Genomic DNA, 72,089 nt, shown 5'->3' on the forward strand with positions numbered 1-72,089 from the left:
AAACAAGGTTTTGAAGAAAAAAAGGGTTAAAGCATTTATTTACAAAGTTTGGCTGGACTTGAGATAAGAATCTCAAGCTGCACTACGTACCTCGTGGAAGAGGATCAAGCCAACGTAGTTCGAAACGAACACTCAAACTACACTTCTAAAAGAAACACTCACACTTCAGATTTTTTAAGGTTTTTTATATTTTCAAATGTTTTTGATATTTTTAAAGTTTTCAAATGTTTTTGAGTTTTAAATTTCTAATGTTTTTGGATTTTAAAGCTTTTCCAATGCTCTGAACCTTTAAATGTTTTCAATCTTAAAGGGAACACGCAAGTAATACCACAAACTAGGGCAAAGCCCTAAATCTAAAGGGGAAACCCCGAACAAGCAACTAGCGTCTCAAAGAGACGAACCACAACAAGAAAGATAGCGCCCCAAGAACAGAGAAAACGATCCAAGATCCCAAGCAAGCAAAGCTCTAACAAGACTGAGTTAGTCTCTAATCAAAGTGAAGAAAAAGGTTATCAAGTAAACTCAGATTTCCATTCAATTATTATAAAAATAAATCAAGTGTTAAGCAAAGAAGAATTTTCAATTAAAAAATACACAACCTATAGCAATCATAAAATGATAAACAACATAAATTAGTCCAGACCAGCCGCTGGATAGCCTAATAAAGCAAAAATAATATCAAACACTTCTATGCCCAACCACAAACACCACCCCAATATGGGGATGAAATCAGATGATGCTAAAGTAATCATCTGATATCATAATACACATGATAATATTTCTAATCCCGCCTTGAAATCAGACAGTACTCATGTCGATAATATCGAATAGAGTAGTCATCTGATCTCCTTCTTTCCTAAAACAATTTATTTAAATAAAATTAAAAAAATATGATAAGCTTCAAGATAATCTCACCTGAACAGTCCATTCATTATTGTCTTCAGAACCTAACTCAATGCTTAAGATAAGAAGAGTATTAGAAATATCAAAAGATTATGATAATTCCAATTAGTAAAAATTTCAGTGCATACAGGGGACATCAACTTGTGCAGATCCAAGTGCGAAGCGGTGAGCCACAAAACATAAAGACGGGCTCCAAGTAACCTTATCATTGCCCAGAGAAGGGTTCTTTTAAAAAAAATGGTTAAAAGAAATCCAAAAGGTTGGGTAGGCCTACTAAACAAAAGAGGGGAGCGCTACTTGGATTGAGCGAGTCCCCTAAGGATGGGCTTGGGCTATCGCCTTCATCGCCCCCAAGGCAATGAAGGGGCTACTATGTCTAATGGCATATAAAAGGCTGGACTGACCCGCTAAATAAAAGAGGGGATTGCTACTTGGACTGAGCAAGTCCCCTAAGAACGGGCTTGGGCTATCGCCTTCATCGCCCCCTTCCATCCAATATAACAATCAACATTATCGCAGATTTCAAAGAGAAACTTCCAAACAATCATTCTAACAGAGGGGACAAGCTAAGCTCAATTAGCATGGTCGCTGACATGCCTCAGATTCTTGTAGACGAATGTAGCTGGACATGCTTTGAATTCCATAAACAAATGTAACCAAGCATATTTAGAATTTTTATGTACATGTGCGTTAGAACATTACTGATCTAACAAGAAAAATATCCTCAATCAATGATAACATTACACCAATTATATAGCCATGACTATAGTGATTCTTCTTATCTTCCACTCATCAGCACAATCAACTTAGGAATCAACTTGTGTTATCCAAACCATTGACCGCACTGCTCATTTAATCATACAGGTATCAAAACCGCAAGGAATCTGAAAATGAAGGTTTTGAAATCCACAAAGCTTAAGAGAAGGATATTTCAAAAATGCAAATGAGCACCTCCCATTGTTTAAACAAACGTATCACAGACAGACTAATATAGTGCCAAGAATTTGTGAGTGAAGAAACTGTAGAAAACCAAAATTAGTTTCATGTTTCAAAACCACATACTTATAATCTGCAAAAATGAAAAATTATGATAATACATCATCCAACAGATACTCTCAAGGAAGAAATCACACAAATCTTATAGAACTTTCATCCATTCACAAACAAGATTAAGATCCCCATATTGTCAAATGAGCATTATTAAAGAAGTAAAACAGGTAATATACCTCAGTAAAAAAAATCTTGAAATGCAAGGTTTGAAAATGAGGTAACGAATTGATTTTTAAAGCCAGACCACGTACACAGATATTAAGAAGAGTGAGAATCAACACGGTAAGGAGAGAAAAATACCTTGAATGTGAAAAGATGAGAATAATGGTTAGAATAAAAGATTTGAGATGAAGCCAGACCTCAACCCTCCTCCCTTTTCCCATGCTGCGATCGATCGATCAGATGATGTGGATATGACGATTGTAGCCGCGGATTTGCCGGAATTTGCAAGGAATTTGGGATTACTAGAGAGTACAGGGGTCGTTGAAAACAAATGGGTTTCTAATTGGATCTAGGGGATGATGGCTAAAAATGGAGAAGAGAGGGTTTGGGTTGATGGAGGTGGCTGCTGTGATTGAGGATGTCGGCTGAGATGAAGATGAGATTTGAAATGGGTTTTGGTTTTGGGGAGGTGGAGATGATGATGGGAAGGTTGTGAATGGTAGAGGTGGGTTTATTGGGTTGATCTGGACATGGGTAGTGGCTCGGTTAGGGTAGATTAATGGAAAAAAAAAGGGTAAATGAATAAGCAGATAGTGGTGGGATGGTAGCTGAGATGGAGGTGGCCGGATTCAAGGCTCTCAGTGGATGGGGATGGGATATTGGTCGAATGGGTTTGGAATTTGGAGAAGACGATGGTGGTGGGGGTGGAAATCGGGGTTGGAACCGATTGGAGGTGGAGGAGATGAAGGTTAGGGGCGGTGATTGGTGGAAATGGAGTCGGTGGTGAAGAGAAAGATGAAAATGGGTTTTGAAGAAGATGGGGTTTGTGAAAAAGGGAAAACAGAAATGGGTTTGGGTTTGTGAAAGAGATGAAAATAGAGGTGTTGGTGGTGGAGGTGGTGGTTGTGACGAAGATGGGTGGTCGAGATGGGCTAAGGAGGATGGAGGAGGAGCATGGAGATGATGAAGTTAACAGCCGGAGGAGAGGGCGGGGATAGAGCCGGATTCCGGTGAAGAATCCACCGGAGAAGATGATGAACAAAATTAGAAATGGAGGAAAAGTGGCTCGCCGGAGGAATGGCCGGAGATGGGGGTTGGAGGTGGCACGGCCGGAGTCGGCGGCTCCCTTTTTCTTCTCCCTTCCTCGCTACTCCCTCCTCGCTGCCAAAATGAGGCGCCTCTCCCTTTTAACCCTCTGCTAGGGTTTGCTCCAAAACAAAAATTCGCCCTCCTCCAAATCCAACCCTCGATCCCTATTTCTAGCTATTTTAGATAAATTTTACCCCCTTCTTTTCCCATGGACAGCCCTTGTTAATGATAATTAGTTGATTTTCTAAGCAAAAAAAGGGCTAATAAGAGAGTGGATTTGGCTCTTATCATTAGGGCATATGGAGTTGGTACCAACACACCCATTTCAGATATTTCACTCCCCTCGCTTTTAGTGAGATAGAAACTTGGTAATGGCAGCTCCCTCATGTAGTCTTTTCCTTCTTTAGTTGTGTACACTATCTTGGCTCGTTCGCTAGGCAAACGCTCCGGATTCGGACGAAACTTTAGAGGAACCTAACTAGGATCCGAACCTACCTTAAAGACGAATTTAGGACTCTAAGACCATGGTTCACTAGGGTTTCCTTCCAAATCAAATTATTGGGGTTCGGTCAAAATGGGGTGTCTACAACACCCCACAGTAATTTAATCTCTTTTATTGCTCCCTCCAAGTTTCCAACAAGTTCATCAACAATGGGAGATAGTAATAGTTCCATCTTACTCATACGTTCTTTCTGTATAAAAGTGAAGAACCGGCAACAGTTGCAGAGACTTCTTTTTTTCTTAAGACTCGATTTTGGCTCTACATCAAGAAAAGAAAGTTTGATTGTAGAAAATACTGCTTATTCAGATGCTGTTTGATCTCTGTTACAATTTTCAAAATCAATTCTCTACAGTTTATGGCGGGCCAAGGAGCATCAAGACAAAAAAATATATAAAGAATCAACAATTCTTCTTTGGATATTCATTGATCTCTCTTTCAATTTTCCAAATCAATTCTATACAATTTATGGCTGGCGAAGGATAAGACACAAATGTATAAAGAATCAATAATTCTTCTTCAAACGTACTTTAATCTCCCTTCCAATTTTTCAAATCAATTCTATTATGGCCGGCCAAGGAGCATAAGGCAAAATAAAATAACCGAAAAGAAAAGAAAAGGAGACAAAGAATCAATAATTCTTCGTTGAATGTTCTTTAAACTCTCTCTTCCAATTTTCCAAATCAATTCTATAGAGTTTATGGGTGGGCCAAGGAGCATAGGAGGAAAAAAAAGGACAAAGAAGCAATAGTTCTTTTTTCTTCTCTCTCTCTCTCTCTCTCTCTCTCTCTCTCTCTCTCTCTCTCTCTCTTTTAAATTAATTAAAATAAATCTTGTCAAGGGGTTATTACAGTTCCCAACAAGATCTTACAAAGCAATTAAAAAGAAACAGACATGCTGCGTTTGTGCAATTATCAAAGAATGGTTGTGCTGATATCATTTCCTAATTAAAATATGGTTTTTTATAGTTTCGAAAAAAAAGCATTAATACAACCGAGATAATAAAAAAGCATTAAACAATATCATAAAGGTTGTAATTTTTTAGACACCAATTTTCATTTTTTAATTATAAAAATAAGACATTATTGGTTGCAATTTTTTATTTGTAGTGAAAGCCATCTTTTAATATTGTTTATTAGATGATTAGCAAAATCTCCTGCAATATATCAACAACAAATCTCCTGAATTTTGGATAATCACCCTTTCTCAATCTCACCTAACATTAAATATGTAAGGGCCCCACATCTGATGGAAAAGTTTTATATTAATTGGTCCGTCGATCTGGTGGTTGATTATGAGCCATTGATCAATACCTTGATCAGATAATCCAATCTATATGGCAATGGGACCAGATCAAGGGATATGATCGAACATGAATCCAACTCAATGGCTGTGTGGTCTGAATGTTTCACTGTGTCAATCCAGTGAGACCCAATGTCGATGGTCACATAAATGTGCAATCCCAACCGTTGATCTTGTAGAACATTTTGATGATAAAATGCAAAAAGATGGCAGATGGACCTGATCACTTAGATAGGACCCACGCGAGGCCGCATATTGACTACTAGGAATGAGCCTAACAACCACATTTTTTATCATTTTATTCCCTGAAAACTGCTTTGTAGAAACCCTAAAATCTCTATCAAGAGGTTAGGATAATCCCTGATAAAGGTGGGGCCAACGGAAATGACTGGATCAACTGCCCCGATCATGTCCACATGACATGCATAGGGCCCACACTAGGAAAGTGGGCCCTACTGTAGTGGACCACGGCCTTAAGTCTCCCTAACAAATGATGCTAATGGTTAAATTGATGGCTTGCAAACAAATAAATGCCAAAGGGTCCACATTAGATATGCAAAGGGATGTCGAAGACAAGCCATCTCGCACACAAAACAAGCCAATGTACAACACTTACATGCAAGATAATCTTCAGACTTTTGGCTTCTGCATAGTCTCATTCCAGCAACATAGAAAGAAACTTCACGGCAAAGTGTTGCACCAGTCCGACAAAAGAAACCTCTGGAGCCATCTTGGGGAACAATACCTCTAAATTGAATGGATGATTCATGTAAGTGTTTATGATTGCACAGTTCTTCTAGGGACGAAAAATAGCAGGCATATATGAATGGGTAACTTAAAACAGAGTTCAACCCATCGATTGCACAAAGAATAGAAAGCAAACTATGCACTTATGAGCTCTTGGGTCTATTTATGCTCATATGTATCAGAATTAAGGTTATTTTGGTCACTTTCCATCAGGGTATACTTTCCCTTCAATACAATATAAACTCGATGTATCATCTTTCTCAGATATGAGAAGATGTGTTCGCTCTTATTAAATCAAATCTTTCAATATCATTGAAAAAAATATGTTCCTACAGAATGATCTTATTCTGTCTTAATATCATCTGGACTATAGAAGATTCCCATTGCTATCATCTCAGAGCCAAGTACAAATTACCAAGCTAAAATCCCAATTGAATAAAGAGGACATCAATACCAATTGAGTGGTTGGATGATACGGACTAATTTTCCCATGATCTAAACACTCCAATTGAGTGGCTTTTGCTTTTAAATGAAGGTCATAGACTAATTTTGTGACATGTATCATCTATTCATCTATGGTACATCCCGTTAGATGGACATTCCAGATCATCCTATTGATCATAAGGCAAATGTGGAATGGGCTGTTCATTTGATGATCTAAACGGTTCATTTGATGTGCCACCACTCAAATTTGATGTAACCCATTAATTCTTCCTCATAGGATGATCCTAACCCTGATGTAATTTCAACGTAATGACAGATCCATTGCAATATTAATGATCTTTTTACATTTTCTAAATTACACACCTTAGTTCCACAATCATATGAAATAATGAAGAAAAAATTAAATATCTTCTTCAAAGTTTCAAAAAATAAATTAAAATATATAAAGAAATTGGAAACCAAAAATAAACTTCAGAACATTACTGAGATCACAATGCGAAAACTGTATAGTAGAAGAAAGTTAAAAAATTAAAATTATCCTGATCTGATCCAAGCCATGAACAATGTGACCATAGATGAAGAGCGTTTAAAGAAGAAGCCATCACAAATCCTCTGCAAATTCTTGAACAGCAGCCTGAAAGCGTAAACCCTAAACCCCATCGTTGATCTCACTCCCTTTACACTTTCACCCGTATGGATATGCCTGTAAATCATTTCAGAAAATCGATGCATTGTTATTTAAATATTTGGTTACATTACAAAGCATAATACACGGAGAAATATACGGAATAAAATAGAATAAAAATAAAACCATATACAATTATGGCATAAAAATGCCATAAAAAATGTTGCCTCATAATTCGCTTGTATGCACAACTAAGAAACACAAAACAGAAGAAAATAAATAAAGAAAAAGGCTCCATGATAGCCTTAATTGTGTTAACCAAGATGAATAAAATCCCTGCAATGAGGAAGAACAACAGTTCAAGAAATTGTCATGAAAATGAGGGCAAACCTTCTCTCTTTGTTTTCAAATGGATAGATTAGTATTTGGATAACTAAAATATTTCTCAAAAAAATTGTCCCACTATACTTCTTAAAAAATTGCAAAAGCAATATAATATTTACTTGCAAAAAAATATTTGGATAACTAAAATCAGATATATTTGAATAACTACTGTGTTGGTATCCGCACTTACTCGGGCATAGTGTTTAGAAGCACTGGGTCCACAATTGAATAAATTTTAGGCGCATGATTTAGAGAGAGAACCAGTCCCGAAATTTCCATGGTATTTTAGACACGGTTGTTTGATTTAGCTTTTGAGGATAGAATTCGAGCCCAAAAGTGATTATTTGACTCGAATTACAATTAGGCCCCTTTGTTTTGATTTGAGAACCGATTGAGAGACCAAAACTGATTAATGGGGTCAAAATTGAACGTAATTTGGAATCCAATAATCAGTGTTGGAAATACAATCAGTTCCGAAAAACCAAAACAAACAGGGCCGAAGTGATTGGGACAGAAAATGTATTAGAAGACAGCTTGATGGGATGAAAAAATCAGAGAACTCTGAAGTGGAAGACAGCTTGATGGGATGAAAAATCAGATAGCTCTGTAAGTAATCCCACCCCTAAAATTCTTGGGGCACAACCTATTTACATTGTGGCCCATCAAATGGACGGTTTGGATCATCCTATGGCCCCAAATAGGTTGTGCCAAAAAAACTATTTCCACATGATGATCCTAACCTTCCGATCTATAGACGTTTCCAATTTTCCATAACATGCAGTTCCTCGATATATCATAAGGCTAGGATCGTCTTGTGGAAATGATTTTGGGGCACAACCTTTTTAAATTGTAGCCCATGAAATGGAAGGTTTGGATCATCCTATGGTGTGATGTAGAGTACTTCTTGGAAAATACAATGGAAGCTTACACACCGTATAAAAACTCTAAAAATGGGGTGTGGGAATATCAAAATCTGACCCGTAAAATTATTTAAATAAAGGGTAAAATAATCGCATATGCTACAGAAAGTTGCTAAAATTTCTCAAGAGAGAGGTTAATTAATAAGAAGAGTGAAACATGGAAACATTCAATGTAGAGAGAGATTTAATAGCAATAAATATAGGTAAAGGAGATTTGTTTCTATTATAAACTTTTTTTGGGGAGAAAAACTATTTGCAACGCTGGATCGAGAGAGAAAGAGAAATAAAATATCGAGAGAAAATCTTGAAAATATCGGGCAGAGGTTATCTCTCTCTAGGTAAGATGGAAATATAGAGAGAGAAAGAGAGATAGAAAATATCGAGAGAAAATCTATAAAATACCGGGCGGAGGTTTTTTCTCTCAGGGTGAGAAGAAATAGGGGGTTGCGACGTAAGCAAAGTTTTTTAACTACGTAGAATATATAAGGTAGAATATATAAGGTAAGACGAAAGGGGAGGCTGACACGTAAGCTTCAATGAACACTAAATAAGGGGTTCCTCCTCATTAAATATATATAGGATAGGATAATGGAAAGAACCATTTTGTAATAGACAAGATGCCCCTAATTGCGCGTTAATTGCCATTTTAGAAACCTTTGTAATATACGGGACAGAGAAGGGATGACACGTGGTACCACCACGGCTTAGAGGATTCCGCAGAGAAGGGATGACACGTGGTACCACCACGGCTTAGAGGATTCCGCTTTACTTATATAATATATAAGACTAGTGGGACCAATGGTGCCATGCACGATGAATGGGATGAATAAAATGGAGAAAGAAAGGTACGGAATAAATGCTAGGAAATCGATTTAGCAAAACAATAGTTCCCTGTGGGTTATAGAAAAATTAACAATGAAGAAGTTGCATTGAAACTATACTAAAAATTAAAAAACCTTGAAATAAGAATGTCATTAAATAACAAATCACAAACTTTGGTATAAAATGAAAAAATTGGAAAAAAAAATACAATAAACCACTATTCCATTGTTAAAAAAGAAAAGAAAGAAAATAAACTCATCTAAGAAAACGAGAAGTTACCGTCAAATGAAACAAAAGGAGCAAAATTACTTGCATTCTTCACTAAACTGCTTGTATAGTAAGATCCATATAATAATGCATCTTGAGAGATACATCAACAATAACTCTGCATTTTACTTGGTTCAATGCGATAAAACTCGATGGGATTGATCCATATAATATTGTAAAGTGCCAAGCTAGGATAAACAATGGCATAACAATCCTAGATTTTAATCCCACTTCAATTCCACAATCCTAGATCTTAGCTAAGATCGTGCTTTTTAAGGATTTGATAAAGTATGTACATCTAAGAAAATAGTAACTTCATCAAAAGTAAAGTCAAATCTAAGCAGAGTACAATATCTCCTTAAATGGCATGATTTTAGGACACTTTCATGGCCTATGATATTTGATTTTCCTTTACACAATCTCATCATTCTGAACACAACAACTAAATCAAATTTATAAGAAACACATAACCATACCCAAATACAAAACATAGAGTAGAAGAAAATAATAATTTAAGAAAATGGCCAAAAAAAGTTCAAAATATAGGAGACAAAAATAATATATAAATCTATTCAACATGATAGAAACTAAAATACTTACCCCATGGCAAAATGAATAACTAAAAAAGACTATTTGCTTTGAAATCCCTCCCCATTGGCCGAAATCATCTTCATAATCTAGCTGATATCCACAATCGGAAGGAAATAACTTGTAAAAGAAATTATGTGCTCATCTGCCATAGAATTATAATTTTTTCTTAAAAAAAAGAATTATAGCATTTCATTTTATCCAATAAATAAATGGCAATGTGGTATCATTCCAAAATAGAAGACCCAATTTCACCATAATGGCCATTTTCCATTTGTTCATCACTCGTGGTAGGCACTACAGTGCTAGGCAAATACACATACTACAAAATGACAGGTAAGTACTAATCCCAAAACAAAGCCATTGATGGTTAGCCCGCATTCATCTTGGGTTTGGTGTCGATACCTAAGAAGGCATGAATAACTCTATCAAGGCTATGTTTGAATGGAGGCAATTTCTGCAAAAGTTTGGAGAGGAAAATATTAGTAAAATTTGGTACGTTTTTTCATATAAAAGGACACAAATTCAAACAATCCTATTCATAAGGGACCTTCAATTTATAATACCATCACTTTAAGTTAATCCTCTAAATTATGGAAAGGAAAAGAATCATAAAAAAATTCCATAAAAAATGTTCACCTTGCAATCCAAAGAGGACCTTCAATTTATAATTACTTAAAGGACGACAAAACCCCAAAATCCATAAAAAGTTGGTGTTGGATTTTTTGCAGAAACTTAAATTAAAAATTAAAATTTCTCACAAAATTGGAAGTTGGGTTGTTCACTCCATCAAAGAAACTAACAAAGCTCAGCGATTAAAAAAAATAAAATGGAGGTAACTTTTTGGCTGAAAGTTTGAATAAATAATAAAAATCTTACCTTTTTCCTTTTATCTAACTCATGACGTGCAGCAACAAATCCTGCAAAAGAAACAAAGAAAGGGTATCTTTAAGAAAGAGATTTGGGGAATAAAACTATAGTGGTGTTTGGAAAGGGGGAAAATGAAACACTAAATAGTAAAGAAAAATCAAAACCCAAGAGGATTATCAGAAGAAAAATCTAAAGAAAGATATTAAATCAAAGGCTATGGATTTCAGAGATTGCATAGCATATATATCTTGCAAGAATGTATGCACTCACCATCATCGTTGGTTTCCACTTTTGGAATTTCGACTTTTCAACATACCAAAGTGATTCTTGCAATTTCTATCGTTTTTTAAAATATTATTTATAGCAAATTCACGTAGAGGAGGGATATTAGGATTTTTATTTGGATCGGAAACCTAATCGTTTAAGGAAGAGGTGAGAGAGAGATGATTGGGTTGGATAAAAATAAAAAAACGAATATAGAGGAGGGGTATTAGGCTTTTTTATAGGATGGGAAACCTAACTGTTTAGGAGTCTGTCATTTTCAATGCGCATATATTTTAGCAATTAATCGGAATATGGCGACGTGTAGATAACGGAAGAACTTTCAAATAACAGGAAAGAGTTTAATGCATATTGGAATTTGTTTGTTTTTAGAATATTTAATTCTCTATGACGCGTAGGAAATAAATCTCCACGAAGGCGTGAGGGAGGAAGGGGAGGGCTGCCACCTCAGCGGTGAACAGTAAACCTCCCTTCCTCTTTATTATATACTAGTGGGACACCCTGTGCGATGCACACAGCGACAAAGAAAATATGCTTTAAAATGTACCATCTTAACTCTGAAGAAGGTAATGTATCGGGCACCACCTTGAAACCCTATCAAAGGTGGCATCCAACATAGGTACTGAACAATAGCTATTGCACATTATCAGGTTGCATACAAAACACAGGTACTGAAGTGGTTGCAAAAACGATGATTTATTCAAAAGATACATGAAGGAATTTAATGCAGTTGGGACAGAGAATGTGAATGGTCAGATTATACTCAACAACATGGGCCAGAAAACATTAGCATAGTCAGTTCCACCACATTAAAAATTTTATGGGCATCAACCTTCAGTGCCATCTTGATGTACTACTTCTAAGTATTAACAACATTCGGTGATGAAGACATCTAAGAGCAAATAAAAACTCTATTTCTCTCAATAACATGGAAAGAGCCAAAGCTCAAATCCTCCTCCCTCAAAACTCATACCGACCACCACCCACACAACATGAAGAAAGATCTCATGGCCAACAGGAAATATAGATAGCTGTGTTTACTTGCATAGATAAATGCCAAATTATGCACCCATATGCAACAGAAATCATGACGTGATGATAGATTAAAATCAATGCAGAAAAACAAATAAAATAAAATAAAATAAAATAAGGGGCATGTAGTGCACCCAAACAAATGAGAGAAACTCAAACCTGTGATTTTCCTCCCACGAAGCAAAATGGTACCCATAAAAATTAACCTTTCAAAGCATGGTATTCTTGTTGATTAGGATTAAAATATTCAATTAACCTTTCTAAGCAAGGTATTCTAATTCTAATTGATTATAATCAAAATCTTGTCCTGTAATTTGGAATTTTTTGTTTTGCAACTCTCTGCCTTTTGAGGGAGACTCCATTTCTGTGCAACATGTTCAGAGTAATACATGTAACTCGGAACAGAAAATCACAAAAAACACAACTCGGAACATGTTAATAGTTACCCGCATAAATTCCATTGATTGTTCCTCATAAAAGAAAACGAGAACATGAAGGCTGTGTCTATCAGTCCAAATTCCAAAAATTCAAAATAGAATTGACCAGTACCCAAATAAAAAAATAACCAGAAAAGGGTGATCATGACTCTATCCGATGTGTCAGAGATACAGAACCAACCTCTAGATACGCCCTCCATGAATAGAGCTGCCATACGTGAAACTACGCCGGGCACAGTATGGACGGGGCTACAGGAAAGATGCGTAATGGCTCATATATTCTCGTTCTCTTCTGCTCTGTTCAGAGAGAGAGAGAGAGAGAGAGAGAGAGAGAGAGAGCGGGGTTAAATGTTGATCTCCATGGCGGTCAAAGGGGTTTGGGTATGAATATCAAGACGGTTAGGGGGTGAAAACGTCACAGGACGCGATGAGAAAAAGGGAAAATGACATTCTAGACTTAGCATTGTTGAAGATGTGATAAACGGAAAGGAAAGGACAGAGGCGTTTCAGATTGAGTAATGACATGAGTAACGTTGCCTTTAATAAAAAAAATAATTGATAATGAATCGATTGGGAAATTGGGCTTTTTATGGATGGCAAATGGCCATTTTCCTGCGCGTGGGAAGAGACGCCTTGTTAGTGCGGGAAGCAAAGGGTTGCAACTGTTTGCAGAGTTTTCCGCGATGCCTTTCGTATACTAACTCTCCGTCCAACCTAGCATATCGAGAGATCTTTAGTATTAGGGTGACACGTAGGATTGGTTGCCACGTTGGTGGAAGGTGGGTCTGTCCACATCAGCAAAACGGTTAGAAGTTCATCATCTGAAGAGATTTAAGAAGAGATCATAACCGTTCCCTTTTTCAAGGATATGGAGGAAAATCAGGTAGGATAGAATTAATCGCTTTCTTTTAAACGGATGGGATTGAATCAATATTGAAGAGATTTCAGAAGAGAGAGCGTTCCCTTTTTTAAGGATATGGAGGAAAATCAGGTCGGATAGAAATAATCGCAAAAAAATCAGGGTCTGTGGAATGCTGAGGTGGCTGCCAAGTCGGATTGTGGAGGACGGGGAGGGCTGCCACGTATGCAGTGAACAGTAAACCTCCCTTCCTCTTTATTGGTCTGTGGAATGCTGAGGTGGCTGCCAAGTCGGATTGTGGAGGAACGGGAGGGCTGCCACGTATGCGGTGAACAGTAAACCTCCCTTTCTCTTTATTCTATTAGATATAGATAGATTACCTTTTGGGTTTTCGTTTTAAATGAGGAAATGATGCATGGGCCAAATAGCATTCTTCTTTAAATTTTTAACTTTTTTTAATAAGCAGCTAAATGCTCTCACAATGGTCAAAAAGTAAATAACACCCATTCAGAAAAGTAATTAAAAAAGTGAAAAATATTATCATAAAAAGGGTGCATATATCATTAACCTTAAATAATTATGAGGTATTTGCTAGGCAATTCTGCGGAAAAGCCATTTCGCGGCTGACTTTTGCATGAGAGAATAGCCACAGGGGCTCTCTTTTCAGATTTTGTCTTATTCATTTAATTCAGCTGAGGTAGCAGTTCTCTCATGCAAAAGTCAGTCATTAAATGGCCTAGCAAATCCCTAATTATGAATAAAAGGTTTAATACTGATAAGAAATGATAAGATATATACCACTCTTGTGAGGATTCTCCAGATTCACCACTCCTGTGAGGGTTATCCGTATACACATCACCCATCCTTAACGAACAATAGTTGGAAAGGATAAGTATGTTATATTTAATTATCTGTTGTAATTAATCTGTAAATTCCATTTGTAATCACCCTATTGGGTTTACTCTATTATTAAATACAAAACACCACTGCCCACGATGGGTAAGGTTTTTCCTCAATCTTCATGGTATCAAAGCCTACGGGATTTGCCCCGATAGCCTCAATCCTTCTTCATTTCTGCTCCAGTAGACTCAATCCTTCCTCCCTTTGGTCAAACCTCCTCTAGTTCATTTGCCAAATCTCTCTCCAAAGTCCTCTTTCTTCTTCACCATGTCAAAATCGACTGACACCACCTCCTCCAGTTCTAAATCCAGCTACTATCTTCCTAATTTCCAACTTCTTTCCCACCTTGTTTCCATCAAACTCATTTCAGAAAATTACCTATTATGGCACCATCAGATGATACCCATACCCAAATCACAGAAGCTCTACAAATATGTAGATGGTTCTTATCCGGCACCTCCACCATTTCTAGAAGTTAAGGATGAGAAAACATCCACCGTTACCACGGTCGATAATCCATATTATGATGATTGGGTACTCACAGATCAGCTTCTTATAAGTTGGCTTTTTGCAACAATGACAGAGCCAATGCTGGCTCAAGTGGGTGATCTCACTTCACAAGAAGTTTGGAATTCTCTCGCACAGATGTATGCGTCTCAATCCGAAGCTCGCATTGATCAACTGCGAACAAAGCTCCGAAATATCAAAAAGGGGAGTAGCTCCATTGCGGAATACGTAAACCAAATCAAAGGAATCGCAGATTAACTAGCTGCAGTACAAAGTCCAATGCCTCAAAAAGAACTTGTATCTTGCACTCTTCGCGGTCTTCCGGCCGACTATGAATCATTTTCCACTTCTCTATTCACCAGGTCAGATGGTTTACCCTCTTTTTTGAAATTAATTGAAATGCTATATGCTCAAGAATGTTGTCTTGAAGAATATCATGCCAACCAACATATTGAGCCCACTGCCTTTCTCTCTGCAAGAGGTCGTGGCAAATTTAATCCAAAAAGAGGCAACCAAAATTTTGGTCATTCCAATACTAATGGTTATAACCGACAAAAATTCCACTTTAACAATAGATTTGGAAGTGACAACAGGAATGACCGAAATCGTAACATATATCATGGATCTCCTTCTATGGATACAAAACTCTCAACCAATATCCCTTGCCAAATCTGTGGCCAACAAGGGCATGAAGCAACAACCTGTTGGAAACGTTACCAACCAGATGATATGGCATACTCATTTGCTGGTCTCCACATGAACTCGCCTCTTGATGAAAGTTGGTATCCTGATACAGGAGCTTCAAATCACATGACAATGGAGAACTCTGGCCTCACCAATTGCATGAAGTTTAATGGGAATGATCAAGTACTTGTTGGTAATGGTATGAATCTCCCAATCAATGAAACTGGTAATCTCTCTCTCGACACTAAGTCTGGTCATCTTCATCTTAAAAATGTTCTACATGTCCCTCAACTTTGCAAAAATTTATTATCAGTTGGACAATATACTCAAGATAATGATTGCTTCTTCATCTTTTATGGAAATGGAGTCTATGTGAAGGATCGGAAGACCGGGAGAATCTTGCTCGAAGGAACAAGTAAAAATGGGCTATATCCGATCGTACCACTGCACGAAGATCGAGGACAGATTTCAGGATTGGCTACGGGAGTAACTACACCAACAGCATCACGTGAGGTTTGGTACATGAGACTTTTGGAAGAACTAAGAAAAATGATGATTATTTATCACGTCACGGACATCGTTATTATTTCTTAATTGTTGATGATTATTCAAGGTTTAGTTGGATCATGACTCTTACTAAGAAAAATGATGCTTTGGATGCTTTTGTCTCTTTTAAACGTTTGGTTGAAAACTCTTTTGGAAGAACTACTAAAGCATTTCAAGCAGACCATGGTGGTGAATTTACTGGGTCCTTCTCTGCTTACTTAGATCATTGTGGTATTTATCAACGTTTTTCATGCCCTGCAACACCAGAACAAAATGGTGTTGCAGAACACAAACATAGACATATCACTGAAATGGGAATAGCCCTGTTGGATCAGGCTGGGATGAAGAAATCCTTTTGGTTGGATGCCTTTCAAACAAGTGTGTATTTGATAAATCGCCTACCTTCTCCTATCTTGAGAAAGAACCCATATGAAATCATGTATGGAAAGCCTCCTAACTATTCACTTTTGAAGGTTTTTGGTAGTAGATGCTTTCCATATTTACAGCCATTCAATGACAATAAACTTGAGACTTGAACTAAGCCATGTGTATTCATTGGCTATACTGAACACCACAAGGGCTACAAATGCTTGGATCCATCCACTGGTCGAACATATGTTTCTTGTCACGTAGTTTTTGATGAGACTTTATTTCCCTTTGCAGGAATGCAATCTGGCCCTGTGATGCCGACCTCATCTACTGATACCCAACAATGGATATATCTTGAGCGTCATGTACCCTCATCATCACCTTCCATATCAATTCATGTCCCTAATTCTTCTCAACCAAACACTTCAAACACTTCTCCAGAAGTAGCTACTCAAGAATCAGATTCTCTACCTATGGCTACTCAACCTGAAATTAGTTCTGAACCAGATCCACAACAACCCGACACTCCAATGGAGCCCACTATCTCGACCACATTAGACCCAATACCCTCCACTCCCCTACCCCCTTCGACTCCACTAAGACGACACCATATGGTGACTAGGCTTCAAGATCAGGCGTCCTAAGGTCTTAATGGCAACTCGTCATCCCATTCCTTCATGTTACATGGCTCTCACTGCTACCTTAGAACCAACTTGTTATACTCAAGCTGTCAAATTACCCCAACGGCGTGCTGCAATGATAGATGAATACAATGCACTCTGCAAGAACAATACATGGGCACTTGTACCGAATCATCCATCCTACAATGTGGTCGGATGCAAATGGGTTTTTCGTCTCAAGTGTAGGTCTGATGGGTCCATTGAACGCCATAAAGCCAGGCTTCTTGCAAAAGGGTTCAATCAGCAAGCTGGGGTCGACTACGGTGAAACTTTTAGTCCCGTCGTCAAGCCCACTACTATCCGCACCGTCCTTGCATTGGCTGTCAATCACGGTTGGTCTATTCGTCAATTGGACGTCAAAAATGTGTTGCTGCATGGATATCTTAATGTAGTTGGATATATGAAACAACCACCTGGATTCACCGACCCATCTCGACCTAATCATGTCTGTTGACTTCAACGAGCCTTATATGGCCTCAAACAGGCCCAACGAGCCTGGTTTCACCGCTTTACCATTACCATAGCACTGTTTTGACAAGGATCTACCCAAAGTAAAGCTGATTGCTCTATGTTTGTGCATCACTCATCTCATGGAATTATTATCCTTCTCCTCTATGTGGATGACATCATCGTCACCGGCTCGTCCTCTGCTCTTTTATCAACCTTTCTCAGATGCCTTCATCATCACTTTGATATGAAAGATCTCGGTCCTTTGCATTTCTTCCTTGGAGTTGAGGTTCAACGCTCTCCATCTCAACTAATCATGACTCAGACCAAGTACACACTTGATCTGCTTAATCGTGCATCCATGCTTGGTTCAAAACCTATCTCCACGCCTGTCTCTTCCGGTTCCAAGCTTTCATGGTTCAAAACCTATCTCCACGCCTGTCTCTTCCGGTTCCAAGCTTTCAGCTCATGATGGTACTTCTATTTCTGAAGTTACACTTTATCGTAGTATTGTTGGGGCACTACAATATCTAACTCTTACAAGGCCTGATATTACCTATGCTGTAAATCAAGCCTGTCAATTTATGCATGCACCTACCACCACTCACTTGATAGCAGTTAAGCGAATTCTTCGTTACTTAAAAGCAACACTTGGCTATGGGATATGCCTTCCTCGTTCTTCCGATCTTCATATACGAGCATACTCTGATGCCGATTGGGTAGGTAATCGAGATGATCACCAATCCATGACTGGTTGTTGTATATTTCTTGGTCCGCATTTGGTATCTTGGTGCTCCAAGAAACAACCAACGGTTTCTCGCTCAAGTACAGAGGCTGAATACCGTGCTCTTGCAGTTTGTTCGGCTGAAATAACTTGGTTGAAATATCTCCTACGTGATCTTGGAGTGCCACCTTCGTCACCTTCCTTACTTCTTTGTGATAATATCAGTGCCACGCATCTCACTATCAATCCAATACTTCACACTCGGAGAAAGCACATCGACATTGACTATCATTCGTACGGGATCGTGTTACTGATGGCTCTCTCATTGTTCGTTATACTCCTACAGAGCACCAACTGGCTGACATATTCACTAAGGGACTGCCAAATCAACATTTTTCATTGGCTACGTTCGAAGCTTCTCGTGCCCGCTTCTAGAGGTCCCGATAACCTCGCGGGGGATGATAAGAGATGATAAGATACCACTCTTGTGAGGATTCTCCGGATTCACCACTCCTGTGAGGGTTATCCGTATACACATCACCCATCCTCAACCAACAATAGTTGGAAAGAATAAGTAAGTTATATTAATTATCTGTTGTAATTAATCTATAAATTCCATTTGTAATCACCCTATTGGGTTTACTATATTATTAAATACAAAACACCAGTGCCCATGATGGGTAAGGTTTTTCCTCAATCTTCAAGTACTCCATAAGAGTACATCTAAATCCAAGAGATGGTCCCACCGCATCCACCAATGGGATTGCATGAAGAAAAATTTCAGAATTTCACGTAGTTCTCATAAAATCCTCCAAACTATAAGGTTCCTGTCGAAAAGGACACAAGAAAATTCTGTTTCTCTGACCTAAGGGTGCAACATGGGTCGGGTTGCGTCCGGTTGAGGCCAACCCGACCCGACCCGACCCTAAGAATCCTTTTTTCCAACTTGAACCCGACCCGACCTGATTTCCTACCTGACAAGGTTCAACCCAACCCGAGGGACCCTTTTTTCCAACCCAAACCCGACCCGAGTTCAACCGAACCCGAATATTTAAGCTTAGAAAAAAATTCATAAAAAATGTCGGCTGAACTTAGATCGGGTTGCCGAAACCCTCAACCTGAACCCGACCCGAGCTCAACCCGGGTTGGGAAAACTCAACCCGAACCCGACCCCGACTCCGACCCCGGCCCAAACTCAACCTGACCCAACTTTTTTTTTTTTTTTTCGGGTTGAACCCGACCCGAATTGCACCCCAACTTTGACCACCATTGATCACAAGATCCATGGTGTTCGAACAGTGTGTACAAAGTAACTGCAAAATGCCATCTTCAAACTAACTTCTTGCAGTCCACGATTCACGGCGTTTGAGCCGCTAACTTTGATAGTTGAACATGATTTTCTGGAGGGGTCCACAATTGTCGGCCCACTACATTAATATTATTGTAGATACCCTCATTTTGCTACACTTTAACCAACAATAGCCTAATGCATTGATCCGCGAAGTTTCACTGGTAAAATAAATATCCTCACATTCCCTAGAATTCATAAGAAAAGCCCCTCTACCATGGTGACCTCGATCTGACTTTACGGATCATCAATCGGAACAAAATAAGCTTGGGTCTCTTCACAACCCAGGCCCTGGTTCCATTCCGAGACCCGATTTTCGTAAATCTTCAGATCGAGGGCAGATCTTGACCTAGGTGTCTTTCTTTACCAAGGATTTGTGATCATTTAGTCAAAATAATATCAATCAAGGTTAATCTCGAATCCGGATTAAACATTGGGTTACTTAATTGAGCAAAAACTTAGTGAAAAGTCACGGATCAAGGCAGGATGAATGAGATCCGTCGAAATTATCCTATTAAATCATCGATAACAGAACCTTTTAATATCTTAATTGGCTTTGATATTTTGATTTAATGGTTTTAATCGTCGATCCAAGATTGATCGAGTCGGTTGGTTCGTTTGGATCACCGGTTTGCCCAATCTTTGGAAAAGCGATTTGCCGATGGAGATCGACGGCTCTCATTGGTCGAAAATTTTAAAATCTGTATTTCTACGGCAATATTGGGCTTAAATGAAAGAGGAAAAATCAACGATTCCAACGGCGAAAGAATTATCGAAATCGGACTTCAAAATCTCCTGAAAACCACGTTTTTCGATTTTCACATTCAAAATATTTGAAAAATCTCTTACAAAGATTCTAGGAGATTTGGAGGTATCATCTCATTCATTCTTTCGATGCTCTAAAGATTACAATTGATCTCAACCACCCAATCTTATTCCGTATCTTTGCAAAGATTTCAGGATATTTGGAGACCCCATCTCGCCCGTTCTTTCGATCACATGGAGATTGCAGTTAATCGCGGCCATCCAAATCATTGTCATTCTCTACAAAGACAACCAAATTGGACATTTTCCTTCTCTTGAAATTTGCTTCCAAATCCACAAAGATTTCAAGGACAAGTGGCATCATCTTGGACCTTGAATTGTTCCTAAATCTTTAGTGCTTGATCCTGACCACATAAGTGCCTGCCATTTTGAACGTGGCCATGGCTAAAATGGAAAATGCCAAAGAAGAGGGAGAATATTCTAGAAAAATTCGATCTTGGCCATCATTTTTCCTTCCTTTCTCCATCATTCAATCTCCACCCTACACCTCTGGGCTCCTAAGAAGGCAACCCAGCTCTCCATTCCCCTATAAATACTCATGCTCTCTTCTTCTCTCAAGACAACTCAATACTCCCTCTCCCCTCTTATAAGTTCGTCCAACCACCCCCATCTGTCCATTTCTTCGATTTTGGAACTCTACTTCGAAAGCCCTATCATTGCGGGGTCATCACTGGAAGCGAGGATCGACACCAAACAACGGAGAGGTAGGTCTTTGTCATTTTTTATTTTTCTTCACACCAGCCTTCTCCCTCTTCTTTTTGTTTACCTAAACCGTAAACCCGCATCTAAGCCGCACCCCTACCCACACCCCGACCTGCAATTCGAACCCGCAGCCCGCACCCCGAACCCAAAACCCGATCCCGTTCCCTACCCATAGCCCATCAGCCCCTGCCATTTAATGCATGTCCATCAGCCCTTTTATCCCATGACCCATGTCCCATAGTTCCAATCAGTCACAAATTTATACCCCATCAGCCCACAACACCCATGCCATGACCTCATAACCATTGCCAACCTTTATAACCCACCTACCCTCATCCTCACATCCACCGACCATCCAATAACCCATCCCTATCAACAGACTTCAGCCCATTCATTTAACTTAAACCCTTAAACCGGTTCAACCCCAACTCGGACCCACAACCCGACCCCAACCCAATTCAACCCCGAATCGGTTCAACCCAGCCCAACCCGGTTCAGCCTTAAACCCTTAAACCGGTTCAGCCCCAACTCGGACCCACAACCCGACTCCAACCCGGATCTACACCGAAGGCCGCATCCCAAACCCAAGTCGCAGGCCCAACCCCAAGCCACACGCCCAACCTAGTTCACCTCACCCAAGCCTCAAGCCGCACCCCAATCCGCACTCAACCCGAACTACCTGATTCAGCCTAATCCAAGCTTACCCAAACCCAACCCGGTTCAGCCCCAACTCGGACCCACAACCCGACTCCAACCCGGACCTACACCGAAAGCCGCATCCCAAACCCAAGTCGCAGGCCCAACCCCAAGCCACACGCCCAACCTAGTTCGCCTCACCCAAGCCTCAAGCCGCACCCCAATCCGCACTCAACCCGAACTACCCGATTCAGCCTTATCCAAGCTTACCCAAACCCAACCCGGTTCAGCCCCAACTCGGACCCATAACCCGACTCCAACCCGGACCTACACCGAAAGCCGCATCCCAAACCCAAGTCGCAGGCCCAACCCCAAGCCACACGCCCAACCTAGTTCGCCTCACCCAAGCCTCAAGCCGCACCCCAATCCGCACTCAACCCGAACTACCCGATTCAGCCTTATCCAAGCTTACCCAAACCCAACCCGGTTCAGCCCCAACTCGGACCCACAACCCGACTCCAACCCGGACCTACACCGAAAGCCGCATCCCAAACCCAAGTCGCAGGCCCAACCCCAAGCCACACGCCCAACCTAGTTCGCCTCACCCAAGCCTCAAGCCGCACCCCAATCCGCACTCAACTCGAACTACCCGATTTAGCCTAATCCAAGCTTACCCAAACCCAACCTAGTTCAACCTCAACTCGGACCCACAACCCGACCCCAACCCGGTTCAGCCCCGAATCGGCTCAACCCAGCCCAACCCAGTTCAGCCTTAAACCCTTAAACCGGTTCAGTCCCAACTTCTAACCCACATCCGAACCACAAACCTATTGCGCCTAAACCTGTTGATAATACAGTGCAACCAATTTGATATGTACACATGCTGTAATCGGTCCAAATTTCTTGTGTGTACAGTACATACACATGCAACCAATTCACAATGTATTGATCCCATTATGTGTGCTGTTCACATGCATGCCACATATCCAATATAAGTGAATGTGTTACACTGTATGCATAATTTGGGCCCAAGTTTTAAATCCACATGGGTTCCACTTCAACCTGACACCAAAGCTAATATGGGTTCCGACCCAAGGTTCAAAGTCCCGATCCACGCGTGTCGTGCACATGTGTAGCCTATCTAAAATTGGTCCAAACCCGAGGTAACTCAGGTCGAACCTGCACCAAGCCTCAGTCTAAACCGCGTCTCAGCCCAACCCAAACCTGGACCCAAACACCTAGCCTTTTAATCCGTGCCCGTAGCATCAAAAGCCTACTCTGCCTAACTCAAATTCCCCTCACCTTACCAAGCCCCAATCCGAGCCCTACACAGACCATAATCCGAGCAAACCCCCAAGCCGCACCTAAACCCACCGCCAATTTGGCCTCGACCCAAACCCCTGGTCCATTCGGTCTCAACCTGCAACCCGTACCTAAACCGCAATTAGAGCTCAACCTGGTCCAAATCGGACCTAACTCTACTTGACCCAACCCAAGCCTAACCCGAGTCCAACTTGAACTCGCATCGTAACCTGAGTCCAACTCAAACCCGAGTCAACCTGATCCAACTCAACCCGAGTTGAACCCAAATCTAACCCGAGTTGACCCACCCGCCCAATCAACCCTTCCTAACTGAGTTACCTCTTCTTTAACCCAACCGAGTTGCATCCTTATGTCCAAACCCATTAGCCAAAACTTCATCCCTTTTTATTGACTCATTGATGATTCCTCTGCGATTAGCTCCTTCGAGGCTCGTTCCCAATTCAAAAATTCTTTTCAAAAATCTCATTCCCGAACCTGATTCCCAATTCCCAATTTCCAATCCCTTTGGAATTACGTATGGCTTGATCCCCACGACGGGGTACGTAGGCAAGTTGGCAAAACCAAGTTCAGCCGCACCTTTCTCCATCCTTCCTATTCCTTCACACCCTTCTCCGTCTCTTCCACCCCTCTTTCTATCCCTTCTCCCTTTCTCAAGTCACTGATTGCATGTGTAGTTCTTTGGTCATTTTGCATGATTAGTTACTTTGCTTTCTATGTTTAGTTTCTTCACATGTTTCATCATTTAAAATGTCATGTTAATTATCTTTGGTAGAAATTGCATGTTTAGTTATTTTGTTTGAATTTGGAACTCTTTGGAATTTGAAAGCCTTAAAGAACCTAAGAACTTTCACCCAATTGGAAAATCACAATTCAAGATCAATTGTAAAAATCTTTTAGGTTCTGAACTTAGAGGTTGCACTTTAGGTTCCCCAATAGAATCTTAGAGTCAAAATTCTCACGGAAATACTAAGATGCAACTTAGGCCCATTGCATTAGATCTAGGTTCATATAGCGTAGGTCACTTCACCTCAAATCAATTAATCAAATTCAACTTAAGTCAAATCTCATCAATCTCAAAACAATCACATAGGCACGTAGGCATGTAGTTGCATGTAGGATGCACTCCTAGCCCGCATGAGTCTAAACTGTGAACGGCCAAATCATTAGTAATGTTTAGATTTCTAAAATAAAACTCGCATTCACCCCCTTAGTTAAACCTGAATAATTGAAGCTTTTAAAAAAGTTAGGCAAGGTCGGTGCTGTACACTTCGTGCGATACACCTTCCGACTTCGTAATCAGGTAACTTACCCAGAATTCAAAACGTAGACCAAATTAACAGAGTTAATCATGGGTCCTAGATCCCTAATCTAGGTGGCGACTCTGGTCAGTTGCTTCTTTCGTGAAGTTATGACTTTTATCCTAAATTTGTGAAAAAAGCAATCATATTCAAATCCAATGGACAAAGGCGCTATCATCATCATCGTAAAACACACCCTCGTGGGACCACCCCCCCTCGGGACGGGATCCACAATTATCTTCTCCAAAAATTACCCCAGAACTTCATTGAAATAATGAAAAAACCTGAGGAATGTAGAGCCATTGATGTTAACCGTAATATTAAAAGGGCAGTCATAAATTCACCCCCTTCTAGGATGAATTCACCCCATATTTTTCAACATGGACTGTACAGCCTACACCGTAGGATGATCCAAACCGCCCATTTGATGGATTGCCCATTTGATGGGCCGCAACATAAATAGGTTGTGCCCCAAAAATCATTTCCATCGGATTATCCCAACTAACCGATCTATAGAAGTTTTCATCATGTGATTCCCTCTTTAGATCAGAGGGTTAGAATCATCCTATGGAAATGATTTTTGGGGCACAACTATTTACATTGTGGCCCATGAAATGGGCGGTTTGGATCATCCTATGTTGTGGGCTATACCGCTGTACAGTCCATTTTGAAAAATACGGGGTGAATTCATCCTAAGAGGGGTTGAAGTTACAACTGCCAAAACATATTGATTAGACAATCCTAACAATCCAATTAACGAATATAGGCCAGTATTGGTCTCGTTTTTCCTTTCTAAATGCCTATTTGAAGGTCATTTACATGGCCCATCTACTTTAATCTTCTTCCGAAATGACACCAAAAAAGTTTGAGGAACAAAGAGCCATAAATTGGATCGGATTCAAAGTGTTCAACCCTAAAACAACCTAAACTTAGCCTTAGGTCGAGGAGGGTCAACCCTAACCCAAGCCGCCTTTAAATCTCTCAACCTTACCCTAACCCGTAAAACGTGATATTCCGAATCAAGGCCCCGTTCATTTAAGATTATGATGACCTATTGTGAGTCCAAAGCCAATTATTGGAAATTTGAGTCCAATATTTGGTATTGGATTCACAATCAGTTGTCGTAATCTAAAACAAACAGGGCATAAGGAGACGGGTTCGGGCAAGTAGGGTTGCCTAAGGCCCCAACCCTTGCCCGACCTAAAATTAAATTGGGTTGGCTTTTCCCAACCCTAACACAACACAATCTGGGGAAATGCAAATCCAACCCTAGCCAAAATAAGGTTAAATCCATTGAGTTCGAGTTGAGCCCTGCTAAAGTTGCACCCCTTATGTTACAACAAACTCGCCGACTGCCGAGGACAAAATCCTAGCCATCCAATTAATGTGATTTTTGTATCCCGGCACATCCATATTAATGACCACCAAATATGATCACTCGATCATACAACTAAGTTTCTCCATAAATGATGTCCACTTAAACCATAAAGTTTATTAGCTATTAATCTAAGACTGCCTCTTTAGTCTTTACTAACTTAGCTTACTTTTGTGTCCTTAATCCATCTAGGAATAGCATTTGAGTTGGAAGGCTTAGATAATTTCCAATAATTTAAGGGCATTATAGTAACTTCACACTTGAAGAAGAGCCCTAACCCTCCTCCAGTTTTTGTACCCTCCACCCCTAGACTGTTTGAATATTTTTTTTGGAAAGAAGGTTAAACAAAGGAAAGAACAAAGAAAAAGAGAAGCAGAGAAAGCTACAAAATTTCACTTACCAGAGCTGAAATTATCAGTAGCAACAGCAAGCTCCTCATAATCAAAACTCCTCCAAGTCGGCTTGGTGTAAATCCTCACCCAACTCCCTTCCTTCCTCGGCGCAGCGAATTCGAGCCAATTTTCTGTTTAAATTCCTTCCCGTTCTCATAGATCTCTTCTTAAAAATACTAATCAGATTCTTCCATTGCATACCATGACCCTCCAAATTCAAAGATTCGTTGACAACTGATGATTTTTCCCCCGAAGAATTGCTTCTGTTACCACTATAATCATAATAAACACCCAAAATTGGTATTTCTAAAACGCAGTTTACATAATAGAATACAAAAGAGTCCGTGTTATTATCAAAACATGGGAGTGACAATATCAGTAGCCATTCATTTCATCATTTGTTGGGCCACGACATAAATACGTTGTACCTAGGGAATTATTTGAAAAATGATCTCCATGATCCTAATCATCCGATATGTAGAGGGAGATCCTAATGCGAGATTATTATGACCCTATAAAATCTCATACCTATACTGTCTAATAGATTATACATAAATCCTCTGTGTATGAACTTCTGAATTATTTGAAAAATGTTTAATCCACTTTTGGTTTAAATCGAATGGAGATTGGTGTAATCCATTAACCCTGATCATCGAAATCTGTAATCTGATAGCAAAATCAATTAGATGAGAAGGTTATGACTTACTTTAACTTTTTTCCCCTCAAATTGGGTGTAACATATATAATAAATAATAAATACGGGCTACCCTAGTGACAGGTCCCACCTTCTCTACAGTGAAGATGTCCGTTGCTTGAATTCATTTAGTAATCCTAACCGTTGGATTGGCCATGAATGCAAATTGTCAACAATGATAAATCCCATCTTGGACCCAAAAAAATATTGTTACCATTGATCATGACAACGATTATCCGTGTGGTCTATTTTATTGAGTATTTCTATGCTGTGTGCACGTGAAATCCTGTATTTCTTCAAATGTACAGCGAGGCCGACTTCATAGAGTGATCTAAACCGTTCATTTGTTGGGCCCCAATATAAATACGCTGCAGCTCATAGGTCATCTCCATTGGATGACCCGAACCCTTCGGTCGATAGAAAGACTGTACATTATAGAAACATTTATAGATGGGAGGGTTATTGTCCTCCAATGGAGATGATCTATGAGGTATATAGCCTATTAACATTGTGGCCCAACAAATGAATGGTTTAGATCATCCTATGAAGTAGATCCTGCTGTACATTTTGAATAATACTGGACTTCACGGGCCCTCACCATATAAAATCTCCTATTTTCTAACTTGCTATTAAAGGCAGTTCCCATTAAGAATACTGCTTGATAAAGGAATTGCATGTCAAAACAAGGGAGTGTGGGTATTAGTTTCCATTTTTAATTTTCAGAGGTAATCCTTATCCTAATACTATTCTGAATTCTCACTCTCTTAATAGTTTGCTTCTCAATTTCAAAACTCCTTCACATTATAATGGATAGCCTGAGTTGACTCTCTCTTATCTTGCCCGTGTTCTTGTCCAAGTCTGCATTTCCCCCTACAACGCCAATCAAAACTCCTTTGATTCTCCCGAGTTATGACTCAGCTGAAAACTCAATTGCGTCAACTAAGTACTCAACCGTGTCGTGCCAAATCGACTAGCATTTGCTTTGGCCGCATTATGACCCGCATTATGCATTTTGATACACCAGATCCCATATTACTCATGCCGCTCAATTTTTATCAACGCCCCTTATTTTGATCCCTTCAACCTTTGTTCATAAACTTTAGCTGATTTAAAATTCTAAATAAATTGAGGAATTGGACGGTTCCAAAGACAAGGGCCGGGGTGGACATATCAAAATCTGTTTGAATGATGTGATGGAAATATCAAATGACTAGCAATATTACCAAAATCTTAGGAACCCTAAGCAAAAGTCTTGAAGAAAAAAAAACATTACCAAAATCTTAGGAACCCTAAGCAGAAGTGTCGTATAAAAAGAGTGACTAGAGAGTGGGTGAACTAAACCGGTTATGTAGTTCCAATCCAACCGACCTCACCATGTTCTTGCATCAGTTGTCAAAACAAGTGAATCCAATTATGTAATCCCAAGCACCCATCAAAAAGTATTGATTTCAATTAGAAAAACCATAACTAGGGTTAGGATTTTGGTCTTCCTGACTTTTATGTGGAAGAATGAGGATTGGTTGGAAAGGGAAATGATATCACCACTACCGTATTTTGATGATTGCACTCCTCACTTTATTAAAAATACGGTAAGGCCCGCACCATAGGATAATCCAAACCGTCAAGTAGATGGGCCATAGCCTAAATATAATGTGCCCCAAAAATCATTTCCATAGGTTGATCCTAACCCTCCGATCTATAGAGGGTTAGGATCAACCCTCTAATATTAGTCCCTTTATAGATCGGAGGGTTAGGATCAACTTATGGAAATAATTTTTGGGGCACAACTTATTTAGGTTGTGGTCCATATAACAGACGGTTTGGATCATCCTATGGTGTGGGCCATACCGTACTTTCTAATAAAGTGAGGTGTGCGATCATCAAAATATGGTAGTGGTGATATCATTTCCCCTTGGAAAATGCCCTAATTCATATTCCATGAGAAGCCTTAATATGAGAAGAAACTGAGAAGCATAATTTGGCCCCACCCACGTTACATTAATATGATTTAGACCATTCATTTTTATCACCCTAGTGATGAAATCTAAGCCTTTCATTTTGTCAGCCTCTCCGTGAAATGAAATCTAAGCAAGATGTCAAGGCCATACAAGAGCCTACCCAAGGATTAAGTGGGCAGTTCAGATCAATCAAAAGTGGGATAAACTACCTCGAAAAATAAGGGAGCATTCATGAAAATTTGATAATAAATTTTGACCTGGGTTTCTCTTATTTGGTTTACTAGTAAAAAATGCACGTGCAGCAACAAAAAAGTCAGTTTTGTGAGAACTATCATTGCTTCAAACAAATGAAGAGGAAAACTTCTTAATTAGTAATATAGGATTCAGTAATAATAGATGACATAACAGAGAACAGAGACTAAAGACATCTTGATTTTCTTTAAGTCAATAGAGAATGATCAGATGTGGAGGGAAACTGAAATTGCAAATTAATAGGGACCCAATAAGAAAGCGACTTAGAGGACCAGACAGCTTGTAAAATGCCTGGATTCTCTCCGAGGCAGTCAACAATCCAAGTGAGTACGCTTGGAGTGGTGTCCCTTGCCGCGACGATGACTCTAGACAGGATCTTGGTCAGTATCAGGACCAGCTGCTTTCTTGCCTCCGTTGTCTTGTGGAAGAGAATCCCTGGCAGGTTGATGGGCCTGGATTTATAGTTCTTCATTAGAATATAATAACACTGCTTGATTTCTTCTCTGTACAGCATCCAAATATGGAAAGTAGTGCCACATTCAATGTATACTGCATTAACAAAAGAAACAGATCAGTAATTTCTGGATAATTAAAAGCAATGATTGACCATCTCTTCTATTATCTATTTACAATTCCGGAAATGTAGTTACATTAATTATGGAAATACTAAGATAAAATGTTAGCAATTAATGAAATTTGGGATATGGAAAACGGAAAGAAATGAATGAGATTTGGGCTAAAGTGAACTGTCTCGATTTCTTGGAATGGAGCCTCCTTCCCATGACGGGAGCGTGTCAATTGCAATCGTTTTAATGTCCAAAATAAGCTTGTCCTAGATTCAAATTGCAAGGTTTACTATTGCTTCCACTCAGGAAGTAAAGTTTATGGATCACTTGGTTTTCAGAACTCCAAGGTGAATAAAAGTGACTGCATCTGCTCGAAATGTTTTTGCATCTTCTGCTGTGACTTTTACCCCACTATGTCATCCAACACTCTGTGACCTTCAAAGGCAATTGATCCATATTAGAGAACACCAATAAACAGAGAAACACAAGCATCAATAAATCATATGTGGGTATCATCTTAGGACAACTGAACAAATCACAAGCACCATTAATACAACAGAGGACTGACATGCAATAGTGTATAACAATATTGTCCAAGATTTTTTCAGAAGATTGAAGATTGCTAATTTTTTTTAAATATCATTTTTATTTATAAAACTAAATGAAAATCCATTTTGACTGATAACCCTCTATCTGATTTTCCATATCTCAAGATGGATTATGATTGTTCTGCAAAAGATATACTTATTATTGTTGTTTTATCTGCAGAAGCTGCCATTTGGGTATGATTGGATTGTTGTGCAGCTGGGCTATTATGATTGAAATGTCTCCAATTTATGAAATTTGACGCTGCAAATGTAACAAAGCGTCAAATGGTGAGAGAAAGAGAGAGATACATATTATATTATATTATATTTCAATTTACTGAGGAATGAGGAGGGTTTTTTTTTTACTACCTCTGATGAAGGGAAGTAGTCGCAAGCTTCATGGATAGAAACTGGGCATGGGCAGAAACCGTAGAGCTTGTAGCAAAGTTGTTTCTATTTATTCTTAGAGTACATGTCCTCTCTGTAAAGCTTTGGCCAATCGCATGTGATGATCCAATCCAGCGGTAGTGATGATACATTCCACGGAAAAGAAACCAGATGGATCACAGATCCAAACTCTTTTATCCGACCCAGACAGTTTAATGTAGCAGGATTGAAGCAACTTGAAAAAATGAGATAAAGCTTCCAATTCTCTGTCCAAGAAGTTCCTCCTGAACGCCGGCATCCACAACACTCTCCCGTTTTCACGAACAAAACAATCGCTAACCAACGCATCCTTCGAGGACGCCACAAGAAACAGCTCCGGATACAACATCATAAGGAGCTCAGGAGAGCACCACGCATCATACCAAAATTTGATACGATCCCCGAATATTCTTTGTACCGAATCCCCTTACTAAACTCATGATAGATTTTCATCACATCACGCCACACAGTCACCTCCTTCAGGTTGTACAAAGTATCCAACTCCCAATACCCAAGCTTAGCGTATAAATTATCCAACTCCCAATACCCAAGCTTAGCTCTATACTTACTACACACCACTTTCACCCAGAATTGATCTTGTTCCACCCCAAACCTCCACAACCACTTACCTAATAAAGCGTGGTTGAATTCCTCCTAATCCCAAGACCTCCATATTTAAAAGGTAAGCATACCTCCCCCCACTTCACAAGCAGAATGCCCTTTGAATCACAAGAACCACCCCCCCCCCCCCAATAAAAATCTACATTGAATCTACTCAATTCTCAGCACCACACTGACAGGGCATTTAAAGAGAGATAAAAAGTATATAGGAATATTAGCCAAAACAGCCTTCACCAGAACCAATCTCCCCCCTCTGGAAATAAGATTCCTTTTCCACGTTTCAAGCCTCTTTTCAATCCTCTCCACGATAGGATCCCACAAATGCTTCCGAGGTCTACCCACGCCCAACGGTAGACCCAAATATTTGGACGGGAGAGATTCCAGTTTACACCCCATCATCTTGGCAAATCTGAGGGCCCTATCCATCGGCAAATTGAGAGCCAACATACAAGATTTATGAAAATTAACTCTCTGGCTTCAAGATCACATTCACTTTATCTTCAATAAACTAACCCCATATTCTCTACGCCTTGAACCGTTCTCATATTTTTTCTTGCATTGCCCTCCCAGATCCTATTACTTTTCCCATCACCTTGCCCTGAGTCATTGCCTATTACCACACCCTAGCCACCCTTAGGTATAATTTGAGCCATATATTAGATTATTTCATATTCATTTAAAAAAAAATAGATTATTTCATATATCTGAACCTTATCATACATTATTTCCGGCAGCTAGCTATTTTGTTTATGGATTTGGTGTACAGAACCTGCATGGGGCTGAATTATTTACTATTTGATGAAAGAATTTCAAAGGCTCTGCTTTCCTACAATACCTAGTTGTAATTAGATTTTATATGATGTTTAATCTATTTTTGAATATATAATTTGCTGTCATATTAAATTAGAACAACTTATTCGTGCACCTAAATTCTGAGAAATCAACCTGCGGACCCTAAGGTTTGCACCAATTTGGTATCAGAACTCAGCTCAAACACTTGTAGGGTCCTTCAATTAAAGACACCTAGGTGTTCGATAATGACCGATAGACTCTTCCTGAGTTCTAGCCTTGGATAGTTCGTCTCTCGCCCTCCAATTGTTGGGTAAAGTCCTGATGGAGTCTCTCTTAGTTATATGCATTAGACTCTAAAATTCTCCTTTAGAGTCTAGGTTCATTAAAATTGTCGTTTATGGATCCTTAGATAATATTTGAGTTTCTTAGTGCTGCCCTATATCTAAGAGTCTACTTCAAATCAGTTAGGTGTCAACTTCCTAGTCTTAGCCCATCTATTTTCTTTAAATGTGTCTCAGTACACCCCTCAATTCTGTAGGGTTGTCTTGCACATCGATCACACATGTACAAACTATGACTAATATGGCCAATGCACCACATCAAGGGCAAGAACAAGCCCAGCCCGGAGAGGCCTAGAGACATCGCACTCAAGCTACGTTGGACCATCACTCGGAAATCTTCGCTGAGATCAGAGTTGCCTTGAATCGCATTAGCAAACGCATTGGGCTTGGGATTATCGGAAATGTCGTGGTCCCTTGGAATGCACGCCCTGCCTAGCTAGGCAAGGCAAGGCGAGGCGAGGCAAAGGGGCATTGATTGAGACTCAACTAGTTCAGTTATTAGAGATTACGTGGCTAGTCATTTGAACTCCACTTTTCCTCCTAATAACATTGCTAAGAAACCACATGTGGGTGAGAAGAACACGGATCAAGGACTTCTACGACCCAAACTACATAGTACCACTACCTTAAAAAGTTCCAACTGTAATGAATGGGGTCATAGATCATCTGATTGTCCACATAGCACATATTTTATGGAGTAAAATAGGATTATACTTTAATTCAACCGCACATACTACTCTCGAGCATATGGACAGATATAAGTGATCAATTATAGCTTAGGGCATTTGCTGAAATGCTTAGCAGAGGGGACCATCACCAATAGAACGAGTTTACATAATTGGGTTCGTTCTTTTGAGAACATTCGTGGCCATCTCCTTCACACCTCCTAGATCATACACATGTGCTCTATACTGGGAAGTGCATCACTAAGGCCGACGCCTTCGTCCACTACATGAAAGAGGTAAATCGAGAGATGTTAGAGAGTTTGCGACCGAGTATTGAGAGGAACGAGGTTTCCATTGATCACCATCATAGAGATCACTTCTATAGCATGGAGGATCTAGAGATGGTGTTCCTTCGAAGTGTATCGGTTTATTGATTGGAGCATATCATCATTCATGTGAAACAACCAATTACTCCAAAAGCTTAAGCTGTTGTAGATGGCGTTATTTAATCTTTTATACTTTAACACTCCTCCATGTGGCCCCCTCTTTTCTAGGGTTGGCCTACACGTGGCGCATGTGGCCCCTCTTTTGGGTTGGCCATTACATGTGGATTTTTATAATGTTAAGGAGTTTTGAACCCAGACCGCAATTGCTCTGATACCATGTGAAACAACCAATTACTCCAAAAGCTTAAGCTGTTGTATATGGCTTTATTTAATCCTTTTTACTTTAACAATTCACGCATCGCTTCGTAACATTCCATAGATGTTCAAAGTAAGGAAACCTGTCGAGGATTTTGCTAGTGGTACCTAATTCATTTGCTATGATGTTCTTGGATTGAGTGTTTGTGATAGTGTGGTACAATTGCAAGGACTTCCTCACGAACCACCAAATTCTAGTTCCGAACAGGCATGATGTTAATTTCCTCATCTTTGTCTTGATATTGTTCAAAAATAGGCCATATTTGATCCTCTTCGTCGCTGTCACCTTTAGCAAAGTCAACACTCTTATGGGTAAGAATAGGATGCATGTCCTAATTCCCCACAAGTGAAACATTGAATCATCGACCCAATGAGCGCTGGTTCCTCTCATTTAACAGTCTGGCCAAGCCCTTCAACAGTCCTGGGACTTGTTCAATTTGATAAAGGAGATGCATGATCGCTTCTAGTAGCTGTTTTGCCCATCCTTGACACCCCAACGACACTATAACTCATTGTGTTTGCAGATGTAGGCTTATGTCCGATCATATTAAACTTAGGGCCATAATGGATCACTCTTTCTTCTACCCAAAGAGCATACTGATGTGCATTTTCAAGGTTAGTCAGCCACATAACTATCATCTCATCCTGAGTCAACAGCTTGAGCCGGGATAAATAACTTGCATCGAGTTGTTCGTCACTTTTTTTATTACCTACCCTCATGGACAGGTTGTTGAACTCCGATGTCTATACTTCTACGCTCATTTCACGTTGAATTAAACTATGAAAATGTTGATACATCATAATATGTAATCAGAAATCAGCAAAGAGAAATTGCTTCCTCATCTTGGTCTTCGTATGTTCACACGCATAGTTGTCAACCCGTGACTCGACTCGTAACTCGATTTCTTAATTTTATGACTCGTGACTCGTAAGAGTTTTTGAAAAGAGTAGAAATGTAGCTGAAAAAAATATCATTATATCTCAAAAGATGAAGAATGTAAACAAAATATAACCCAATTGCACATAGATAAAGCACTAAGCCAAAAATATCCATCTATCCATAATATATATTGTTAGTAGTAATTGAGAGGAAGAAGAAGTGGAGAGAGAGAGAGAGAGAAGAGAAATGTAAGAGGGAGAAAGAGAGAATCGTGAGAGTTAGTCCTCTCACCACACGATTATTATATTAATATAAAATTTACATATAAAATGACAAGTTTACCCCTATATATCTAACACTCCCCCTCAAGTTGGAATGTATATATCATACATTCCTAGCTTGTTACACACGTCCTTTAATTTTGCAGGCCCTAACGCTTTGGTGAGCACATCAACAAGTTGATTTGTGGACCTAGTAAACATGGTGCAAATCTCTCCTCTTTGGATTGCTTGGTTCGCTCGTAGAAAACTGGATTGTTGGCAATATAAATAGCTAACCGGTTATCACAATACAACCGTGATGGTCCCGAAGGAGGAAAACCAATTTCTGATAAGAAGGAACACAACCAGATTAACTCTCCAGTCGTATAAGGCATATCTCTGTACTCGGCTTCTGCACTAGATTTAGACACAATATCTTGCTTTATACTTCTCCAAGACACCATATTACCACCAACGAATGTACAGTAACCAGTCGTAGATCTCCTATCTGCTGGAGAACCTGCCCAATCAGCATCAGTGAATCCTTCTATAATCTCATGTCCATTCTTCCTGAAGCATAACCCCTTTCCTGGTGTACCTTTCAAGTAACGAACAATCTGGAGTACTACAGCCCAGTGACATGTGTGAGGAGAACTCATAAACTGACTGACCACTCCTACAGCGTATGAGATATCAAGTCTGGTAACAGTTAAATAAATCAACTTTCCCACTAGTCTCCGGTATCGACCTGGATCCCTTGTTCATGAAGAAGTTTGGCATTCTGGTCCATAGGAATAGATGCTGGTTTTATTCCCATAGAGCCTGTCTCTTCTAGAATGTCTAAAGTATATTTTCTCTGTGATAGGGAAAGACCACGTTTAGAATGAGCCACCTCAATTCCAAGAAAATACCTAAGAAGACCCAAGTCTTTTGTCGCAAATTCGTCCTGAAGAAAAATCTTCAGTCTATGTATTCCGTCTTGATCATTTCCAGTAATAACAATGTCATCTACATAAACAATTAGGAACACAAATCCTGTATTGGAGTGATGGCTAAACACAGAATGATCGACTGAGCACTGTTTCATACCAAACCGCATAACTGCACCACTAAAACGACCAAACCAAGCCCTCAGAGATTGCTTCAACCCATAGATTGCCTTCCTAAGGTGACACACTGATGAACCCATCTCCCACTGAGCAACATACCCAGGAGGTTGCTCCATGTAAACTTCCTCATTTAGGTCGCCATGATGAAAGGCATTCTTCACATCCAACTGATAGAGAGGCCATCCACGATTAACTGCAATGGAGATCGGCACTCTAACAGACGGTATTTTGACGACTGGGGAAAATGTCTCCTGATAATCTACACCAAACGTCTGAGTATAACCTTTGGCAACTAGTCTTGCTTTGAGGCGCTCAATTGTCCCATCAGGTTGATACTTGATAGCAAACACCCATCTACAGCCAACTGTCTGCACATCAGAAGGTAGCGAAACAAGTTGCCATGTGCGATTTAAGTGTAGGGCATCCATCTCTGCATCTATTGCAGCTCTCCAGCCAGGATGTGCCAGTGCCTCTGTAACTGATTTTGGAATAGAAATAGTACAAACACTTGAAACAAATGAGCGGAATTTGGGTGAAAGATGATGATAAGAGACAAACTTTGAAATAGGATGAGCAGTCGTACGTGAACGAGTACGAGTAGCAATAGGAGAATCAGAGATAATAAGGGGAGTACATGAAGGATGGTCATCTGACAGAGAAGGAGGATTGGCTAGTTGAGGAGAGGGAGGCACAACCAACTGTCTCGGACGTCGGCTGTATACTTTTAGTGCGTGCGGGGTAGTAACTTCAAGAGAATCTGGCACAGGTTCACCTGAAGAGGAAGAATCTTTTATAGGTGTGTCCGAAGGTGACTCGAGACTATCAGTAATAACATCCGGAGCAGGGAGATGTAAAAGTAGACTTGCGGGCTCAGTGGTAGATACCGGAGGGTCTAAAAAATAGGGAGTATCCTCAAAAAAGGAGACATCTGCCGAAAAAAATGTTTTTCGCAGAGTAGGACTAGCATTTGTATCCTTTCTGAGTCTGTGAATAACCCAAAAAAATACATTTTTCAGAACGAGGGTCTAATTTATCCAACCCCGTGGCTAACTTGTGAACAAAGCAAGTACATCCAAACACGCAAGGCAATAAAGGAAAAGGATTACCCGGAGGATAAAGAATTGAGAATGGGGTCTCACCAGAAAGTACAGAAGATGGCAGCCGATTCCCTAAAAAACATGCCGTAAGTACGGTATCACCCCAATATACCTTTGGTACTCGCATTTGGAACATGATAGTGCGAGTAATATCTAAAAGGTATCTGATCTTGCGTTCGGCAACCCCATTCTATTGGGAAGAATAAGCACACGAAGATTGATGAATAATGCCTCAAGAGTCAAGAAACTGATTGAAACCATTACTACTGGAAAAGTACTCCTTGGCGTTATTAGTACGTAAATAAGAGATAGAGCATTGAAACTGATTATTAATTTCAAAATAAAAACTACGAAAAACAGTAAACACATCAGAACGTTCCTTGAGAAGATATAACCATGTATTACGGGAAAAATCATCAATAAATATAACAAAATACCGATAACCATATAAAGAAGTAGTTCGTGCAGGACCCCATCCATCTGAATGAATAAGCTCAAAAGGTCTAGAGGACCGTCTACCACCACGCGAAGGAAAAGACACTCTCCGGTGCTTTCCCAACTCACAAGACTCACATGAAAATGACTCAATAGACTTATTAATAAAAGGAGATTTTCTTTATTTGTCTACAGGAGGATGACCCAGACGACAATGCCACTAATAAGCGTCGGCAGAGGTACGAAATGCAGCGCCAGTAAGTAATGACTCAAGGTAATATAAGCCACCCATCTCACGACCACTACCAATCCTCTTCCCAGTCTTCAGATCCTGAAAAGTGCAATAAGAAGGAAAGAATGAAACAGAGCACATCAAGGTTTGTGTCAAGTGACGCACAGATAATAGATTAACTAGGAAGGAATGAACATAAAGAACAGATGATAGTAAAAGACCATTAGAGATGGATACCACACCAACCCCAGAGACTGGTGATGTAGTCCCATCTGCTAATGTAACAGTACGAGGCGCAGTAGGCGGTGCTAGTAGGCGATGCTGACTGGAAAGAAGAAAGAAGTTTAAAATTACCAGTCATATGATGCGACGCCCCTAAATCAATGAGCCATGATTCAGAGGATGGACGAGAAATGAAACAAGACGACCTACCTGGCTGGGCAAAGGTGGCAACGGGTTGCTTGCCTCTATCACGCAGGCGGATGAGGTCTCCATATTCGGCATGACTGACCATCATCTGATCAGCAGTAGGCAAGGAGGCAGTAGGCAAATGTACAGGAGTAGCAAGAGCTGAACCAGAGCCATCAGCAACAGAAGTAGTAGGTCGAGAAGGACGAAGCTCTGGATGTAAGTCATAACAGTAGTCAATGATGTGTCCCTCCAACTTACAGTGGGTACAGAATCGAGACCCACGTCCACAACCACTCCAAGAGTCTCAACCACGGCCTCGTCCAGTAACATCCCGACCACGGCCACGACCCCAACCACCTCGACCAGCACAGCTAGATCCTCGACCACGGTCAGTACTATAAGAGGTAATAAGTGCAGAGCTATCAAGAGTATTATTTGTCGTCGGAAGAGACCTCATACGCTGAACCCTAGAAAAAGTCTCCTGAAGCGATGGCAAGCTACCAGAACCCACAATCTGCTGCAGGAAGTCTAGCTCTAAAGAATCCAGATACCGAACTATGCGCATATCCTCCTGATGGCGCGCAACCTCAACGGGATCGACAGTAAAGGGCATGAGCAAATCTAACTGCTGACAAAGAGCGTGATAAGAGCTAAAGTGGTCGGAAAGAGACATGTCACCACGCTGGAATCCTAACCAGTCAAAGAACAGGTCACACATGCGTGTGACATTATTAGCACCAAAATACAAGGTTGCAGCATACTCCCAAACTTCCTTAGACGAATCAAGAAACATCATATTTGCTACCACTTGAGAATCCATACAACTCCAAAGAAAAGATCGGACGGCAGCATCCTCCTGTTCCCATTTCTCAAAGGAGGAATCCTTGGTGGGCGGAGGAGGACGTTCCAGAAAGCCTACTTTGCCACGACCAAAAAGATAAGTACGAACGGATCTCCTCCAGGGGGGATAATTCTTCCCATCCAGTCGAAACGAAGTCATTTGAAGAGGGGCCTCCGCAGGAGAGTAGCCAGGAGAAGGACCAGTAGTCGAAGAAGAAGCCCCATCAATTTTCAATGAAGCCATCGGTAGCGAAGAGGTGTCAATGGGTTCCATAAACGATTACTAAATGGGATAGACTGCGAAGAACAATGAAGAAGAACCAACCAAATCTCCAACAATCGATGATCAGGCCACCACAAATATAGCCGAATCACCAACCCAAATAACCACGAGCAACAACATACATGAAAGCTACCACCGAGAATCAAGAACACAAATCACCAATAAAGAGACCGATCTGCCTCCCATTGCATCATACTGATGCAAAGAGACCGGTCTGCCTCCCATTCCAAACGACGCAAGAGGTCTTGATAATGCAACTTATCCTTAAAGAACTGAAGCTTGTAGACCGGCACACAAATATTCTCAATATTTCAAGAACCTGTTAAAGAGAACAATTCCTCAACATTCAGTTGGGAATCCTCTTTCAATTGTTTCGATTCACTCTTTGCTTCCCGCTCTGCAAGCTCACTAGGGGTAGGTATTTCAACAGAAGCTTTGGATCTGTCATACCTTAGATCTCTAATCTTCCCTAAAGTATGGATCCACTCCGAACAATCAACTGTCTCCGATCTTCTTTGCCATATTGTTTGGGCTTCCGTGACGACAGAGTCCATTTTAACCACGCAAATAACCTAGTACCGAACAGACTGAAATATGCCATAGCAAAAACTGCTTATAAAGAGAAGAATACGAACCACCCAAGAGACACGACAAAAACCTTAACTCCAGGCGTAAAGGCTGAAGCAACTGCCATCAATTTACGGTGGAGAAAAGATTTTTGGAACGAGAGTCGAGGTAATAGTTATTCCTTGCCTCGAAACCTTTTCGAGAAACCAACTAATGCCTATCTGTCGATCTTAAAAAAACCTTTTAAATCCTAGGATTTATTCCTTGACCAGAAATCTACACCTGGAATTTTCTCCCGGCCTGATGACCCATTAAATGCTGCAAAACATGACACAAGCGAGGCAGGCCAGACCGGGAAGTTGAAGGGAGACGTGGCCCAGGAGATTACGCAAATAATCCCCCAACAATTTATAGTCTTTGAGGTTTGACTTTCGAGCTCTTTTTGTGACTTGACAGTCTTTTTGCTGGCAATTAGAAGTAACTTTAACTTTCGTGTTATGACCCTTGGATATGGCGTATCCACTATGGATAGACAAATCATTTTGAAATTTGAATTTCGAAGGGGGACTGCTGGAGTCACCTAGCTGAGAGGCTTCGAGTTGGCTCAACTGAGTTAGAACCGGTCCCCGATTTTTCCCACTACCGCCCACACTACCAGCCTCTATCTTTGAATCATCCGCCCCTGGAGTATTCCGCTCAACCGAGATCAATGGATCTTGAGGTTTAACCAAGGATGGCAAGTCCGAAGGAGGTGGGGGGGACTCTCATCGGTAATACCAAATGAGTGTACTTAGGAACCCGAGATTCAATTTCAATTCGAAAGTTGATATCCTGAATTCAAATATGGACAAAAAGGCTTGATTTCTGCCATATCCGAGAGAAGGACCAGAGCTGAGGCGATCGTTATCCCTTACAACTTATCTTTTAAAACTGTTCCAAAGAGACAGCCCAAAGCCTCCACCGTGGATGTCACCCAAGCATGCAGCGGAATTCCTGAAAAGTTAATCCAGAGTGTCTTTCTCTCAGGCTTGATAATCGGGCTCCACACAAAAAGAGAGGAGAGAAAAGGCCCATGAGCATTTGCTCCATCCTTAGAACCTTGGCAGCCATAACTTCACTGGTGAACATGAATAAAATCATGTTGTGACCGATTTTGCCCGCCCTTGGAAGGGATGGGATGTTCCAATAAGATCTAGCTCAATTCCAAATGTCTGACAGGCTCCAATTATCCCATTTTGGCCTACCGACCAAGCAGGATTTTAGAAGGGTACATCAATCCGCCACCTCTTTACCAAAGATAGTTAAGGTTGGAATCCCATCAATGGATCTGGAAGAAATATTTCAAGAATCCGGCCAACAGCTCCCCGAGTTTTCCTCCCGTACTTCTCTAGGTCGCAGAATCTACCTTTTTTTTTTCCAGCCTTACAAACCCGACATTTTTTCCGCCATATGAAATTATGGTATTTACAGTCGATGCAAACCCAGTCTCCAACTTGAAAGCCCATATCTCTCCCTGAGAAGTTTCTCCTTCAACCTATAAACACGCAACGAAGCAGTATTGTAAGAAAAGGGCTATGGAAGGGGAGCTTTCACAATTACTTTCTTAGCCGTTACTGAATTAACTGTTAAAAATTGTTCAGTTTACAACACAAAACCCCTTCTAATACTCAAGTAACCCTTGGAACCTATTCTAATATAACCCTACAATCCCCCTTTTCTCTGAATGGGAACCCTACAATCCTTCTTAAGTGACTAACATAATGTAAAGTGGTGTAAGGCCTTACAACAATAAGGCCTTTGTACGGTGGAAGTACCACCCTTGACCTTTGATCCAACAGCAGCTCCTCAAAAAGTGAGCTGCTGTTGGATCAAATATCAAGGGCAGTACCCCTACCGTATTGTTGTATACGGCCTTACACCATATAAAATCGCATGTAAACTACTTAAAATGATGGTCGCCACCACATATAACTTAAAAGATCACTTAAGTTATAAGGGGTTGACTTAATTGGATGGTCCTACAATCTTAAGTCATTATAAACGAAAAGTCAGAAACATGATGAAAACCCCAAAACCAACATGATGAAAAATCCAAAACCCACAGAACTAAAAGAAACACCTCCACCACCACCCCCTTAAGAACAAAAAGGAAAAGAGAGAGATGTCAATGCTTCTTCTTCAAGGGGCTAACGATTGCATCAACAAACAAAGACACAACCAAAGGTAAGAGAACCAAAAGCAAGACTAATAGATTAACCTCAACGATTTGCTTTAAACTAACAAAGTGATGTCTTGGTTACTTCCTTAATTACAGACGCATTTAAGGGATTACATGTTAACCAATCAAATATGAGGAACTGAGCATTTACAGAGCAAAAGATTGCAAAAGATAATAAGAAGTTTGGCCAATTCCAAATACTTATAATATCTTTTTCAGCAATAATAGGACTTTAGCGGACAGCCAGCATACAAAAAGCGAGAAAGCACAAATAAATACGACAAATAGACAATGTACCTGATAAGTTGACGAACCACAAAATGCGTATCAAATAAACTAATGCATCATATTTCGCCACTTGTCCTTCAAATCAATCTGTGCAATGCGAGCATTCATTATCAAACCCACCTCCATCGAGAATATAAATCAGCATAAGAGATTTTAAATGAGCATATGACATCATAATTACTGGTGTTCCCCCCTCGAAGTTTTCAGTATAGCAATTCAAAATGAATGCCCATCGTCCCGTGCCATGCCTTCATAGGAAAAAAGATAACATGAGTGCGTACAAAGGTTAACCCTCATCAATCTATTCAGGAAAAAGAGAAGACAAAGCAATAGATAGAGAACTCGAGATAATTGAACAGATAGACACAATCATTTTTTTTTCTTTTTTTGGTAGGTAAGCTGGGATTGAACCACCGACCTCAAAGTCAAAGAACAAAGACTTAACCAATGAGCTAGAGGCCCAACCCCTCTTTTTATATATTGTATTCTAATAATAGACACAATCATGTCAAGGTAGGGATGGTAAACTTACAACATGGCTTTATAATGGATACAAAAACTACAATTAACAATAATTATTAAAGAATAATCGAAAATAAACAGAAATTTTCGGACACTATTTTTCCTACCCCAAACAACTACCTACTTTTGCACAACATCTCTTAAAGCCTCTTCTTCCTGTAAACTCCATCTCTTATTTTTTCTCCTATATCTTGTCCCACCTCTCTTATTCAAAGGAGATATTGCGTTGTTCTTTGAGCTAGGCAAACAAATTTCCCTCGAACGATTTGGTGAATTTTTTTACGATGACTCAATCGAATCTTCATCCCACTGCATGGAAAAAAAACTACCAACTCGATTAACAAAAAATGTCTAACATAAGTCCATAACTTGATATTTCAAATGTGCAAAAATTGGAGTAGAACAAATGTGTTAAACATCAACCAGTGTTATTTTATCCTGATGATGAATAGGAATTACGAAAAATAAAAGAAGAGAAATCAAGAACATTATACAATAGCTTTTAATATAATGATATCTCATTGACACATCAATTTCAACAAGTATTATGTAATCTTTCTCATGTGGTTCTTCTCAACCTATTTACTAAGGTGTGACTCTAAGCCAAGGAAAGAAAAAATACACTGGCACCCCATTGTTTTTCCCTCACTCTCCCACTTCCAATTTGTCATCTTAGTGTTTGTGTATGGGGAACGCTAGCATCAGGGGAAAAAAGTTCTCTTCCAATGGGAGAATAACATTGAGAACGGCTCGGCTAATCCACAAATTTACTATATATTTTTAAGACATTCAAGACACACGGAGTGGTATCATCAAGAATGAAAAGTTTACAACTGACTTTTTATGGGCATGAGAGTGCAAACAAAAGCAGCAAGGAAGGCTTGGCATCAAAACAACATATTCCTTAGAAACAAAATATAAGAGAGATAAAGGGGGAGAAAGGAGGTTGTGAAAAAGAAGAAATCGACATTTTTGAAAATGACAGTCTTGTCAGATATTTTTTATGAGTCCGATTATGATGAATATCCAAATGAGGAGATGTACCAACCAAAATTCTACAATGATTTGATGTCTACGAGAATGATGGGGAGGATCTAGGTTTCTTTATAAGCTACAAGAAAAAGGAGGAACACCGTCATAACTAAATAGTAATCATAAAACAAAGCCTATTGCAGTACATGTGTACAACAATTGTTTGATAAAATGCAAAACAGAGGCTTGGTTATTAGTGTGATATTGCTAATGCTCACATGAATCTTGATCCAGTTTAAAAGGCAGTACAAGTGTTTGAGGAAAGTCCTAAGCAAAAAAGTATTCATCTTAGATATAAAAGTCATGAAAATCAAGACGGCATCTACTTCAAGTTTTTTTTTTTTTTGAACAAGTAAAATATATTAATAAAGCAAAACAATAATAGCAACACCAAGAAGGCCAAAGGAAACTCACATGAGCCTCGGCTACGAAACCGACATAATTAACAAGGGAATCTGCACATCATTCCCTTTGAGTATTTGACTTTATGGAAGAATTTCTTCAGTACATCTCTCCGAGCTCAAAGTTGAATTCTCTCTAATAGGGAGGGATTGATGCAGTGCAAAATCTACGCCAAGACTGGATCAAAGGCTGATGGATGAAAAGGAAAGGTAAGTCCATGGTAGCGATCTATTGAGGAAGTGGCCACTACCTTGGAGTGTTGTCAAGCATAAGTTCCAAGCTTAATTGATCTTATGGAGTACACCTAAGGTTTTTGAAAGATTGAATCAGCTGCAGAGACGTGATTTGGTCCGATATTGACGTTTTGAGAGAGTGCTTGAAGTTCAGGGCAAGAAAGATGACTGAAAAAGAGAAAGAAATCAGGAACAATGTAAAGCCAAAATGTCAAAAGAAAACGATTAAAAACTAGGATTGAGGAGACTGGAGAACGAGGCTGGTTCTGTTCAAGATGCATATTCCCAAACTATTTCTCAAGAAGCAAATGTAAAAATCTACTTAAAAATTGAGTATAGAAAGGACAGCGAAATGATAGTACAAATTAGGGAATCAGATTCACAAGGCTAAATCAAAGAGAACGTGAAGATTAGTGAGTAGCTACAGATAAGGAATTGATCAATATGGAACCCTTGTCTTAGTAAAAGAGGCGGGCCTTCCAACTTTTTTTAAATCTGTCATAGACGGGTTGTAAGCCATTTCTTTCGAAAGCTTATCTCTTCCTTTAATGCTGACCCCTGCTCATTATTGTGGTTCAAAACAGTGTTTCAAAACGCAGATGTGGGTCAAAACCCGTCCGAAGAAAATCCTAGTCAACTCGGAACAACATAGTCGAGCACTCGGTTGATGCGGTCATAAATCGGGGAGAGTCAAAGGAGTTTTTATTGACTACGTAATGCAAAAAGCGGAACACGGCCAGGGGAGAAGGGAGTTGAGTCGGGCAAGTCCATGATGACGTGGGGGAGTTTTGAAACTATGGTTCGAATACCACTCCCGCAACTTCACAAGTTTTTGTTCGTTTCTCTCATGTTACCTATCAGTTTAGAGCAGCCAGGTAGCAAATAAAAAAGAATAGAGGCAGCATTGTCACCATGTCAATGAAAAATGAGGAACCGAAGATAATAATGAAATAAAAATGGTGGAGATGAAATGAAGACTTCTGAAGCATTGCTTGAATAAAGAATTAAATGGATATAAATGGAGATGGAAATTTTGGAGGACTGGGCTAGAAGAAAATGAGGAATCGCATTCGGCCTGAAAAATAAACTCATAGCACCTACCTATTTGAGGTACCCAAAGAAAAATCCGAAACACACACCTCTCGAATTGGTGGAGCCATGGGAGGTGCACTAGACAACTTCTACCCTTGGCACCCCGCAAGCTTAGCTAGCACTAAGTCATTACGTTACACGCTTGGGTAGTTGAGACTTTACGGCCATTGGATCCATTTCGGTCAAGTCAGAGAGATCGACAAGGGCTCCATTCAGGATTGTAGATTGGACAACCCGAGAGTGTTATCCAAACGCGAGAATGGCAATCCTTGCACTATGAGGTGAAAATGAGGGTCCGTGAGTAATGGTCTCCAGCGACGGTGAGAAATGAAGACTAAAGACCAACTTAGTCAAGTCTCCCCGATAAAAAATCTGTTTGCATGGTCACTGCTTCAGGCAAGAATGGTCGAGGTAGGGGTGCAACTCGGGTCGGGACCCAACCCGATTTCCAACCCGGCTGGGTTCAGCCCGACCCGACCCAACCCGATTTCCAATTTCCTCAACCCGACCCAACCCGATTTCCAATCTTTGATTTGTAGTTTGTGTTTATAGGTTAAAATAGAGAAGATGAGATCAAATCTGGAAGAGAAACTGATGAGAAGGATGGCAATTGTTCATAGAAGAGCTGAGAAATGGAGAACATCAGCTCACGTACAACACTCCCAACAAATCCAAAGAGCCTCTGAACAAGCTCAAAAGATGAGAATTCAACAGCACTCCATTCCTACACACACCTCTTCCTGTGGTTGTTTCCCTTGCAATCGCCACTTATAAGGAAGTGATTTTCTCTCCTCTAGACCCTCTCAAAACCCCACATGAAAAAGAGTTGGAGGGAGACAAAACACCACCCTTCTTTCTACTCTTTAGTTGTTTGTAAACACGAGAAAGAGACAACACCCAATTAAAAAATAGGTTTCTTTTTTGGATTTTAGTGCTTCTTTGACTAAGAAACTCATGGGGAAATGCAGTGCAGTTAGTGGGAATTTTTTAAGAGCTTAAAAGCCTGCATTTTTTTTCAGACAACCAATGTGGGTTTTCCTGTTGGTCATACAGTACTTCTTCATATGGAACCCAAATTCAGGTTTCGGGTCGGGTCAGGTCGGGTTGCCCGACACCCCAACCTGATTTCCGATTCGGGTTGATTTTTCCCAACCCAACCCAACCCGATTTGCGGAAAAGCTTAACCCGACCCAACCCAAATTCAGGTTGAACCTGTCGGGTTCGGGTTGAACCTGACCTGAGTTGCACCCCTAGTCAAGGGTGTCTCTTGTGACGACGATGATGCGGTTTGAGTGATCCATAGCAGATCTCAACCATTACGCCCAAAAGCCTGGGCTAATGGGGAAAGCCAGGGATTCCTTAAAGAGGAACATTACACAATACCCCCACGCCCAGAGTCCAAAGTACTCAGTGGGCACACTGCCAGGCGGGTCACTACTACATGGCTCTCTATGACGGGCATGCTGCCACAGATTCATTGCTTCGGGTTCTCTACGACAATCACATGTAACCCCGAGACTCAAACCCTCGACGTGTTCATTCTTACACCAATTGTAAGGATTGTAACCACTACACCCAAAAGCCCGGACTGATGGGGAAGGCCGGGGATTCCTTACAGAGGAACATTACAGTAGAGGAGGAAGATGATGTCATGGCAGCCTATGTTTACTCAAATTTTGAATCTATGGAGAAGATGAACACATCGCTCAAGATAGGTAATCCGTCGGCTGCAAAATGTCTAGCACCTTGTTGGGTTTTTTGGTTCACGAAGTAGTCTCCACCGTAGAACACAGATACATCCAACGGCTGCAAGATCTAAGGATTCCTTAAAGAAGAAAATTACACTCAAGGAGGAAGATGACGTCGTGGCGGCCTATGCTTATTCAAATTTTGAATACAGTGGATAATGAATCCCTCGCTCAAGATAGGACCTTGTTGGGTTTTTTGGTTCACCCTCCACCGTAAACACCGATACTAGCGGCTGGAAAGTCTAGGGGTTCCTTAAAGAGAAATATTACACTAGAGGAGGAAGACGTTGTCGCAACGGTTGTTGGGTTTCCATCGCTCAAGATAGGTAATCCGCCGGTTGCAAAATGTTCAGCACATTGTTGGGTTTTTTATTCACCGAGTGGTTTCCACCGTAGAACACTAATACATCCAACAACTGGAAAGTCTAATGCGAACAAAGCAAATAGGATTTCCTATGCGTCCTACTCTCAAGATGATCTACACCGTAGATATGTGATCAATCATATCGCTGGAAGGGCAAAAACATGTAATGTTATTAGGGTTTGGAGAGAGGTGCCAAATCAAGTAAAAGGCTATTGGTGCTTTGTAGATCGATCCCTCTCTCCTTTGGTCAGAAGCAATAATGATCACCATCATCTTGCTGTAGGCGATAAAAATCTAGGCTTTGACCATTCTATAGACGCATGGACATTAAAAGCGAAAGAATGTGATATCTTGCCGGAAACTGACTCGGTGACTCAACCCAGTTCTAGAATGAGCCCCGATCGACCCTAGAATACCGGTGTGGCAACCCTGATGTTCACTGAGTCAAATTGATTCTTCATTGTTTGCCTTCCTCCCCTCGAACTACGCCATTTGGCTGACCCATCTCCATTTTGGCAGACCCTTCCTTGCTGGTGCAATCGACGGCTCTGACACCCGCGACGGTGTGTCAATGTCATCAAGAAGTGTTGCTTCACCCGTTATTCATTCTTATGCTCAGATGATTCCAAACAACCACCCTCCCCGAACTAACGATCATTTTGCGACCAACCTACAATCCCTGTGCGATTCTGAGCCTATCGAGGCGAGATTGGATTCCGGCAGGTGGAGTTTCTCCTTCACCATTAGCCATGACTAAGGTTTCAAATTTCAGTTTCGGAATGCGTTTCGGTCCTCACCGAAACCAAAATTTCGGCTAAACTTTCGAAATTTCCACCAAAATCCGACGAAATGGTCTATTCAACAGTTATTTTTTCTCATAATTTATTTCGACCGAAATTTCCGAAATTTCAATATTAAATAATTATCAAAAATCCAGATTTTTGGTGAAATTCCTTAAATTTCGAGATAAATGAAATTCCAACCAAAATTTTGGCCGAAATAAACTACAGTTTCGGGTATAATCACTTTCGGTATCGTTATCGACCATTTCGGATTTCGGTCGAAACTTAAAACCTTGGCATGACGTCGTAGCAGATATCAGGCTTGTTATGGTCCCTATTGGGGCATCCAGCTGGAATTTGGACTCTTACATATTTAAATGCATAAAAAACTCTCTTCTAACATATTTAAATGCTCTCAAGGAGCCCGAAACTATATATCCTTTGGACACATCAACTTCCTTTGAGCACCCAGATTTTGAAGTAATTTCTTTAGATTCGAGCCCTAGACCAAAACGGTTGTCCTCTAGAATTGGCTCTGTTCAACCTTGAGACACATCGAATTTGTGAAGAACTTAATCTGATCCAGCAATAGTCAAGTGGAGATCCTGGGGATCTTTTATTTTTCCAGCAACAACAATGATTGATGCTCATAGGCGTACTCCTTTTCACGATGCGTCGAGGTTGAAGAGTCCTGGTACTACAAGCCATCTCCAAAATGCTCCAAGGAACGTTTACCTCAACCTGCCAGATGAGTCCAAGAGATCCTTTCAGGCGGCGGTGGACCTTCTGATTCCATCTACTCCGTTATGCCAAATATCCACCACCCTTCCTGTTTGTATGATCGGATCCTTGCTTTTCCAGATTCTGAACAAACCAGATGTGTTTCTGTGAATTCGACGGTTACATCTCCAGTTACGCCTCTGTTTGACTTTCCTGTTATATTTGCTTTTCCTTCCTTTGAACAAGTCGCTGGCAGCAGAAATATGTCTCCCCTTCATACCCAGAACCATCTCAAAATAGGTCTAGTGAATACACTTCTGTTTTTTTTTTTTTTTTTTTTTTTTTGAAATGGATGATAACACTTCTTGTGCCAAGGGAGAAACCAACTCACTCCGATGTCTCGACTTCGACATTGTCCACATTCTACCATCAACTTTAGGGCAAGGTGAGCTCAGCCTTAGAAAATGGTTAAACTTGGTCCAGTCCACGGTAGTGAAATAGATGCTTCCACCAGTTTGTCTATCATCCCAATGAGTGGGGAGTTGACTTCTTGAAGTCTAATCACCTCAATCTCCTCATCCAGAAAGAGAGATCTGGAGTATGAGAGCAATAGTGCTTAGCAGGAGACTTTAGCCTTGGCAGTGATGGATTCTATCGAATTGCCCACCTCTTGGGTTCCCTGTTCTACCTAAAATGGACGATCTAGAGAGAACAAATACAGAACTCTAAAAGAATCGGTGGAAAACATATGTAGGAAATATGCAATGTAATGGCTTGTCTTTTCCTGGAGTGGATGAGGAAGCCCGGGACTTCTTTCAGTTGAGATGTGAGATCTCCAAGATTCCCATCCTACAAAAGAGCTAAGAGCAGCTCTACAGCTCGGAGTGAGGGGGAGATATCAGGATTAGAATTTAATTTGAATTACGAGAAGGTTCAAGAAGTAGATCGTCGCGAAAGAGAACTAGAAGCTATGGCAGCCTGACAAGGGGAGATTGCTCCAATATCGTTATTCCATGAAGATCCGTGTATGGAACCTTTGTGGATTGGGATCTATGGTAAAAAAGGGCTATGTAAAGGGAGTGCTAAAATAGAATAAACTAACATATTTTCCCTCCAATAGATCAAGATCGATGATTTCTCAGTATCCAATCTTAGAGGCACTGAATGCGCAAAAAAATCTGTTTCCCATCTCTTAACTCCAGTGGTTCAGTAGGAGGTATCATGATTGCATGGAATATAGCCTCATTTTCTTTAGAGGATGTAGTCATCTACTCTTTCTCAGTTTCAACTAAACTGAGCAAGGATAACTCGTTCTGGGACCAGTGACCGGAGCATGATTTACTTGGGAGAGAAATGCTAGTAAAATTCATACTGACCACTTTCTTATTTGACCACTCAAGAGTGCATCCATTCCAGGAACCAACTAATTTTGTATCATAGACCCCTTCTCTTGGATCCTAAACTTGAATCGTGGCACCATCCCCACTCTAATTCGGATTGGCCGGACATGAGGAGCCATTCACCTCCCAACAAATTCAGGGAGTAGTGCTTGGAAGCAAGAGTCTACCGACCAGAAGATGCAAAACTAGGCCACAAGATTAAATTTCCCAAGTCCAAACTCAAAATTCGGGCTAAGGAAGTTAGGTGGGTCAGACCAAAAGAAGGCTTAGATTTTTAAAAATCTAAATAAGATCAAGGGCATTATCGAAGAGAGGGTTTATGTAGGACCGTAAGAGAAATAGAAGAAAGAGGACAAAAGAGGAAGAGAGGAGAAGGAGGAGAATAGAAGAAGAGAAGAATAGGGGAAGAAGAGAACGAGAAGTAGGAAAAGAGAAGAATTAGAGGGAGAAATCTCAATCAATCCTTATACATCCAAAACTTTAAAATCCCTAATACATGTAGTGTATATATAGGTAATGGAAATAGAATTTCATGGAAAATAAAGCCCTAAACTAAAAGCATGGAAATAAAATCCTAAATAACTAAATAACATGGAAATAAGTACCTAAAAATCCTAATGTGCAAATATGCCACTTATTTGCCATACTATCTGCATCATTCTCCCTCCCTGAAAAAAGAACTAGCCCTCGAGTTCTGATCTGCCTGAATCAAATATGTAGACGACCCATTCAAGCAGCATGAGTCGCAATAGTGAAAGGGTTTGGGAACTATTTTCATGTTGTGAAAGAACTCGCCCTCGGTTTGGATCGGGCAAAACAAGGGATTAAGGTGCTGTTTGGGAACCATTTTCTTGTTGTGAAAGCCAATAGTGAAAGGGTTGTTACCTGATTACTTCTTGCTTGAAAACAAGCAACAACAATGGATTTTACAGCAGAAAATCCAAAGCTTCATGTGGCGTGTTGAGGCGGAGGTTGAAGGCGATCTTGGATCTTTCGCTCTGATACCTAATTTGATATAGGACTGGGAAGAGAAATAGAAGAAAGAGGAGAAAAGAGGAAGAGAGGGGAAGGAGAGGAATAGAAGAAAAAGAATAAGGGAAGAAGAGAACTAGAAAAAAGAAAAGGGAGAAATCTCAAATTCTTAGTCAGTCTTTAATCATCCAAAACTTTAAAATCCCTAATACGTGTGGCCTATACATAGGCAATTGAAATAAAATTACATGGAAAATAAAAGCCCTAAACTAAAAACATGGAAATAAAATCCTAAATAACTAAATAACATCGAAATAAATGCCTAGAAATCCTAATGGGCAAATATGAAACTTATTTGTAATTCAGAATAGGAGCTAGAGAGGGAGTTGGATTAGGAGCATAAAAGTCGGTCATCAGAATAGTGATAGCAGATAGAACGCAATGGAAAAACTGCCTCGCAAGCAAGCCAGGAGGTATTAGGAATCGCTAAAGGCACCGGAATAATTTAGAAACAATAGGAATAGGCATAAACTGAATAGAAAGCAATCGTCATAATAGGAATAGGAGCGGGTGTCAAAGGAGCATGAAGAAGATAGGTCTTGCAGATCCTTGTTCGGAATAGGAATCGACAGAAGAAGCCGTAATCGTAACTGCCGCAAGTAATCGTTAGCCAACTGGCTACTAGGCAACTACTCCTCATGTTTCTAATGGTTGCTCTATTATACACATCTTCCTCCTCGCATAGCGAGTTGCATCAATTTTTTATTTACCTTTTACTTATTCCAAGTTTCGTTCAACTATGAACTAAAAACAACAGGTATAGGCATAAACTAAATAGCAAGCAATCGTCATAATAGGAATAGGAGCGGGCGTCAAAGGAGCATGAAGATGGTAGGTCTTGCAGATCCTTGTTAGGAATAGGAATAGACAGAAGAAACCGTAATTGTAACTGCTGCAAGTACTCGTCAGCCAACTGGCTACTAGGCAACTACTACTCATGTTTCTAATGGTTGCTGTATTATACCCATCTTGCTCCTCGCATAGTGAGTTGCATCGATTTTTTATTCACCTTTTTCTTATTTCAGGTTTTGTTCAACTATGAACTAATCCATTTCACTCCAAGTCCCGGATTTGAGCTTTGCTCTGGGTTCAACTTGAGTTCACAGTTTCCTTCTCCACTTGCTGCATCTTGGTTCATCACACCCTGCCTCTTGGTTCATCACACCCTGGATTCCCAAACCATGTTTCATCGCAACATGAATGGCATGGGTCCCAACTTTGGCCGTTTTAGGCAATGTTTCAAAATGCGAATGCAGGAAGAAAATCCTAGTCGACTCGGCACAACCCGGTCGAGTACTCAATTGGCGCGGCTAAGTACTTGATGTTGGAAGGGTTTTCACCCTCAGGTGAAATCACTACGCGTAACGGAACTAGAAATCGCGTAGAATAAAAATTTTCTTCGATTTCGCCCGTTAACCCGGGATCCTAGAGAACTACATGATCTTATGGTGATGAAATAAAACATACAAAGATAAGTACTTTACCTTTAGATTCAAAATTACAAATTCTTCTGCTTGATCTACTCCTCGAATATCCACGCACGTTCTCAACGCCGCGAATCCTCAAGTTGAATCAATGGATTCCGGTTCTTTGCACTTGTAGGAGATGGAATAACCTTTATTCCAGCAAGAAAATGATCCAAATTAGTTCTTTAAATTAAAAGGAACAACTTTCCTTTAGGGGCCTTTATGTAGTTTTATCAAATAAAACTAGAAATTTCTAGAGAGAGTGTAGAGAGAGAAGCTCGAGAGAGACTAGAAGAGAGAAAATTGAATTCGAATTTCTGGGAGAGAGAGGGCTGGACAAATTTCTCAAAGGGCTGGAGAATTCCTCAAATTCTAATTTCTTTGGTTCTTTAAATATAAAAAAAAAGTTTGGATTTAGTTTGGATTAGGTTCCTAAAATTTCTCTACTTAATCCTATCCTACGTTGAGTTTCATATGAAATAGATTCAAAAGGACCAATAAAATGCTCTTGCCATGAGAGTGGTTATCTTCTCCTAACTTTTAGGAAGTGTTTTCTCTTATTTTATCTCTCAAAAGGTAGATCCTAAATTGTAGAAAACAAATCCCTACTTTTTAGCCTACTTTTTAGCAATCCCTACAAAGTAGGAAAACAATTTTCCACAAATGCCAAGACTACCCCTAAGGGTAACAAACTAATTCGAATTCCCCAAGGAGGGGAAATTCAAATCGAATTGGGAGTGTGTGGCTGGTCAACCAAGCATGGGGAGCACCCCATGGCTGAATTTTTCAGGATAATTCACCCCCCTGTAATGTCAATTGTATATAGGATAATTCACTCCCCTCCTGTATAACTCTAACTAAATATATTAAATCCCATCCAAGGAGAATAGAAAAGGCTCCAATGGATTTCTAAAATCCTTTTTAAACATTTCCAATGTTTCTTCTCCATCAGATCATATCCGTAAGTACTAATAGATAAAATGCGGTACCCTCATTCATAAGAAAGTACTCGGGTCATTCGAGTTATGAGTGGGATCATTGCAAGGATCCGATGGCCAATCCTACAGAATCCAATAGTGAGCCCCACTGCGATCTCGCTCTGGGGTTAAAACTACAATCACATTGGGTCAGTGGCCTACATCAAGACATAACCCTAAAGATGGCCGTCAAATCATCTTACGCCTAACCAAGGTTTTAAATTTCGACTGAAATTTTAGGTTTCGGTCGTTAACGAAATCGAAATTGGGTAAAGTTGAAACGTTACTTTATTTCAACCGAAATTTCGGTCGAAAATTTGTTTTCCCCAAATTTCGGTCAGAAATTTAAGGGATTTCATCCAAAAATATGGATTTTTTTTATAATTATTTGATATTATCACGAAATTTCAGCCGAAATTACTGAAATTTCAGAAATTTCGGGAATTTCAATTTGGGAGAAAAAATAGCCGTTCATGGGTTTCGTCTAATTTCGCCTGAAATTTCGGTTTCGGTGAGGACTGAAACGCATTCTGAAACCGAAATTTAAAACCTTGCCCCTAACAACATCTAGTATGTGCAAGTCCCTTCCTCGATCTACATCTACCGAGTTGAGTCCTACCGAGGGTGGACTCCCTTTACCCCCTGGGCCCACTCATGGACCCACACAAAGTTCATTAAATATTCATGCAAAATATATGCGCTAATGGTTAATGCTTTTTTGGATTGGGGGTGGTGGGTGCAAATACTCCAGTCTTGGGTCTTACATAACACGTGTGGTCCCCTTGAGTTAGTGTACATGGTCATAGCCCAATGCCTCGAGGAATATCCCATCTGGAAGATAACTCCCTACAAAATATCAATGCCTTAGCTTTTCATGGAAAGTTCCTAAATACACCTTATTGATCAAGGTTCTAGGATCATCTTGGATCAGAGTTACCCATCATATCAACAAATCAGATGACATACATGTGACATGCATGGGGCCTAGAGCCACCTTTCTTTCTTTTTTCTTTATTATGTGTATGCATTTAAATCACATCATAGTATTGTTTATAAGTGCAAGGTATTTATTATTAATATATAAATTTACAGTTATAAGGCTTAAGTAACATATTAAATATGTAATACGTAAAGATTAAAATAGCCTAAGGGCTTTGTTAGAAACTTACCGACTTCTTCAAAAGCTTAAGTTGTTGGAGAAGGGCAGTATTTAATCTTTTATACTTTAACACTCCCCCTCACGTGTGGCCCACTTGGCAAACACGTGGCACATGTGGTCCCACCTTGGGCCGGCCATTGCATGTGGATTTTTATTCATTTTTTGACATCGGGGAGGTTTGAACTCGAGACCTTTGCTTTTGATACCAAGTTAGAAACTTACCAATGTCTCCAAAAGCTTAACACTCCCCCTCACGTGTGGCCCACTTGGCAAACACGTGGCAGATGTGGTCCCACCTTAGGCCGACCATTGCATGTGGATTTTTTTTTTTACATCGGGGAGGTTTGAGATCGAGACCTTTGTGGCATATGGGTTGATTGTTCAAATCAAGTTCTATAGTGTTGAACTGAAGCAGGCAAGACTAAGCGTCCTGTTGATTGATCCCAACAGGAGATTCTTGGCCTCAGGAGGAGGCGAGACCGATGTGGTGGTCTCTTTGCTTGGGAGTGCTTTTGGACTCCGTGGTTGGCTTGCACTTTGCGGGTGGCAAGTGCTGCACTTGGCCGAAAGTAAGGCAGGTGCTGTGCCAGAAGTGGTGGCACATTCAGGGAGAGACGAAGCGGTGCAAGTTGGCCATTTCGGAAGACCACTCCAGAGGAAGCTCGAGTGTAGCTGAGGAGGAACTTGAGAGTTGCTTGAGAAAAGGATTCAAGTTTGGTCGCTCTGCCCTCATGGAGTTTGGTGGAGTGCTCAGAACCATCATCACCGGTTGTAGGTGAGCCAAAACCTTCCATGCCGAAAGTGATGGCATGTTATCCGGTTGTAGGTAAGCCCAAACCTTCCGTGCCGAAAGTGATGGCACGTTATCCGGTTGTAGGTGAGCCAAAACCTTCCGTGCCGAAAGTGATGGCACATTATCCAGTTGTAGGTGAGCCAAAACCTTCCATGCCGAAAGTGATGGCGTGTTATCCAGTTGTAGGTGAGCCAAAACCTTCCATGCCGAAAGTGATGGCATGTTATCCGGTTGTAGGTAAGCCAAAACCTTCCGTGCCAAAAGTGATGGCACGTTATCCGGTTGTAGGTGAGCCAAAACCTTCCGTGCCGAAAGTGATGGCACGTTATCCGGTTGTAGGTGAGCCAAAACCTTCCATGCCGAAAGTGATGGCGTGTTATCCGGTTGTAGGTGAGCCAAAACCTTCCATGCCGAAAGTGATGGCATGTTATCCGGTTGTAGGTAAGCCAAAACCTTCCGTGCCGAAAGTGATGGCACGTTATCCGGTTGTAGGTGAGCCAAAACCTTCCGTGCCGAAAGTGATGGCACGTTATCCGGTTGTAGGTGAGCCAAAACCTTCCATGCCGAAAGTGATGGCGTGTTATCCGGTTATAGGTGAGCCAAAACCTTCCGTGCCGAAAGTGGTGGCACGTCATCCGGTTGTAGGTGAGCCATAACCTTCCGTGCCGAAAGTGATGCCACGTCATCCACAGCGTTTGTAGGCACCGTCAGAAAACCTTCGCCTAGTTTGATGGAGTCCGAGAAAACCATCGTTGTTGAAGATAACTCCAGCAGAGCTATAGTGCAGTGATTGGCAGAACTTGACGCAGTGTGGTATGCAGTAGAAGTCAGAATACGGTGATTGTCGAAGCACCAGTGGCAGCTGTTTTCAAGATTGAGAAGTCATTGTTATTGTGGAACTGAGCTTCACAGAGCGTTCAGTGTCGACGAGGGCGTCGACGTTATCAGGTGGGGGAGTGTCACGGGGAAACAGTTCAGGACACAACCGGTATTAGAATCCATCTCGTCTCGTCTCGTTGCGTCTTGGAAATGCATTGTTTATAGCACCTTTGGTCGCCACTGGTGGTTAAGGGGGTTGGTTGGCCAAACACTATAGGAGGAGGTGACCCTGTGACTTGTGACTTCTCCCCCGTTAGGCCCAGCAGGTGTAGGCGGGAGCCTTGGTGGCTTGCTCATGGGTTGCAAGAGGACTTGCTTGTGCATCTGTTGCACACAGTAGGAAATCATACTTCAACTCGTAGGCGTGCCCTAAGGGAGCTTGGGTGCGGACTGCGAGCTATCCATAGGGATGCTCCAGTTTCTTTGGTTGAGGATGGGGGCCAAAGATAGTGCATGTTGGGTTGGGTTCCCACATGCATTGCGCGGCGGACCGGTGCAGGGGGCTACTTATACTGTTTGCCCCTCTGCACCGCGGTACGTCTCGTGGGTAGGCCATTCTCTAGGCCTTCCATGGGTTCGTGCCGGGGCGACTTCGGTTGCCCTCGCGAGGTGTACACCTTGCGGATCAGTCCATGGGGCATCTTGCTCCTTGGATGACCAAGCCCTAGTGCTTGGCGGATTGGTGCGTGGCATCGTCATGCCTCGTACTCGATGGACTTTGCATTAGGCCTTAAGGCCTTATGTTCGATGTACTCGTGATGCAGGCTGATCATGAGTGTGGGTATCTAGAAGCGCATGTCAAGATCTGAGCCAAGTAGCCTGTTGAACAGCTTAGAGTTTGTGTGCACATTTGAAGCATCAAGGGGTGTTGGCGTGTAGGGCCTTTAAAGGCTTGCACGATTGAAGGCTGGCCCTAGCATTCGTGCATGTTGGGGCGCCGCACGGGTTATTCCGTTGCTCAAATATTTGGCCCGTGACAGTTGGTATCAGAGCAGAATGTCCAAGCTATGTATTCAGAGTGGGCTTTGAGAATTGGTGCCAGATGGTATCTAGTGCCAGATCAGAGCATGTTGTGAATCAAGAGTTTTCAAGGAGCTATGATACAGTTGGTGTCTGTGCTGGCATAGTTGCAGCAAGTGGCAGTGTTTGCGGCTATGATTAGTGCATCTCTAGTGCATGTTGCTTTGCACAAAGGAACGGGAAATGCTTTCTGTTGTGACGGAGTTGGAAAGAGCTTGAATGTTAGCACTCCAAGTTGGAAGTGCTAAGTTGCGGATGTCTTTGAATCTAACACTTTGAAAGTCCATTAGTCAGCCGAAGAAGAGCTGAAATTGCGTGGGTATGTTCCTTTCGGGGGACTCTCCCTTATTCTACTTGAGTCGCGCAACAGAGGCGCGATGGCCTGGAAAGATTAGTACCATCAGTGTTTGTTCAAGCATTGCTCAATGGATTTGCTCGAAGCTTGATACAGTGTTAGAGCTGCAACCCTCAGCAAACAGGTTGGCATCTTTCAGTGACCCACCGATGTGTGAGATCGGAAGTGGCAGTTGGGGAGTTGTGAATGCTCCGTTGCAGTGTTGGCTAAACATTGATGTGTTAGCATATGGCCTTAAGGGCTTGCTTTGACAAAGGGTTGGCTGCTGGCATAAGCCTTCCCCTATCAGATGAGGTGTTGAACGTGTCGGCACCAAAGCGCTCATCGAAGTGAATTTGCTTGCTCAGTGCGATGGCATAACCAGTTTGACAAATTAGCACACATGCTCAGGATGAAGAGCTGGTCAATGACTGAAGTACTTTTACCGAATTCTTCAAAAGCTTAAGCTGTTGGAGAAGGGCACTATTTAATCTTTTATACTTTAACAGGTTTAATAGAGACAGATTTACATTTATATGGTTTTGAATCTTTTGAATAGCTAAGGACCTAACAGAGATAGACTTACATTTATAGAATTTTAAATAGCCTAGATGATTAAGAGAGAGAGATTTGCATTTCTATGGTTTTAAATAGCCTAGGGGCTTGATAGAGAGATTTACAAAACAGCCTAAATTTTCATTTATTTGATTTGCATTTGGTATTAAAGATAGGGATTGTTCATGGCAACCTCAACGTTCTAGTCATAATTGGTATATATAGATAAATGGCTTCAAAAGTTTCTAAATAGCGTGGGGAGATGGGCATGGAAACCCATGCTTTCCCCTTATGTATACTGTCTATTGGGGGGAATAATCAACAGAAAAAGTATCACCCGATTGCTTGGGATGTCATATGTAGGCCGAAAAGAGAAGGTGGTGCTGGGATCCGCTGATTGGTTGATATCAATAAAGCATCTCAGCTGAAGCTGCTATGGCATATCGTAGACAACAGGAGATCGCTGTGGGTTCGATGGTTTAAAGTGAAGTACCTTAAGAAAAATAGCTTCTTGAACAGACCAATGCCTTCGAACCCTCCTTGGGGGGTGAGAAGCATCTTCAAGTGCAGGGAATTAGCTAAGTCATACGTCTGCTACTGTGTGGGAAAGGGCAAAGGCATTGATTTTTGGACTGATCCTTGGCATCTTGATCGACCGGTCTACTCACAGACATCTGAAGGAGCTCTGTTTAACATAGCAAAGCAGATATCTATAGAAAACATGAAGAAGGATGGAAGTTGGAATCACATTACTCAGCAATCATATATGCCCCAACTCAATGACATTATTAGAACTGGGTTATTCTCCAATTCTTCAGAGGATAAAATCATTTGGAAAGATAATCCTAACGGCCAGTTCTCTCTGAGATCTGCTTGGAATCAAAGTAGGATCCGATTCCCCGATGCTCCCTGGTTCAAAACCATCTGGAGTAAAGGCCACATACCTAGGCACAGTTTTATCACTTGGCAGGCAATTCATAACAGACTCAGTCGGCTATTCTTCTTGGGCACAAATAGAGATCCGAAATGTATGCTTTGCAAGGTAGAGCCTGAATCTGTGAATCACCTATTTTTCCAATGCTCCTTTTAGGCCTGGATTTGGAGATCGATTCTTTGGAGGTGTGGATATAGGAGGAAGCCTCTTCACTCTATCTTAGAAGAAGAGTTGTGGATTTGAGAGAAGTGTAAAGGGGATGACCAAGCAACTACGATCATGAGGATCGGTTTTTGTGCGGCTGTGTATATGATCTGGAGAGAGAGAGAGAGAGAGAGAGAGAGAGAGAGAGAGAGGAATAGCTGCTACCATGGTAAGCCTCCTCGTCATAAACTCCATATCCTTCAAAATATCATCAGCATAATTCACTCTAGGCTAACTCATCTTTGACTTGGGGATGTAAAAATCCGGAGAAATGAAGAAACAGCTGCCAACTTCGGGCTATCTTGCTTCCAAGTGAGGAAAGAAGCAGAATTCTGCTCTTGTGTCAGTCCTGATCCTAATTTTATTAAGGTAAATACTGATCATCAGCTCAGAATGGGAAGGGCGGACTTGGCGGACTTGGCAGCCTAATCGGAGACACTATTGGGAAGGTAACTGCTATGTTTTCAATTCGTATGGACTGTGAGGAGATTCATATTCTTGAAATGAAAGCAATCCCCCATGGGATCAGATTAGCTATGCTGAAAGGGTACTCTTCCCACTGGTTGAATCTGATTCTTTGACTGCTGTTAAAGTGATATTGGAGAAGTGGGAGTGCCCCTGGAAAGCACTTCCAATGGTAGAAGAAATAAGAAAAGCCCTCTCTCAGGTTCAGGAGTGAAAAGTGTCTCATACTTGGAGAGAAGCCAACTCTGCAGCTGACTTTCTGTCTAAGCCCGACTGCTGTTGTGAAAGGGGAGATATTCCTCCTTTCCCTTTACCTCTTCAACTTAGTGATATTGCATTGCTAGATGCCTCTGGTCATATGTATCCTCACATGTAATGGGCATGGAATCCTGTGTTGTATTGATTTGTAGGCCTGTCAGAGATTTCTGTAGTCCTCCTTGCGGCATTAGTCAGTGCCTCTCTCTGATATTCTTATTGGCTATTTGCCTCTGTTGCCCTAGTGGCCCCCCTTTGTATTATCTGGTTTAGTTTCAATATATCTAGTCGGGGTCTGTATAACCCCAGCTTACCCATAAAAAAAATTGTATACTGTCTATTATAGATGAAGGGCGGAGAAGAAGGCCATATTCTAACCAAAAAAAATTATGATCAGCAGGAATATAAATTTCATGTCCCCTGCATATTTAAATGACATTTACAAAACAGCAATATCTGCTCGATAAGCTTAAAAACAGTGTAAATAGAAAAGAAATGAAGAATAACACAACAAAGGACAATGCAATCATTACCTTATAAGTATGGGCAGTCCTATTCCGAACCATAAATCCAGGCCACGATGTTCCATCCTGTCTGTCATTCTGTTTCGCCGTATTAATTTCCCCGATATGAGTAGCTTCAACACCCTTATCAACAGAAGAATTGCGCACATCTACATTTACCAGATTATGATTTTCTTCAGGACCTTCCTGATTTATTTGTTTAGTTGGCATATTTACTAATATTCTTTCAGCCATTTTCAGAGAATCCGGAAGAGGATCTTCCACAACTGTTTGCAGATTTATACAGCTGGATTTAAGGTCCTTTCGTACTTTATTTGCATCGGGTATAGACAGGCCATCATATTTATTCCCCATTACACAGCTACCCAGATTCACACCCAGATTCACAACGTGAGAAATACCCACTTCTTTTGGCATTGCAATCTCTCTTTCCTCAGTAGAATTTATGTCCTGAATGGGTACATCTTTCTCTCTAGGCTTCTCTCTTTCCTCAGTAGAAGTTATTTCTTGAATGGGTACATCTTTCTCTCTAGGCTGTGAACTCCCTTTACATTTATCTAGGCAATGTATGTCAAAAGAAAACTTTCTCAAATTGATTGTGGAATTCAGAAAGATAAAATAACAAACAAGCATAGTATATTAGCACCAAAACAATGAAAGAAAACATGAAGAATATAAAATTCCCTTAGTCACACTCATAAGTTACAATCATGCAATTGCCTAATTTTTTATTTCAAAATGAAGACTAATAAGAAAACTTGCCAGGACAAAAAATAACAAAAACAGATAAATGTTGTGTGCCTAGACAGTCCCACTTAGGGTAGAATAAATTAATTTATATTTTTAATAGCTTGTGGAATTCTCTGCCTAGTTGTTTGGTATGGATAGGAGTCTTAGAGATAAGGGTTATCTAGATTTTCTTGGAAAGAAGTCCTAGAGGAAGTGGTCAAGTAGGTTCTCTATTTATAAAGAACATCCAAGCAGTATTTTCCAAATTAATGAATAATTCCAAACTCAAAACTGTGTTTCTGCGCATCGAGCCGTCACTCGAAGTGGGTCCAGAGATTGATCTTCCCACTAAGAAGATCAATCATGTTGCAAACTGATTCAAGTTCGTAACCGATAAGTGTTATGGTGTATATGCCATAGTTACAAAGTACTCATGATGCTTTTGTTTAGTTGTAATACGGCCTTACGGTCAATTAAGCACGTAACAGTAAGAATATCCAACCAGCACAAAATGAAAATTAAACAGGATGATTTAGAAAAAACAATTTCAAGTTAGAAAACATTAAGGGGCCATTTGGATACACAGATTTTAGAATCCTGAATTTCCTCAAAATTGTAGTTGGGAGACGAAAGAAGAAAGAGACCAGCTGTCATTTTCTGTTTTCTACCCGTTCTTTCCGACAGCAAGAGAGCTGGCGATTGTCCCATGTTTCCAGGTTTTAGAAATCGCAGGATGGGGAGAGATTTCTAAAACCTGGTTTTCTTACTTAAAATCCAAGAAACGCTGCCAGGACAGCATACCAGCAGCTGGATCATGACCCTCTTTTACACTGTTTTCAAACAAAAACCTGGATTCTAAAATCCGCGTATCCAAAGGGCCCCTAATTGTTTTTATAATTGCACTAATTCATATTGAATTTTATTGTTTAAACAGATGTAAAAGGTTATTATAGTTCCCAAAAAGCTCTTGGAAACCAATTAAAGAAGAAAATACAAGCTGATTTTGTGCAATTATTAAAACATGGTATTTCCAGTATCAGTATCCTTGAGAAAAAGCAATTCCAATTCAGAAAACTAAAATTAAACATCAGACAACCAACCTATATGTGCTGGTTCAAGCACAGTTTCCTTCTCCATCTCAACAGGGGGATCCAATTCCATGCAAGTGACGCCATCGCCTAACTCAATTACACTAACATTTCCAACCAAAATTTGCGCATTTGCCTCCTTACTACAAACTATTTCCGCTGCAAATTCCAAAAAAGAAGGACCCAATTCTCCCACAGCCTCCTCCAAAAAAACCCAAACACATTCCAAAGCATCCTTTCGTGTATCCTTCATCAAAAAATTATCGCGAACACTCTCATTCCCAATCGCCTCTATTATCTCATCTCTCGATTCCCTCAACCATTCCGAACCCAAACCAAAACCCTCCATCACAGAAACCCTAATTTTCCAAATTCTCTCAACAGAATCAACACAATGCTCCCTCAAATACTTCGCAGCACATTCCACTGCCACCGCACAGTATGCGGCCTTCATCGATTCCGAAACCCTAATTCCGATTCCACGGTCGATCCATTCGATTGATTCCAAGGAATGGAGAATTTTCTCTGTGATTGAACATTTCAAAAGTGATGTACAGATTCTTCTCAAGAGTATTGTTTTCTTTAGACGGAGATCGTGTTTACGAGTGGGGAGAATTGAGATGAGTCTGTTGAGTACCCAGTCTTCGATTGGTTGGCGAAGGAGGAATTCGAGAATCCATTTGTGGATGTCCATTAGGGTTAGAGATGAAACCCTAACATGGAGTATTGAGGATTTTAGGGTTTTGACGTTGGAACAGAGAGGGGGGGTTTAAGAAGCGCGAAGAGGGGTGAAAATCTCCCGCCTGTTTGTTTCGATGGAGCCTCAAATTGCACGTGTGAGAAAAGGCACAAGAGCAAGTGATCCAAACCGTTCATCTTATGGGGTATTGGGAGATCATCCCTAGATATGGTCCGTACCAAGAAAAACATTTTTAACTGAAATTTTTTCTTTCAATGATTTAGAAGGAAATTATATGATTATGGTTAATTTAGAGGGATATTAAGGTCCCTCTAACTGAAAATTGAATAGGGTTGGTTTATTTTATCTTTTTTACACGTGTACAAAACTAGGAAATTTTAGAAATATTTTTCCTTTCCAAACTTCTTCCAAAAACCTTATTTGAATACAATGAGGACCTTGTTTGGATTGCAGAAATGAAGGTTAATATTGGCACTCCATTCCTATTCTGACGGGCATTTGATTTAAAAACCTGAACAAAAAACCAAGGGGCAAAAATGAAATTAAGGGGGAATTAAATGGGGGAATGCTTGGAATCTGTTTCCTGTCCGAAGGGGTTATACTCTCAACCCGGCCCAATTGGAATGAAATTTGTATTTAAATTTTTCTAATTAAATTATTTATTCTATTTTTTCATTTCATTTTCGAGCGAATTTGGATAGGAATCAAAATATGATGCTAATTTTGATTCCTCATTCCAGTCATCCAAACACTCCTTGAGGACGTGTTTGGCAAGGCAAAAAAAAATCTTATGAATCTCATTCCGTCCACAGAGTTGATTTCCTTCTTTTTTCTTTTTTTTTTCTGCCAACAAAATAATGGAATTTTTTGGAGCGAGTCGGAACCACTTCGAAGATTCTCATTAATCTATTCGGGAGAGAATGGGAAGTGTTACCGAACACGCCCGAGGAACCCCTCAAGGTAAAATTATCCAAATGCAAATGACTCTTACAAGGGGATTCCCTCTCTTCTTTACATCTTATGTGACGAAGTGTTATCTTCTCAGTTATCTAAGCTAGCAGAGTTGGAGAAGGTAAAACCAGTTTAATTCTCAAGTGGTAGCCCAAAAATCTCACTTCTCAGGTTCGCATACAACAATTTTTGTTTAGGCAACTCTCCTTAAAAACATGTGTGGAATTGAAATAAATTCTCACTTGAATATAATCTCCAGGTCAATCAAGATGACTGATGAAGGTGGGATTCGATCATCCAAGATCGCTACACGTGGCACAAGATCGAGAAATATTCGAAGGTGGCAAGAAAATCTGTACTCCACTAGTTTATAGAAGATTTCGCAAGAGCCAAATCTCAATACTGTCACCACCTGAGGGACTCCACCATATCCTAACAAACAAAAGCTCTATCGTATCCCAAAAATCTTGCTATAAATGTACACGGTTGTTAGAGTTAGCGCCTTAAAAGCCAGTAAATTGTCATTTAAGTATTTATAAAGGTTTCATTCCATGACATATATTAGCTATTATCTAATTGAATATGTATGATGTGTGTATTATTTGACACATATTCATCCTTAGGTAGCAATGTAGGAATACCATGCTCAAGGATTCATAGATCCTAAGGAGCAAGGAGATATGGTATCTCGATTCCTTGTAGACCTTAAAAGTTCGTGGTTATGGTCAAGACTATTCTTTCTCCCCCAAGACATTGTTAGTGACATAGACTTAACATTTTTAGTCACTGTTCATGAACCCTAGCTACACACATATAATACATGTTTTGAGAGGGAAAGACATTGAACTCTCTCGTCTCTTTCCTCCCCATCTCTTCTCTCTTCTCTCTTCTCTTTCTTTCACTCACGGATGTTAGGATATCACTAATAATATCTTTGTTGGATATATTTTTTGAATGATGCATCTTTCTTGGATATTGTTCTTGAAATCGTGAATAATGTTGAAGATCTTACACTCTAGGAGATTAGTTCTTATGTTGGGGATTCTAATTCAACATAGAAAATTAAGAACAACTAGTTTTATAAAATCTACTGAGCTGTAGCCCGAAGGGGGTTTCCTCGTGATGAAAATAATGAAAAGTAAACCTCTTAGTGCTTCAAATGTATTACTAAACTACTGATAAAAAAAATGTATTACTAAACTGCTACCAGGAAACTGTTAAGTTCTTACGTGATGATGAGGTAGAGAAAAAAAGAAAGAAATGGAGAATGGATTGAAAGAGAGTTAGAGTTTTCTTCCACACAATTTCATATTTATATGATGCATATATATTACAAAGACAAAAATAGCCTTTAATAGAAGAGAGAAGTGTTCCTGCGCAGCTGCTTAGATAGCTTATCTGAGCAGCGGCTTCAAAAACTCATGTGGCCCCACATTTTTGGGGTGATCCAAAGCATTCATTTGGAAGGCCCTTCCATGGATAGGGTGTGTACCAAAAATGAGTCATTTAGGATCATCCTAACCCTGCTATTTGTAGAGGGGAAAAATGGTCAGAAATAGTGTCTGTCCATTTCCCCCTCCACCTTTGATTGGGTTAGGATGATCCTATAGGGCTGGTTTTTGGTACACACCCTATCCATGGAAGGGCCTTTCAAATGAATGCTTTGGATCACCCCAAAAATGTGGGCCACATGAGTTTTTGAAGCAGCTGCTCATATAAGCTATCTGTGCAGCTGCGCAGGAACACTATTCTCTTAATAGAAACCATATATTCTTTTTTCGTATCATCCAGTCAACTGATGAATCGGTATCAATGCAAAGAAAAGGCACATGAACTAATCATGGCAATGAAATTAGAACTAAATCTCTAAACAAATGGTTGTTTAATTCTTTGTGAGAAATAAAGAGAGAGACGACCGTTCAACTTGCAACAAAAGAGATGAAGGAAAGACGAGGATGAAAGAGGAAAGAGGTTTGTTAGTTTAGGATCATCTACAATGAAAATAAGGATGCGTTCTTTAGGGCGTGTTTCTTGGGAATGAATTCTAGCATTTTTCGCTCCCTGAGAATAAAACTCGGAAAGACTGCCGTTCTGTAACTACTTTAATATCCAATTCAAAATAAAAATTGTCCTTATTTTTTGGCATTATTTTTTGGAGCGACTTTTTCTCGCTTCAACGGATGTGGAGTGATTCCTCGGCACGTTCATTCTCTCCTCTCACAACTCTCTTCAAGTTTCTACGCCCATCATCGCCCAGACCGAATCTTCAGCTATTCCTCTCAATCTTCTCCTGTCTCAACAAATATCAACCATTGTTCATAGGGCTTCATCTAAGAAAACCAGTGGTAGTGACTAACGGAGAGGAGCTGTGAGAGCACTTAGAACGATTCCGTGACCAATCCAAAATTTCTGTTCTTCATCTAAAACAATTTTTCTCCGCTGTGAATATTTTCTTTAACATGTTTTCTGTTTATTACCTCAAGATGATGACCATCCGACCTAGGTTTCTTTGTTCCCTATATTTTTTTTTCTTCAAGAAGACAACCAGACTGTCTTCCATCTTCTCCCCACCGTATTATTCGCACACCAAATGTTTGAGAATGTTACTACTGTGTTTTTTACATTGTATTGGTTGATGTTTTTCTCTGAAAGTGTAACGCTTGTAAATTGTTAATTTTTCCAGTGGTCTAACATTGCTAGATATCAAAGCAAATTCTAGATTTGCTCCTCTGTGTTATTCGTAGCCTGGTTGGAACTTGAACTGTTTGTTGGTTTATGACTTGAATTCATCATATAATGTTCCAATTTGTGTGTTTTTCCACTTGGTTTTGTTTTTTGGGTTCTTTGATCTTTTTGGTTTTCTTGTTCCTTGATGCTCTCTGCTGACCATTGCTTTGATTTATAATCTCTTTCCTGGGAAGTTAAGAAAAATCCAGAATTGTTCTATTATTTTAGTAAATTTTTGGGAGTTCTCTGTTGTGACTTATTGTTGGAATGGACTAACACACCAAAGCATGGGCACTTGAGTATAAAAAAAAAAAATCTGCCATAGTTATTTCGGTCACAAAATGGTGGCATGACCTGATTTGCAAATTTCTTTCAATTGTTTTCCAATTACGAGAATGTAATTTTATTCTAAAAATATTGAAAGAAAAATTCTCTGAAATGAGTTCAAAAACGTGATTCCGATTCAAGAAGCACTCCAAAGAATAAGAATTGATTCCGACTTCCAGAATGAGAATAAGGAGAATCGTTAAAGAACACACCCTAAGTAAACAACGAGAAAAGAAAATTAAGTTTAAGAACATGGAAAATCTATTCTTTCTGTATCAAAAACCAATGATCTGTTTAAAATTCGGTATGATTATTAATTTAAGATGGTTTCTCTGCAAAGTAAACACAAATAGGTGCCATTATGTAAAAATTGATAGTTGATGTGTTTTTCTAAGAAAAGATCTAAGTACTTGTGAGAACCTAGGATTTTAATTGTTGTTTAGCATGCATTATTAATTACATATTTTCATACTTTTAGTTATATTACCATAACTATATTGTGTCACTTTTAATTAAAGAATAAATTATGCTAATGAAATATAACTTTATGATGAAGTGACCTCCTTGTATAGCATACCGTATATCTATAAGATATAAAATATTATTGTGTATAAATTTTGTAACACTACATTGGATAGAGGATGATTAAGATTAAAAACGTTAGAATATCCTAGGACTCTTAATTAGACTCCATTTCGAATTATGTTAGACTTGGCTTTGATGGAGGTCCACAAGGCTAAAGACCCAACCTATTAACCTAGGATTAGAGGATGATTTAACCTTTAAATATAGTTAGGGATGTATTATTAAAGAGTTGTAAATTTTATTTGAAGAAAGGATAGAATAGACTTTTCATTTGAGGTGGCAAATTTGTAAAATTGTGAGGAAAATGGAGGGCAAAAGTCTACTTAGAGGTTTTCTTGCCACATGTCCACATAACATGAAGCTAATCCTTTAATAGATAGGTGTCTTTGCCAAGATAGTCCTATCACACATTAGTGAAGTCAATCCCCAACACCTCACCATTATTAGTACTAATAATTAACAACTTTATTACAACTAACTACTTCTAAAGTTAATGAAAATTATAGAAACAATGAGAAGAGACTAGAAGGGAGTAGAACATGATAGAAATAGAAAAAAATTTGCTAGAGCTTAGCTAAAGAGAAAACAAGAGACTAAAAGAAAAGAAAGAAAAGGAAGTGAGGAGAGAGAGAGAGAGAGAGAGAGAGAGAGAGAGAGAGAGCAGAAAAGGGAGAGGAATTTTCTTGAAATAAGCTAGGTTCCTAACTTCCTCTTAGATTGGAGTGTATTTTTTATTTAAAGTGAAAACTTGGTATGATTTTGTTCTTAAAGTCCTATGGTTTTCCTTACTAGAAATCTAGTTTACAATGATTCCTGTTTTTACCCGTTTTTATTAAATACTGGAAAAATAGTTTTCGTTTGAATTTTACTTTGAAAATTTTAACAGAAAATCTTATGTGATATTTAGAAATGTGGTAAAAATTTTCAAAGTATTTGGATCACTGGATTTGTCTGTAGAATTTTTGTTGTAATCATCAGAATTCATTGAAATCTGACGCATGTAGTAATTCTATTATAGTTAATTCTATGATTATCAAATTGAAATCATGTCTCTACAAGATTTTAGTACATGAAAATATCTTTGAAAGGCACAAATTTTATAAATTTTGGACACCATTTACTATAGTTTTGACTCAACTCAAGTTTAAGGACGTAATCTTAAATCTGGTCCGTATTCATTGAATTTCTATTATTTTTGTGCACTGAATTTGAACCAATTTTTTATTTGTTGATTAGCAATATGTAATCTACATGTAGTTAAAATTTGAGTGCATTTGGACTTCTATATTTTTTTGAAAATTTTCTAATGTAGCGAATAGTCAGAAAATCCCTGTGCTGAGCTTGAATAAGATATGTTAGTACTGGTGGTCGTGAAAGAGGTCAAGGCAACCGACCCTCTCTTCATTGTAATCATTGTGGGAAAACTAAGCACACTATTGGTAGATGTTGGGTGAAGTACCCTCACCTAAGACCCAATCAAAATAGAATAGGAGAATCTTCATCTGCTCACGCTCAAACTGCTGATACTCGTATCACTATTGAACAACTGGCCCAACTTATTCAACAGTATGGAAAAAATAGCTCTTCCTCCACATAGGACACTACTCGTGAAACTGGTAATCTCTGTACTCTCCAATCTAGTGTCTTGTTTGATAATGATAGTTGGATTATTGATTCAGGGCCTACTGATCATATGACTGGGAATCAAAATTCCTTAAGCTTTTATAAAGATGTGTCTAATAAAACCCCTGTTTCAATTGCAATTGGTTCCCTTGTTCCAGTTAAAGGGAAGGGAAGAACCAATTTCTTTTCAGAAACTACTAATTATGTTGTCCTATTTATGCCTTCATTTCCCGCGAATCTTTTATCTGTCAGCAGACTAACTCATAACTTAAATTGTAATGCAATTTTTTCTCCATCCACTGTCTCTTTTCAGGATCGGGTCACGTGGAAGACGATTGGTGAAGGAAGAATGTCTCGAGGACTCTACTATCTAGATCATAAGAATAAAGCTATGATGGATAATAATGTTGACATAAGTAAGACCTGGCATTCTCGACTTGGTCATCCTGCTAATAAGGTCTTGCATTGTTTAAAACCTGATTTACCTTTTGTCTCTTATAATTGTGATGTGTGTCATTTCTCTAAGCAGACACGACTTCCTTTTCAGTCCTCCGAAAATAAGGCTGAAAAGCCATTTGACTTGATTCATTTTGATGTGTGGGGACCAGCCCCTATTGAGTCCTACAATGGACTACGATATTTTGTACTTTTCATTGACGATTTCTCTAGAATGACATGGATATTCCTACTTAAATTTAAAAGTGAAGTTTTTGAAAATTTTAAGGAGTTTTCAAATCAAGTTAAAACTCAATATAATGCTAAGACCAAGATTTTATGTTCAAATAACGGAACCGAGTATAGAAATAAATCTTTTTGAGAATATCTCATAGAACAAGGCATTCTTCATCAAACCTCATGTATCTCCACACCTCAACAGAATGGTGTGTCTGAAAGGAAAAACAGACACATGTTAGAGATCGCTCGATCTATTATGTTTGAGAAGAATGTTTTAAAATTTTTTTGGTCTGAAGCTATTCTCACTTCATGTTATTTGATTAACAGGCTCCTAAGCAAGATTCTTGGAAATAAGTCTCCCCTTAAAATTTTGAAAGGTAGAAAAATTGATTTATCTCATTTACTTATTTTCGGATCTGTTTGCTTTGTTTATAATAATTCTCAACTAAGAGATAAATTGGATCCGCGTGCCATTAAATGTGTTTTCTTAGGGTATTCCTCTACAAAAAAAGGATACGAAGTGTTATGATACAAAAAATAAAAAACTTTACATCTCTCGGGTAATGAAGATGAGTCTTTTTTCCAAGAACACGGTTTAAAATATCCTGGAAAAAGGACCCAAGGGGAGTATTATGGGATGTTTCCTATAACATATAGTGAGAATAATAAAATTGATGTCTGAATTCAAGAAGATCAAGAAAGACCTGTAAATAATGATGAATAAAGTAGAGATCAAGGAGGACAAGGCAACCATGTACACGAAGAAGTACATGTGGCCCAATCCTCTGAAGATGATCACCCTCTTGACTCTCCACCCTTACGTAGGTCTGATCGTATCCCTCATACTCCTCCTCACTTGAAAGACTTTTTTACATATCATGTATGTTGATATCCCATCCAAAATCATGTATCTTATTGCAATCTATCTGCTTCACATTCTATTTTCCTTTCAAATATTTCTGAAAAAGTTGAACCCACCTCCTTTCATGATGCTAATTCCCAACCTGTGTGGAGGTGGGCCATGAAAGAAGAACTTTCTTCATTGGACAAAAATCATACATGGGATATAGTCTGAATGCCAGTTGGAAAAAAACTTGTTGGGTGTAAGTGGATTTATAAGATCAAGTATAACAGTGATGGCTCAGTTGAGCGATACAAAGCGAGGTTGGTGGCAAAATGGTTCACTCAAACCTATGGGATAGATTATAAGGAGACGTTTGCTCCTGTTGCTAAAATGGGAATTGTTAGAATCCTTCTGTCCATTGCAGTTAATCATGGATGGAATCTTTATCAAATGGATGTTAAGAATGCCTTCCTACATGGAGATCTGGAAGAGGATGTCTATATGAATCTTCCTCTAGGACATCCAATGGAAGGAAAGCCTGGTATTGTATGCAAATTAAGAAAGGCGTTGTATGGATTAAAATAATCTCCCAGGGCTTGGTATGCTAAGTTAAGTGATGCCCTATTGAATATAGGATTTAAAAGAGGCACCGCTGATTCTTCTATTTTACAAAAAGAAGTTTGAAAG

At 40.0% G+C, this 72,089-nt stretch overlaps 2 long non-coding RNA genes across 2 annotated transcripts; both read right to left on the bottom strand.

The window, feature by feature from the left end:
- Positions 1 to 10,070: 10,070 nt before the first annotated feature.
- LOC143849808 (uncharacterized) lies at positions 10,071 to 26,294 on the bottom strand. Its single transcript, XR_013235879.1, has 3 exons — positions 26,047 to 26,294; positions 10,682 to 10,722; positions 10,071 to 10,259 (listed from the first exon to the last, which is right to left on the bottom strand). It is a non-coding gene; the product is annotated as an uncharacterized LOC143849808 (long non-coding RNA).
- Positions 26,295 to 29,040: 2,746 nt separating this feature from the next.
- On the bottom strand, positions 29,041 to 29,937 carry LOC143851921 (uncharacterized). Its single transcript, XR_013236563.1, has 2 exons — positions 29,690 to 29,937; positions 29,041 to 29,491 (listed from the first exon to the last, which is right to left on the bottom strand). It is a non-coding gene; the product is annotated as an uncharacterized LOC143851921 (long non-coding RNA).
- Positions 29,938 to 72,089: the final 42,152 nt, after the last annotated feature.

Source organism: Tasmannia lanceolata, unplaced genomic scaffold, assembly GCF_043159265.1.
Source record: "Tasmannia lanceolata isolate RefF3 unplaced genomic scaffold, GAP_Taslan_0.1 ptg000018l, whole genome shotgun sequence".
Lineage (NCBI taxonomy): Eukaryota > Viridiplantae > Streptophyta > Magnoliopsida > Canellales > Winteraceae > Tasmannia > Tasmannia lanceolata.